Source organism: Hyalella azteca, unplaced genomic scaffold (genome assembly GCF_000764305.2).
Source record: "Hyalella azteca isolate HAZT.00-mixed unplaced genomic scaffold, Hazt_2.0.2 contig13831, whole genome shotgun sequence".
In the NCBI taxonomy this organism is placed as follows: domain Eukaryota; kingdom Metazoa; phylum Arthropoda; class Malacostraca; order Amphipoda; family Hyalellidae; genus Hyalella; species Hyalella azteca.
The window spans coordinates 1-54,246 of record NW_025943738.1 but is presented as its reverse complement, the minus strand read 5'-3'; the positions used below and the strand labels follow the sequence as shown (position 1 = coordinate 54,246).

The 54,246-nt window shown below is 39.7% G+C and overlaps 2 protein-coding genes and 1 long non-coding RNA gene across 3 annotated transcripts; 2 read left to right on the top strand and 1 right to left on the bottom strand.

Moving 5' to 3' along the window:
* Window positions 1-4,281: 4,281 nt before the first annotated feature.
* On the top strand, window positions 4,282-5,263 carry LOC108670325. The gene is made up of 3 exons (XR_001930718.2): window positions 4,282-4,375; window positions 4,530-4,681; window positions 4,888-5,263. It is a non-coding gene; the product is annotated as an uncharacterized LOC108670325 (long non-coding RNA).
* A 13,424-nt stretch (window positions 5,264-18,687) lies between these two features.
* Window positions 18,688-34,094, top strand: LOC108670324 (cap-specific mRNA (nucleoside-2'-O-)-methyltransferase 1). Its single transcript, XM_047883849.1, has 16 exons — window positions 18,688-18,823; window positions 19,072-19,566; window positions 19,813-19,974; window positions 20,281-20,451; window positions 21,775-21,942; window positions 22,508-22,715; window positions 23,176-23,403; window positions 24,296-24,428; window positions 25,476-25,661; window positions 26,528-26,724; window positions 27,532-27,669; window positions 28,533-28,785; window positions 29,853-29,975; window positions 30,603-30,724; window positions 33,282-33,390; window positions 33,914-34,094. The coding sequence occupies exons 2-16, from the start codon at window positions 19,078-19,080 to the stop codon at window positions 34,092-34,094; spliced, it is 2,868 nt and encodes a 955-aa protein (XP_047739805.1). The 5' UTR covers window positions 18,688-18,823; window positions 19,072-19,077.
* Window positions 34,095-45,418: 11,324 nt separating this feature from the next.
* Window positions 45,419-47,206, bottom strand: LOC108670326 (the record flags this gene model as incomplete). The annotated part of the gene is given in 1 exon segment (XM_018157791.2): window positions 45,419-47,206. A coding segment is annotated over 1 exon segment (1,124 nt), but the record flags the coding sequence as incomplete, so codon positions are not given.
* Window positions 47,207-54,246: the final 7,040 nt, after the last annotated feature.

Genomic DNA, 54,246 nt, shown 5'->3' with positions numbered 1-54,246 from the left:
TCTGTAAGAATTTAAAAGCAAAGAAAAGTCCACAAAATTCATATCTTTATAGAAAACGTTTCGGAGACCAGCTCCATCATCAGTTCGTAGAATCTAGAATCACAAATCAGAAGTCATAAATTAATACATTGAATGCACAGAACGAAATTAAAAACTTAAATTTATAAGTAATAGACGGAGCAAAAAAAGAACTATCTATTAACAATTTCAAGGGGATAAGAGCTAGCAGCTGAATTCAAACTGGGCCTAAGTTTAAAGATATACAGTAAACCAGGGACGATCGCATGTGAACAGGGAGCATATCTTTATATCTAAAGAAAGAACCGATTGTGAAACTGTTTACCAGCACAATATGAAGATTGACATATGGGAAGTATCTATTGAACAAGACTTATAATTCTCTTGACATAGCTTCGGACGCAGGGCCGAAGTATGGAAAAGAACAATAAATAACTTTCCTACTATCGCGCTCAGGAGCAACCTCACTGAATCGCTTCGACATGAATTTCTTGATTTGGGTTAACATCAAACTTGCCGGAAATCCATTAAACAAGAAAATATTATTGCGTAAAAATTCAAATTTAGCGTGCATAGCATGGTATGTGGAACACATGCGAAAACCTCTGTGTAATAATGTTTGAAGCCCATTTAACTTGAATCGGAACGAACAAAAACTAATTTCAATTTCATTCTCCTCCCTTGAGTAGCGGGGGTTACTGAACACTGATTCAAACTGAGATCCCAGTAACTGATCAGTTTGAATCTCAGATCCCTGAGATTCAAACTGAGATCGCTGCTACCGCTACTGAAAATGTTGTGGTTGCTAGTAGCGGCCGCTACATGTATGATGTAGCTCGCTACTGCCCACCTCTGGGTATAAACTATAAATTAATCAAAAGGCAGAAATGGACAGAAACAGAATAAATTCCAGTTATTATTTAATACTAATAACTGGAAATAATAAATAAATTATAAGAAAATGATGAACAAATGATATATAGGCTACATGGAATTTGAATGTTACATACGGTAAATGATGAATAAATGAATGATGCCGGTGAGTTCATTAATGATGATGCAATCATAATATGATAGATAAATGGTACTGTTATGCAAATGATGGGCAAATGGTTTTAATGATAGGTAAGCACTAAGCAACACTGTAGGTAAACAAATGTAGAATGAATGGTAGGCAAGTAATAGGAAAATAAAGTGATAGGCAAATGATAGGTAAGTGATGGGAACATGATAGTCTAATAGGCGAATTACAAGTACATGATACAGCAACAACGGCATCACCAAATGCCACTGCTCCTGATTTGTGGCTCCCATTCTAGCCTAGGGCTATGCTGACTAGCACTTGATGAGTTTCACTTGTAAGTAGACCAGGAGGTAGGTACCGTAGGTGCAAGCAAACAATTTCACATAACGATGTCTTAGTAACTGCAAAATTGTCCTAGTCAGTTAATTATATTCTATAAATTAAAAAAATTGAAATATAAACCTAAGGAGAAAGCACTGTCACATCACACCTGATCACTGAAACACTACCAGCTACCGCAATGACAATGTAAATAACGGTACGGCCATTCATTGCAATCAGCATGCGCTATGGGTGTTGGACTTATAAATTGTCTTTTTTTGTGACTTCTAGAAATCACTGTTGACTAGTTGCATACTTCATACTTGCATAGCTATAAAATTTAGTGAGCATGCTCATATTTTCTTGATATCATATTTCTTTCATTAACAACACAATGATGTCAAGTTTTATTTTTAGCACAAAGTGATACCCTTTGCTAATCCCAGCCAAACAAGTAGATAATAGAAATTTTATAAAAAAAAAAACAAGATGGTGTCTTCATAATACAAGTTTTTTAGTTGATTTCCAAACACATGCCAATCAAATTAAGCTACCAGTTGGGCAGGACTATTGAAATTAAATGTCTCATGTGCGCTGAAGCAAAAATGGCCTTACCCCATTTCAGTACCTTCTGATCCTTGCATGGTTTTGAGTATACCTAAACAGCAGACTTTGAATTCCCTTGAAACTCTTGCAAACAAGGATTGGGTTTTAATTATTATGAGCTGTATTGATCATGTTTATGCTTAGGTCTAGTTGGCTTTTAGAGTCAGCCTACACCCCAGAGCACAATCGTTCAAGTAGTCTATCTAAAATTAAAGGAATGAGTTTTGAACAAAGCAAAACAGCTTACAAGGGTCAGATCAATCACTTACACACAGCAAGCAGAATGAAAGAAGTAAACTTACTGAAACTAGATGTAACTGTAAGATGATATGATGAATCAACTTCCTAACAATATCACTCAGGAATTAAAAATAAAGTAAGAATGCAAGGTAACCATTAGAAAGAATTTACATAATTAGCCAGTTAACATCTTGAGCAGAGATGAGAAATTTGTGTTTTTCCTTGATATTTTTTTTTAGCATTTTTCCTTGATAACTTCTTACCATGAAACATTTCATAAATGAGTTTGTGCTCATTTTAAAGGTATTTGCAAGGGCTATTGTATGAGGTCTCTGAAAAAATTCCATATGCTATTTATAAGATGACAGATGCAAAATAAAAGCCTCCTGAACCAACTCTGGGAACAGGGTAATAAGGGACACTGGAAATAAAACTCAATTCTAAAATGTTTGAAGCATGCAGAGTGTGCTCATCCATTACTAACAATACTCTGAATTCCTCCTCTTCCTTTGTAGATGATGTAAATGTAGAAGAAATTAAATTTTCTGTGATTTTTACTTGTTTTTTTTTTCTTTATTGATATGATATTACCATATACATTAATCCAAAATCTCACTTTTCACACTTTTTTCAAAAATTTTTAGAGGTAACAGTAGTAAATGTATGATTTCTTAACTTGCTTTACGCTACATAGATAGGAAAAATGTAGAACTTTATTGCCACTATTTTTTGTTTTGCAATATTTTAATTGGTTTAGCTGCTACAACATTTCTACGCAATGTCTGAGGGCAGTCCCTTATTACCCCGCCCCTCCCTTATTACCCGGTTTGATGGTATTTCATTTTCCAATGATGTAGTAACTAACTATGCTCATTGCTCACTAATATTAGATCAACAGTCAACCCACCACAGCCCACTCAGTGGATTGGAATTTTCCTGTAATCCTATTTGCTTCTGAAGTCAGCCTAATTTTCTGCTTAAATCTGCCTTATTCAGATAGATCCAAAGTGAAAAAATGTCACTACATTCATTATCTTGCTGCCTAATTGTACACTACTATAATGAATAACACTGTTGACAATTAAGTAGAATTTAATTCATCTGGCAAGAATCTTGCAGTTTCCTACGGGGAGGATATATATTCAAAGCTCTATTTGCAGCTTGCAAGGTAGATTTATTCCATGCATGCCAGGCTGCCACTCAGTGCTCTCAGACTCAGACAATGATGCGGTGAAGGTGAGACTGAATCACTGGGTCTCTCATTCTCATGGCTCACCAGTGCTGGCACTGGCAGTGCAACCTTAGCTGAAAAATTAGGCAGAAACCACCCATGAATATGACAAAAATTCCTGAGAATCTTGATGGTATAATATTGACATGTTAATTGATATTTTCAATATTAATATTTAAGTTATTAAGTTAAATAAATAAGTTAATATTTAATATTATTATTTGCATACCACACGTACGTATCAATGCACGACATCTACGTGCTCATTTGCTCACCTTTATGTTCCACATATACATCTTTCGTGCCTAATGTTCACCGTCCATTCGCTCCAGTCTCATTTGTTAACTCACAACTGATCTCATTCTGCTCTCCTTAAAGGAAGTCATCCCATGTCCACTCTCAGGGTCTCCCATGTCCCCTCTTATGATCTGGTGATCTGTGATGGCGGTGTTAGATTCAGAATTTTCTGCTAACTCAAGACAAGTTTTTTCCCTGCAAATTGAGGTACATGGGGTCATTCAATACCTTAAACAAGACAAGAAAACACAGTGCGACATTAGACACAAATGCATTAACTATTATTATTAGCACGACAAACAACAAATAAACAAATAATAAACATATATGCAATGTGTGAAAACAATAAATGTATGAAACAGATAAATTGGCAGTTCTGAGCTAAACAACATGAGCTTCATGAGCTTGGTCTGCCCTAAGATTACACCCGGTAACATAGAAATGAGTTACGTCTACAAAATACAATTCTTAGGGTTTTAATATGAGACATTTTATTTTTTGAAATTTTTGGTTTAGAGACAACCTTACTGTTCAAGTCTGCTCTCTAGATTACAGGCCTCCCAGCGCTGGGTTTTTACACCCAGATCTGGGTTTTTTGGTCGTCATCTGGGTGTCTGGGTGTATTTTTCTTTTAAATGGTAAAATCTGTATTTTTCGTTAATTAATTAAGCTAATTTTAGCCAATGATATAATTGAAATATTCCCAATGCCTTAAATTTGATTATTCAGTCAATACACAACGAATGGAGCAGCGCACTAACCGTCAGACTGTTTATTTTCCCTTGCTAACAGACGGTACTGGTATTGTACGCGTTCATTACCAGTATTGAACGCGTTCATTACCAGACAAAGCAATGGTTCCCAACTTTTCGGCGCTCACTACACAGCACCGACTGGGAACGCTGCGTCAGTTGTTTGGTGCAGAGTTATAACGCGTAACGGAGGTACGTACCTTTTGGGCTTTTACTAGTGAAGGGTTTCAAGTGTGACTCACTGTGACTATTGTGTAAATGTTATAAAAAAAGAGGATTGAGTTAATTTGAATACTGTTTTAATAATAAGAACTCGTACATAACTTAATCTTATCATTGTTAGTTATCCGTCAATTCTTTTAGCATTCGATTGATTAGTTTCCGTATTTTTATTGCAGAAATTTGCCAGGAAAGTTTAGGGCTCGAATTAGGAAAATTAAATAAGGAATACATCATAGTACATACAGTGTGTGTATAATCATAATGTAGTGTGCAGTGTGCACATTGCACAAAAAAATCTTTTCTCTAATCGTAATGAGAATTAGGATATACCTACCTGAAAGGCTGAAAAGAGAAAAAAAAATTTTAAAATCATTTAAATATGAGTGGTCCAGACTCCAGAGTGGAATAGAAATGAATGTGAAGAAGCTATGAGTAGGTACCGCAGCATTGGACTAGGTAGTCTTCAAACTCTCAGAGGCTCCCACAAATCAGAGAGAAAAAAAAAAGAAGAAGCTATGAGCTATTTTCCTTTATGAAATTGTGTCTCATCTTAATAGCCTAATAGGTAGGTATCTAATCATTATTAATGACTTTAATGTACTACCAATTTTTGACACTTTTTTTTTTGGAAAACTATCATGTCTAGGTTTCCTATGAGCCAATTTCAAAGATTTTAGCACCATTTCAGGCATTTGAAAGCTATTGTTGTAAGCTATTTACTGTAAGTGGGCCAGGGCCCATAGTGGCAAACCAGAGATTTTTTACTATCAGTTCATTTTTAATTTTCTCATCTAGCCTACTCAATATTTTAATCAATATCTTATGTATGAAAATGCTGGTATCCAAGTTACTTTCCTAGTCTACTTATAGTTATAGGACTCAAAAATGAACTTGATGAAGAGTCTAAAAAAATTGCTGCTTTGCCACTATCTCTTAACTAAAATAAAACATGTTGGTATAATTACTTGACAGTCTTGACTGGAGTGCTGGACTCACTGGAGTCTTGAGTCTTGATTGGTGGTGGGTGGGTGTGGAGGAAATGGGTGTGAGTCGTGTGACTGATAGTGATACTGATAGATATGAATGGTATAAAGTATAAACAGAGCTGGGCAGTGCTACTTTGAAGTTTGAGATGTAGTGGCCGCAACCACTACACACACTACTGCTGCACTGCATAGTGACAAACAACGGATTTTTTAAAATCAGTTCATTTTTAATTTTCTCATTTACTCACAATTTAAACCAATTTCTTATGTATGATAATGCTAAAATTGTGCAAAATTACAAACCATCCTGTAAGCTTACAGATACAGAAGAAATGCTACATGGCTGCTGATATGAAGCTTGCAGTGGACAAGGTTCTTGTTAATGCTCAATGGCATGTCCATGGATACGGTAATATCACATTAATAATACAGTAGTTAATGAATATGGTAATAACATATCAATAAAGGAAAAACAAGTAAAAATCACAGAAAATGTTATTTATTTTACATCTACATCATCTACAATGAAAGAGGACTTCAGAGTACTGTTAGTAATGAATGAGTACACTCTGCATGCTTCAAATGTTTGATATTGAGTTTTATTTCAAGTGTCTCTTTTTACCCCATTTCAAGATTAATTCAGGAGCCTTTTATATTGTGTCTAGCGCCTTACAAATAGCATATGGATTTTTTTTAATATGCCACAGGATAGCCCTCGCAAAGAGCTATAAAATGAGCCTAAACTTGTTTCTGAAATGTTTCATGGTCAGAAGTTATTAACAAAAACGCTCAAAACCTTCCCTTTTTACCCTGTTTGACGGTAGTGCTCAAAGGTACTTGTGGAAGGAGTCGTGTCATCTCCCATCTGTGATTGGTTGGGATGTCATTTTTTCTACACTGTAATTGGTTGATAGGATCATGATATCATCCTGTCAAGACTGTGATTGGCTGATAGGATCATGATCTCATGCTATCCAGGTTGTGACTGGTTATGGGATCATGATGTCATGTTATCCAGACTGTGATTAGCTAAGCAATAGCCATTCCATTGGTCATTTGAAACCTCCCTAGACACTAGGGGGGGTTGACACTAGTAACAGGCTGAGGTTGACAACATTACACCAAAATCTTTTGTGCAGTTTTATTCTGTTATTAACACGTTATTCTTAACATAGCTTCGCATTTGTTTGTTTGTTGTTAACATTGACAACAAAAATTTGCCCACTTCTGATTGCTCTAGAGATCTGAAATTTGGCATGCAGGCTACTTTCACCTAACAATTTTAGATACAATCATAAAAACTAGCTATTAGAGACCTAAATTAGCTTAATTGAGTTAAGTATATATATATTATATAGAATGACGTGTGGGTGCTTACGTTATAGATGAGCAGGTGCTGACGCTGCGTATCATCGATACGTACGTAAAGTCATACTTAATCAAGTCTTAATCCTTTTTCTTGTGAACTAAAAAGTAGAAAATAAAATACTTTAGTACATCACTGATATGAACAACAGGTATGGCTGCTTAAATTCCTGCAGTACATCACTGATATGAACAACAGGTATGGCTGCTTAAATTCCTGCACTACATCACTGATATTAACAACAGGTATGGCTGCTTAAATCTTGGAAATTTGAAGTAAAGAAAGTTCCAAGAAAATTATGCCTTCATATAATACGTTTTGGATAAATTCCTGTAGAATTTTCTTTGGTATTGACTTTCTAATGAATTTGCGATTCAAGCAAACGAGCGACATTAAAACTCAAACCTGTTGATATAGTTAGCAATGTTAAGACTATCACAGCCATCGTTCACTACAGATCAAATCTTTGCTGTACTTCCTACTAACGTGATGTAGATGCATTTGTTATAAATCACTTGTTTTACCAGTTGAAAATTTGTTCTCATAAATTGTTCGTAATTGCCTGTGAATCCATTTTTTATGCTCAGTATCACGAATCTGTGGCTGCAAATAACCGTCATCATGTGTTAGGGTGATGCAAGTGTTGCTCCATAATATTAAGTGTAGAAAATAAAGACGTTGTGATCAGCATAATGCTAACGTACCAAACTTATTTATAAATTATTTTAGTAAATTAAGTTTTGATTTGATTAATATTAATGAAGTTGACCCGCAATTCAATTTTATCTTTCTTTGTTCTTTCATAAACTTGCTTTGATGTTCGTTTTGTATCAAATAAGTTGGATAAGGATTGAATTTCACATCAGATCACTTGTTACTAATTTAGTTGAGTAATAATTAAATTTTTTCACTAAGTTTGTATTGTTTGTATAGTTTATGATGTGAGCTTCTTTGATAAACACTTGAGTGGCTAACGATTGGATGTTTCAAGTTTGTATTCTTATCCCGCAGTATCGGCGAGAAGCAGATAAGAAGTCTGCACAAAATTCGTCTGTTCGCTGAGGACCTCACGCTGAAGGAGGCGCGGCAGGAGGCCATGAGGACCGAGAGCCTCGCAGCCTGGGGCGTGCCGGACACCCCTAGGAGAGCGCCTCTCAGGGAGCCTCCTGAGATGAAGGCGCAGAAAATTCTGCGTGAATGTGATGTTGGTGAGCAAAATTGAAGTGAATGTGATGTTGGTAAGCAAAATTGAAGTGAATGTGATGTTGGTGAGCAAAATTGAAGTGAATGTGATGTTGGTAAGCAAAATTGAAGTGAATGTGATGTTGTTANTAAGTACACGTTAGCAGAGCAAGTTAGCTCACATTAGCAGAACGTATAAGTACACGTTAGCAGAGCAAGTTAGCTCACATTAGCAGAACGTATAAGTACACGTTAGCAGAGCAAGTTAGCTCACATTAGCAGAACGTATAAGTACACGTTAGCAGAGCAAGTTAGCTCACATTAGCAGAACGTATAAGTACACGTTAGCAGAGCAAGTTAGCTCACATTAGCAGAACGTATAAGTACACGTTAGCAGAGCAAGTTAGCTCACATTAGCAGAACGTATAAGTACACGTTAGCAGAGCAAGTTAGCTCACATTAGCAGAACGTATAAGTACACGTTAGCAGAGCAAGTTAGCTCACATTAGCAGAACGTATAAGTACACGTTAGCAGAGCAAGTTAGCTCACATTAGCAGAACGTATAAGTACACGTTAGCAGAGCAAGTTAGCTCACATTAGCAGAACGTATAAGTACACGTTAGCAGAGCAAGTTAGCTCACATTAGCAGAACGTATAAGTACACGTTAGTAGAGCAAGTTAGCTCACATTAGCAGAACGTATAAGTACACGTTAGTAGAGCAAGTTAGCGTACATTAGCAAACCACAATAGCACACATATTAGCATTGTACATTATTACATGTTAGCAAAACATGTTGCACACTTTTGCTGAGCGTATTAGCGCACATTAGAGGAGTATGATAGCACACGTTAGCTGATCACGTTAGCACACATTAGTTTAGCACACTAACATACATTAGGAGAGCAAATTAGCAAATGTAGGTGTTAGAATAAACGTATCATCTATCTGTAACATGTAGTGCGAGTTGTCGGATTTTATCGTAACTTTTATGTCCCTTGCCTTTTCCCTGTAAGAGGAAGCACACGCTCCTCCTAACAATCTCTAGCTTCTTGTCTTCGGATTGAGCAGGTTCTAGCCGCTCTTAGTTACGGTGTTAAAGTAAACCTTCAGCAGAAGGCTCGGCTTTCATTCAATCCCACAACCGTGATACTATCATGCCATCGCACTGCGAAAGTCTAACAAGTTATGGGCCCAGCCCAACGAACTCGATATTCGATGGTAATGACGACAAGTAAGAGTCGTGGGGAAAATGCCCACCTACGCTAGCCCACCTTACGCTAAAAGGTTTGGATGAGGCGTTGGAACACGATGGAGATAAATAAAGCAACACTACTGAGGCAGCCACGAGCTCAATAGCTAACCGTGGGGACAAAATCAACAGTAAAATCTTTGCAGAATGAACGCAGAGACTGGATGAGAAAAGCCCATCACTTATTTGCCGTGAAGCTAAGGATGATGGGTGGAAAAGACTTATAATTTTGAGGAAACATTATATGGGGAAAACATACCCTAGAATAATTGAGAACTGCAATCGACTGGAAAAGCTGAAGAAAGATGAGAACGAGTCAGTGATTGACGATATGCATCAAGGCCGAGAAAGCTGCTTCAGCACTCCAGAATGCCGGTGAGACAGTCTCTGATGGCCTCCTTGTTTTCCTGGACCTTAGAGGATTACCGCCAGGTTATATTTGCATGTCCATTGACGCCAAGCGCCCCTGCCCTAACACAAAACAGAAGGTCCCCACCTCTACTACCATCATACATGTATTCATATTTTGGCATCACTTTCATCTAATATATAATAATATTATATAATATCATATAATATAGCGGTTTCAGCGTCTATTAGGCCGTAGACCTGTCGCCGATTCTTAACATTGCAGAACATCCACAGCTTGTTGCGGGCTTGAACTTGCAACTCACTGCTTCAATTTTGCTTTGCTTACCCGCTCGGCCTCCTCGCCGATTCTGAAACTGACGCACAGAGCTGTGATCGAACCCGCACCTCTCTGCTCAAATCTTGGTACTCTGAACTGTAGCCACTTGGCCATCCCATCTGATACATTTTTACAGTGTACTTTCCCTCCATTCCTTGCCTCCACAACTTCAGCCCATAGTCATTCACTAGCTTATATATTTCTCGTTTCCACTCATTTTCATTCCACTCTATCCCTGCCATACCCCGTACTTTCACCACCCATTCGCCGGTTGGCCCAGCGGGCCCTTGGCGCACCCATGCTTCAAGCAAACCACACGTACGTACCAATGCACATCTACGTGCTCATTTGCTCGCCTGTATGTTCCACATATACATCTTTCGTGCCAACGTTCACCGTCCATTCGCTCTAGTCTCATTTTTTAACTCACAACTGATCTCATTCTGCTCTCCTTAAAGGAAGTCATCCCATGTCCCCTCTCAGGGTCTCCCTTGTCCCCTCATATGATTGATCCGTGATAGCGGTGGGAGTTCCAGAATTTTCTGCTTACTCAAGACAAGTTTATTTGCCTGCAATAATAGAGGTACATGGGGTCATTCAATATCTAAAACAAGACAAGAAAACACTGGGCGACAATAGACACAAATACATTACCTATTACAACATTAGCTTTAGGTGAGCGAGACTTCTAATTAGGTGAGCGAGACTTCTAATTAGGTGAGCGAGACTTCTAATTAGGTGAGCGAGACTTGTAATTAGGTGAGCGAGACTTCTAATTAGGTGAGCGAGACTTCTAATTAGGTGAGCGAGACTTGTAATTAGGTGAGCGAGACTTGTCCTCGAGATTTTGATCCATTGCCACTGAACCTTCATTCTACTGACTGATGACAGAGAGAGTTATAGATGGCATTGAAGGTTAAATAAATGAGCACAGTTGCCTGGCATTAATTCATATATTGTCCTGGCTCTGAGCTGCGAGCGTCTGCCCCTGACATCGATGAACAATAGTTCCTAATAATCTTCAGTTAACTTGAAGCAGCTCTGGCCAGTGGACATCATTACCTTGAATCAGATTATTGATGATGAATTTTGGTGTCATCAGCGTTGAAGAATCACTTTTATTATATACAAGGTGATTCACGGAAACTTCCTGATTTGAAGCTAAAAAACTACCTAATGAAGATATCATTACAAAATACATTTTTTAAATACATTACCTGTATTTTTGTATCACTTAGGTCTAAAGATGACATCGGAAAAATGACGGCCCCCATTGTCAATGCATTCAGTTAGTCGATTTTTGAAGTTTCGTTCAACTGGCGAAATAATATTGACTTGTATGTTGATGATGGCTTGCCGTATGTTGTTCAGATGAGGTAGGGTCCTGGGACAGTCATTGTAAGCAATTGAGCGGAATGCTTGTTAAATAGCGGTAATAGAACGGCCATTAGAATAGTATGCCTTGACAGTTAGCAGCGTGCGTTTATAAACGCACGCTGCTAACTTGTCCAATTCATAGTAGCAACTGACTAGGCGGGACACAAAACTTCATGACCTTGCCTTTCATATGGAATACTCCCCGCCTCTCTCCTACGTCATCTGGAATACAAAACAAAGTTTCCGTGAATCATCCTGTAAATAATTAAAAATTTCCTTGCATATTTTCGACTGCAGGCCAGCGTACTGTTATGCATGTTTTTATATGAGATGAATTATCTATATCAAAATTATTTGGGGTGAGAATTTATCCTTTGCGGCTGCAGGTACCTCGGTCCTCATACACCTGGTTTACTTTTTATCTGTGATAAATTGTGTTTATGAGAATTAATTCATCTCGTAATTCATACATGTTTTTGACTGCTGGTCCTCATATTCTTAGTTTATTCTACATAAAATTAAGTATCTTGGTAATCTTGGTACTTGTTTGGGATGTAGCAGTCCCAGGCCACGATGGATCGCCGCCTCGTATACACTTGTGCCCGAAATTATTCATACCCCTCAGAAATATAATCAATTCCAATTTTAAAGAACAATAAAGATCATTTACAACTTATTCGTCTAGGAAAGGTTGTCATTATAATGTGCAACAAATTNCACTACAGTACAACTGCTCCAGTACAATACACTACAGTACAACTGCTCCAGTACAATACACTACAGTACAACTGCTCCAGTACAATACACTACAGTACAACTGCTCCAGTACAATACACTACAGTACAACTGCTCCAGTACAATACACTACAGTACAACTGCTCCAGTACAATACACTACAGTACAACTACTCCAGTACAATACACTACAGTACAACTGCTCCAGTACAATACACTACAGTACAACCTGTCTCTTATACACATCTAGATGTGTATAAGAGACAGTCTTTATAGGTAAGTAAAGCTATTACTTGGGTAATCTGGCTTCTACTTACACTACCGCACACCAATTTAGGGTCACCCAAATAATTTTGTTCATCCATGAAAAGTTGAATTCGTTCACCTCCATACGTTGTGAAATGAATAGAAAATGAAGTCAAGACATTGACAATATTAGAAATAATGATTTGAACTTAAAAAAACATTGTCTTTACATCAAACTTACCTCAGACCTGTAGTCTCAGATATGGTTAATTTCATTGTTACTCTAACCTGAAGCTCAAAATCCCGCAGCCGCCACTTCACTGTAAATGTTGCCACTGGTGTTTTGCTGGTATTAGTTAATGAGGGGGCCAGTTGGGGACCTGAGACGCGTCTCTTTCTCCAACTAGAGAGTCTAATGTACTTGTGGCTGAGTTGTGCAACGCAGCCTCCAACTTCTTTTGTTCTATTTTAGTTAGAGCCTTTGTTTGTGCTGTCCTCTGAAGGGAGTGTGTGTGCGTGTTGCCCACCCTGGCAGTGACATCTTGTGAGTGGGTGATCGTTGGCGCCATTTTGATAGATCAGTTCTTCTAAGGTAGTTCCACGACCATCACTACCTCGCTGATCTGTCAGAACAATTTTATTGCACACCCTGGACGAGCCAGGTACTCATTTATAGAATAGAGTTGGATTAATGGCTGAGTTGACCATGAGCTGAACGTCCCGCGAGAACTTGTCCCGAGTGACCCCGTGCCCGGGACCTGGGCTCCGGTCCCTGGCCCAGGCACGGGTCCCGGCCCAGGGGACACAGTCTCACACCACCGTACCGAAGGGAGCAGCACACATCGTTGTAGAAAATCTTCAATTTATAAGTAATTTCTCTTATGGAATAGCGTTCATTTCTAAGAATAAGAATTGACTGTCGAGTTTCAGATGAACGTTCTCTTTTTTGACCATTTTGAGCGTTTAATTGACCCCGCGAATGCGATGCTCCATAAACTCGATCTATTCAAAGTAAGATCAGTTTTGTAGTTTCTGCACGAGTCAGATTTTATTTCAGATGTGTGAACATGATTGTAAAAGGGTTTTCTAATCATCAATTGGCTTTCTAAGCATAAGCAAAGACATCGTACCATTAGAATAATGGAGTTATAGTTGCTATATAGGGCCTCCATACACCTGTAGATACTGTACCACAAACCAGACATTTGCAGCTGAATTATTCATTTAACACATTAGCAATGTATTGAGTATATTTCTTTGCAGTTATGACTAGTTTGAAGTTATCTCTATTGAAAAGAACTGTGCTTTTGCTTCAAAAGTAAAAATATTTCGATGTGACCCCAAACTTTTGAGCGGTAGTGTAGGCAAACAAGGCTATGGTAATTAGGCTTCTACTGTATTAGGCCAGGCTTCTACCTAGGTACACAAGACTTCTAATACTTCTAATTAGGTGAGCGAGACTTCTGATTAGGTGAGCGATACTTCTAATTAGGTGAGTCAGACTTCTGATTAGGTGAGCGAGACTTCTGATTAGGTGAGCGATACTACTGATTAGGTGAGCGATACTTCTGATTAGGTGAGNATAAGAACAGGTGTCTCCAGGCTTGTTGTTGCACGGCTGTTATAAGAACAGGTGTCTCCAGGCTTGTTGTTGCACGGCTGTTATAAGAACAGGTGTCTCCAGGCTTGTTGTTGCACGGCTGTTATAAGAACAGGTGTCTCCAGGCTTGTTGTTGCACGGCTGTTATAAGAACAGGTGTCTCCAGGCTTGTTGTTGCACGGCTGTTATAAGAACAGGTGTCTCCAGGCTTGTTGTTGCACGGCTGTTATAAGAACAGGTGTCTCCAGGCTTGTTGTTGCACGGCTGTTATAAGAACAGGTGTCTCCAGGCTTGTTGTTGCACGGCTGTTATAAGAACAGGTGTCTCCAGGCTTGTTGTTGCACGGCTGTTATAAGAACAGGTGTCTCCAGGCTTGTTGTTGCACGGCTGTTATAAGAACAGGTGTCTCCAGGCTTGTTGTTGCACGGCTGTTATAAGAACAGGTGTCTCCAGGCTTGTTGTTGCACGGCTGTTATAAGAACAGGTGTCTCCAGGCTTGTTGTTGCACGGCTGTTATAAGAACAGGTGTCTCCAGGCTTGTTGTTGCACGGCTGTTATAAGAACAGGTGTCTCCAGGCTTGTTGTTGCACGGCTGTTATAAGAACAGGTGTCTCCAGGCTTGTTGTTGCACGGCTGTTATAAGAACAGGTGTCTCCAGGCTTGTTGTTGCACGGCTGTTATAAGAACAGGTGTCTCCAGGCTTGTTGTTGCACGGCTGTTATAAGAACAGGTGTCTCCAGGCTTGTTGTTGCACGGCTGTTATAAGAACAGGTGTCTCCAGGCTTGTTGTTGCACGGCTGTTATAAGAACAGGTGTCTCCAGGCTTGTTGTTGCACGGCTGTTATAAGAACAGGTGTCTCCAGGCTTGTTGTTGCACGGCTGTTATAAGAACAGGTGTCTCCAGGCTTGTTGTTGCACGGCTGTTATAAGAACAGGTGTCTCCAGGCTTGTTGTTGCACGGCTGTTATAAGAACAGGTGTCTCCAGGCTTGTTGTTGCACGGCTGTTATAAGAACAGGTGTCTCCAGGCTTGTTGTTGCACGGCTGTTATAAGAACAGGTGTCTCCAGGCTTGTTGTTGCACGGCTGTTATAAGAACAGGTGTCTCCAGGCTTGTTGTTGCACGGCTGTTATAAGAACAGGTGTCTCCAGGCTTGTTGTTGCACGGCTGTTATAAGAACAGGTGTCTCCAGGCTTGTTGTTGCACGGCTGTTATAAGAACAGGTGTCTCCAGGCTTGTTGTTGCACGGCTGTTATAAGAACAGGTGTCTCCAGGCTTGTTGTTGCACGGCTGTTATAAGAACAGGTGTCTCCAGGCTTGTTGTTGCACGGCTGTTATAAGAACAGGTGTCTCCAGGCTTGTTGTTGCACGGCTGTTATAAGAACAGGTGTCTCCAGGCTTGTTGTTGCACGGCTGTTATAAGAACAGGTGTCTCCAGGCTTGTTGTTGCACGGCTGTTATAAGAACAGGTGTCTCCAGGCTTGTTGTTGCACGGCTGTTATAAGAACAGGTGTCTCCAGGCTTGTTGTTGCACGGCTGTTATAAGAACAGGTGTCTCCAGGCTTGTTGTTGCACGGCTGTTATAAGAACAGGTGTCTCCAGGCTTGTTGTTGCACGGCTGTTATAAGAACAGGTGTCTCCAGGCTTGTTGTTGCACGGCTGTTATAAGAACAGGTGTCTCCAGGCTTGTTGTTGCACGGCTGTTATAAGAACAGGTGTCTCCAGGCTTGTTGTTGCACGGCTGTTATAAGAACAGGTGTCTCCAGGCTTGTTGTTGCACGGCTGTTATAAGAACAGGTGTCTCCAGGCTTGTTGTTGCACGGCTGTTATAAGAACAGGTGTCTCCAGGCTTGTTGTTGCACGGCTGTTATAAGAACAGGTGTCTCCAGGCTTGTTGTTGCACGGCTGTTATAAGAACAGGTGTCTCCAGGCTTGTTGTTGCACGGCTGTTATAAGAACAGGTGTCTCCAGGCTTGTTGTTGCACGGCTGTTATAAGAACAGGTGTCTCCAGGCTTGTTGTTGCACGGCTGTTATAAGAACAGGTGTTTCAACGCTTAATTTTCTTTCTACTTACAAAAAGTAGCAAATTTTTATATGATACCTTTATCTAGAAAATAAAACATATTTGTTTTGCGCAATATTCCTAGTCTTCAATATCTGCCAAGGGAAAAGATTTGAAATTATCCGCTTTATTAATTGTATTATTTTGAAATGCGTTATATTGCAGGCGACACGCCACACGCGCTGCTGAAGGTGAAGAACGCAAGCGATCTTGAGTGGCCTAGCGTGACGAGCTCCCTCAACTACCGCTACGTCGTGTCGTCCGTGGCTGAGGGGCAGTGCAAACGAGGCTTCTACTTAGGTAAGCAGGGCTTCTACTTAGGTATGCAAGGCTTCTACTTAGGCATGCAAGGCTTCTACTTAGGTAAGCAAGGCTTCTACTTAGGTAAGCAAGGCTTCTACTTAGGTATGCAAGGCTTCTAATTAGGTATGCAAGGCTTTTAATTAGGTATGCAAAGCTTCTACTTAGGTATGCAAGGCTTCTACTTAGGTATGCAAGGCTTCTACTTAGGTATGCAAGGCTTCTACTTAGGTATGCAAGGCTTCTACTTATCAAAACTCTATTTTCAATTTCGCACATATAGAATTCTGCGAAGGTGGGACCAAGAGGACTGCCCATGGCTACGCCGTTAGTTTGTCGGTAAATTTTGTTGTCGGGAGTCCGGAAAGGTGATTCGGAAGTGCACAGTCGAAGGAGATCAAGGAGAATTTTCTTCGGTATCGGTGGAGCCGGCATTTGTATGTATATGTATGTTTGTATGTGCATGTATACACATGCATCACCCGAATTATCTTACTTGTATTAGTTTACCCAATTTAACCATCATTTATTATGCCAAGTTCTATAAGCAAATTAAAGCAATGACCCTTGTTTTTCTGATATTTTTTTTCATGTTATGTGTAACTTTTCTCTTACACGCTGTCATGCCAAACCATCACGTCCACTGACATTTTATAAGCAAGAACAAAGTGGATTGACTTCCATGCCAAGAGGTCCAAAACTGCAGAAGCTCTCAGGCCCCACGGTCATCCTTGCGGTTGTCCTGTGGCTTTAAGTCCACCCAGCGTGGACATCCGGAAAAGAAGAAGAAGAAGTGGCCGCATGCAGGATCACGTTTGTAAAGCAAATTAGTGTTTACTGGTAAGGTTTAAGGAGGAAGGATTATTGGGCAGTGCTTTAGCCTTTAGGAGAAAGAGCAAGTAAATATGATGTTATAGTTATATAGTATAGTATCTTCGGCATTAAAGAATACGCCTGTCGCGGTGTCGCCGAGTCTTGTTCTTTTCTTGACTAGACTGGCCTTTTGATCAGATCTTTTCAACGGACGATAGATGAAAAATCGCTTCTAGATATCAGTTGTTCTTGTTCCGTAGGGTACGACTCAAACGAGGCATTTTAAGGCTAAACATATGGACATAAAAGAAGTATGGACAAGTTTGGTGGTGCCTGGGAAGCTGGGATTACATGGAAATGGAGACAATATTAATGGAGATGATGGAGTTAAAGTAGATGTTATTGCATACCTAGAAACTAGAATGAAGGTTAACAGTATAAATTGAAAGTTGTAGCCTACAGAATTATGAGAATATGATAGGGATAGCCAATAGCTGGACTTGAGACCTTCAAAGGTTCACCTTCAACTTTCAAGAGTTGGCTGTGGGGCCTGTGGCCTGTGAGCCTGTGACTGTGATTGCGTTTCTCAGGCAGCCAGGCAGAGGCTAGCATCTTTGATAGGCCTATATCCTTGCAATTGGTAATTATGACCATTGACCAGTATTAGTCTACCTACCTATTCTATATGAATTTTAGTGACATGCTGATGCTGCGTAGGGCTGGTGGCTGGCGGCTGCATGGTCACCTACAGGTTTCCTGCCATTTCTGGAACTGCGAGATTTCCGTCCACCTGAATGACCTGATGAATTACCTACTAACTAAACTAATTGTTAACAAAAGTGCACAATGAGGCTGACTGGCTGAGGCTGCAAGATTCCAATTGTATTAAAAATTCAACACGCTTGAGCTGCAAGATTTCAGAAACAAGTAGAAAAATTCTAATCCTGAATTCTGATTATTTACCATTTGTAAGGTTCATTGCCACTTGTTGACTAAAAAACTTTTTTGATTGGGCTAGGATTCTAGGAAGATGCAGCGCAGTTTTGTTTATAAAATAGATTGTTTCTTGGAGAGGCAGGCAACTCACGCAACTGCAACTAAAGTGCTGCTGGTAACTGGCAAGGTTTTCAGCATTGGCATTATATAAGAGAATGAAGAGATCATGTATCAGTATCTATTTTGTCTAACTAACAGGAATCTTGAGGCTGCAAAAATAGCCAGAAAGCTAAAATCTTTGTTTGAAAAGGATAGATGCCACCTACAGCTAAGCTGTGCATTGTGCAATCTATAAATTTTACTTGAAATTTTATCAATGTAATTACTTTTGATCCATTTTCCATTTTGGTTCCCTGGACCCTGAAAATGTTGAAATAGAAGCATATATAACAAATGCCTACTTGAGTAAATGCATCTGGATTTCTGATTTTACAGTGCTTCCTTCATTACATGTAAATTGAATTCTGGCTGAATGGAAAAGATCTTGGAATAAGTTAGCTAACTAGCTTGGTAAGCAGAAGTATCACTGTAGACTAATGATGTATTAAGCTTTGCACTTCACAGAGAGCTTTAAGAGTTTTTAATCTTTATAATTTTTCTAAATAGTCAACACTATCAAAAATTTTGTTTTATTGGGTGATATTATTTTACATTTTTATAAGTAATTATTTTCCAAAAAATTAGAGACTAAATATTTATTATACTGTATATATATGGCTCTTAATTTATCATTGCTTGAACAGAGTATTTGTTTCCAGTTAAAAATGAGTTCCCAAAAGCGAGGTTATGATGAAGACAATGGGGGGAAGAAGAAAAGAGCTAAACTATCACAAAGTGATAGATCAGCAAGCAATTCAGGCTTGCTCTCTTCACCTAAACCATCACAAAGTGATAGATCAGCGAGCAATTCTAGCTTGCTCTCTTCAGCACACAGTTTTTATGGAAGAAGTTCTCTGGGAGATGCAGACAGTCTTTCAAGTCCAGAAGAGATGAACAATCATAGTCTTGCATCACAGTCAGATATATCAGAAGACTATATGCCTGCAGGCATGCAGCCTGATTACAGCCCTGACACTATGACTCAGTTCACACCCTCCACATCTGACTCCCCCAAAAACTTCTCACCGTCCATTCCTGAAAATGGAAAAAATTATGGTTTGAACTCTGGGACGTCTTCACTATCTTCCAACAACACAACATCAACCAGCAGTGGCCCTAAGCCCCATTACAGCTCTATTTCTCAAAAGTTGATGGTTTGTGTTCTTCTCTGTTCTGCCATGTCTTTTATAATTTAAAATTTTTATAATTTAAAATGTTTGAGATCACTTCTATAGTAGTTTTGAATGCGTATACCGGTACTTGCAATGAAATCAATTTGATGAAGCACATGATTAAACAAAAGTTTTGATATATAGATTTAGGTTTTAATTCCTAACTTTAATATTCATATGCCTATTATTTAATTATTAGTTTAGTCTATAATTTGCCTTGTATTGCAGAATAAGATGGGTTATGAGGAAGGCCGAGGCTTGGGAGCATCACAGTCTGGTCGCTTGGAGCCTGTAGAAGCATCTCATCAGAAAGGCAGGAGGGGTCTTGGCCACTCACTCCCTCAGCTGCAGCCAGCTATTATTAAGGATTTCCATGATGGCCAGCTTGATGTGAGGTTTCATTATTGAATTGTGTTTGATAAATTAGTGTTCAGTTTTGAGACATTCCAATCTGAGTCTAGTTTTCTGATGCTGTATGTATATATAAGTGAAATAGATTTTTATTTTCTACTATTTTCAGTCTACCCTTTAATGTTGCTGTCTCAAATTTAAGATATATTTACCCTATTTTTTCATCTGATCACAGACTATTTTCCAGTTCAAATTTTGTTTTAATATCAATATTCCCTAATAGCTATATGTTGATTCTGAATATTTATCAAAATCGTTTGGCGCAATTTATTTTGATATTCTCAGGAAGCAAGTGTGGAGGAAGAAGTCCTTTGGATGGCTGAATGCCCCAACCCAGAACCATTATCCCTTGCCTTGCTCACTCAGTGGATGACAATTGGACCAAAGAAGCTTGACATCAGTGATGAAACAGATTATTGTGATGAGAGTATTCTCAAGGGTGTGCTCGATGCAAAGGTGTGTTTTCTGAGAAATATGAACATTTTTGTAAATAATTTTTGTTGATTTATTGTACTGCAGAAACACCATTAACTAATTTTATCCTGGTCTCAGTTGGCTTGAAAATTTTGTATGCAACTAAGATCAACATCTGACAACAACCTAAAAACTGCACAAACAATCAAAATGATGGAAAAGTGTAATATGGAGTCTTCTTATAGGTACTGTTCTTTTTATTTATATTATAAATTCTTGTTTTTCCTCTCAATTTGACAAGCATTTGAAAAGGCAGATAAGTTAACTTCACGAACATTACCGTAAAATGGGGTAACTTAGACCGGCGGGGTAACTTAGACCACTTTTCGCTTTTTTAACAAAAACCCCTACAACTCAAAAACTATTTGACATAGAAAAATTTTGTCAATGGGCATTAAAGGCCTAATACTGAGGCCACATAACACAATAGAAAGATTTGAAAAGTTTGCATATCTAATAGGTTAAAAAATTAAAAATGTGACCCATGGAAAAAGCTATTATTTAAAGCCTGTCAGAGTACCCCCTCCAATTTTTTTATTTTTTGGTTAAATAACTCCAGGTTTTGATGCATTGTAGTAGAACTCTTCTAGTTACATATGCAAATGACAAATTTTAGGAAAGTGTCATAGTTTGCAAATGGGGAGCGACGCCCCCAAATGGGGTAACTTAGACCACCTAATGTCAGCCCTGACGGGGTAACATAGACCGGCTTGGAAGTTAATGTAAAATTACCATATATAACATATTTTATGTTTGACAGCCTATTTATGTTTTTTCTTTAGGTTTCAGACTCTACAGAGTCTTATATTTGGTAATTTAACTTAATTTCCAGGCCGGTCTATGTTAACCCTGTCAGGGCTGCCATTAGGTTGTCAGAGTTCTCCCGTTTGGGGGAACTTAGACCACCTGGGGGGCAGGACCCCCCATTTGCAAACTATGACACTTTCCTCAAGTTTGTCATTTGCATATGTAACTAGAAGAGTTCTACTACAATGCACCAAAACCTGGAGTTATTTTACCAAAAAATATAATTGATTTTACCACCCGGTGACTATGAGAGGCAGGAGCCAGCAATTTATGGTGAGTGAAGCTAGAGTATAGACCTGTATTTTGCATGTTTAAATCCAAGTTTAATTTAGCTAGTAAAAAAATGGCATCATTTATAAAAAAAAGTGGTCTAAGTTACCCCATTTTACGGTATTTAAATATATTCTTTAAAATATACACATATTGAACCATTTTTTATAATGTACAAGTATATACGGTACGTTGATAGCAGTTTATAATATTAAAAACTTTTTGCAGACAGTGTTTGATGCACTAAGCGAGCGGGAGATCCAGCGAGCGCGAGTTCGCAGTAACCCCTTCGAGACCATCGGCAAAGTGTTCTTCCAGAACAGAGCTGCCCTCAAGATGGCAAACTTGGACGCCATATGCGGCATGATGTTCACTAGGCCCACCGACCCACATGGAGTCAGTTCCTCCTCTTGTACATATTTCAGGAATATTCAGCTTATGTAGACGTTTGTATGTGTCGTGTTACATTTGTAGAGTAATTTTCTTGTTGGTTTTCCAATGAAATTAACAGGGTTTTTATACTGTTGTTACTTGTTAGTTGGGCCTGAAAAGCAGATTACAAAAATATATTTTAATGTATTAACAACAGTTTGAATGTAACAACGTTAATTATATAGTTAACCAAAGTACATTAGTTTTTTCTTGTGATGCATCTAAAACACAAATTTCTTTGTATACACCATCTTTTCTTCATTACTGTTCAAATTTTCCCTGCGTACTTGAACTAAAAATCTTGAAAACAATGACCGGCGGTATTCCAAGCTGTCTTGTTTATGGCCTGTCCACTCGAACTGCGGTATAAAATGCTTATAAAAAGTGCATTCGTACTCGAAATTATGTGTTTTTGATGAGCAGAAGCCAATGTTGCAAGTCAGTTATATAGCCTGTCCACTTGAACTGCGAAACAAAATACTTATAAAAACTGCATTGGTACTCTAAATGATGTGTTTTTGATGAGCAGAAGCCCATGGTGCAAGAGGACAACATCCTATACTTTGCTGACGTGTGTGCTGCGCCAGGAGGGTTCGCCGAGTATGCCATATGGCGCCGCAAAACAATCAGTGATGGCTTCCCTGATGTGCATGGCTTTGGCTTCACATTGCGCTCTAATGACTTCAAACTGCATGACTTCTACGCAGCTCCTAGAGAGTTCTTTGAACCGCACTACGGTAAATATTGTTAAAAAATTGCGTGATTAAAGCTTCTAACTATGAAAGAGATATGAAAATTACATCATTAATATTAAATAAATGACGAGAGATCAAAGTTTGTGTAAGTATTACTGATCGTGTGGGATCAATGGCTGGTATCTCTTATTTGTATCCTTAACATTAACTTCAGCTTCATAGGGTTTCTGCGGTGAATAAGGTTTCTCTGCAGCTTAATAACGTATCTCTTTTGTTTTGTGGGGGATGATGAAACTGACAAGTCTGGTCACAGTGACCGAGGATACTTGAGAGACTTCTACGGTTATCGTATTGAGAAAAATTTATAGGAGTATGGTTAGATATGAGAATAATGATTTTTCTTGACAGGCGACAGTGACACAAGACTCATGGGTGACTACTATGGTGACTAATTTTGTGGTGAATAACGGTAAGATATGAGAATAATAATCTCCCTTGACAGGCGACAGTGATCGAGGCAAGAAGGGTGATGGAGATGGTGATATCTACAAGGGGCATAACATCAGCAGCTTCTGCGACTTCGTGAAGACGGCGACGCGGGGGCGCGGCGTGCACTTCATGATGGCGGACGGCGGCTTTAATGTAGAGGGGCAAGAGAACATCCAGGAGATATTGAGCAAGCAGCTCTACCTGGGGCAGTTCACGGTCGCCCTAGGCATTGTCAGGGAGGGTGGGTACTGTGTGCTGAATACTGCGTGCTGTGTGCTAAATACTGCGTGTTTCTGTGTGTTGGATACTGCGTGCTGTATGTCGAGTGCTGCGTGCTGAGCATACCGCTTTCCTGGGGCAGTTCACGGTCGCCCTGGGCATCGTCAGGGAGGGTGGGGGTACTGCAGTCAGGGAGGGTGGGGGTACTGCAGTTAGGGAGGTTGGGGGTACTGCAGTTAGGGAGGTTGGGTACTCTAAAAGAGAAAAATTTTCAATTTTTTCCCCATATATTTTGCAGAAATGGACTTTGCTGTTAATAATTTAGATCAAACTTTGAGGTTTCTACTGTTGTCAAAGCTCAACAATTGTCAGGCTTGTATTGCTAGTTGTTCTTAACTACGAAGCTCAATTATGCAAATTGTAGCAAAAACCCACAGGTTAAATTAACATGTTCAATTGATACCAAAGTTGAAATTAATATTAAACTCAATGTTTAGGTTGGGCCAACATAAAATAAATATAGAACATATTAGTAAGATTTATTCCTCTAGCAATGATGACAGAAACTGTTGAAACAGCGCCCACGAATTTAGACCAGATGGCAAAACTCGTAAATGGATTTATTTTGGCATGACCGAGATATTTGGTGGTGGTACCCTGTTTTTATTTCAATGCATTATTGTAGGTTCCGAATGGCAATAACAAGTCGAGGAGCCTAGTAATGTACAGATAATTATTTATTTGCTGTTTTTTTTACCACAAATCAGCATGTGCTGTTGTCAGAGTCTTGCACTACATTACTGTAACTCCTGCCTATAAAGTTATGGTTCATATTACAAATATTGCGCCTCATTACTTTTAATTATAATATGCGAATTAATTGTTGTATTATAGTAATTATCTTATATGTACAGGCGGGCATTTTGTGTGCAAGTTATTCGACACGTTCACGCCCTTCAGCGTAGAGCTCATCTACCTCATGTATCGCTGCTTCAGACGCGTCTCCATCCACAAGCCCAACACCAGCAGACCAGCTAACTCTGAGAGGTTAAACATCATAATAACTTATATCATTTGTTCATCTTATATTGTATCATTTGTTCACCTTGTATTATATTATTTCATTCATTCACTTTATATTACCTATATTATACTTATATCATTTGTTCATCTTATATTGTATAATTAGTTCACCTTGTATTATATTATTTCATTAGTTCACTTTAGATTACCTGTATTATATATCATTAGTTCACCGTGAATTTAAAAGCAAAGAACATGATGATGAAGCTGGTCTCTGAAATGTTTTCACCGAAGATATGACTAATTTAATTGATCTTATTAATTGTGATATATTTTCTATTTGGTGTGGTGGATACTGTGAGATCCAGGGTACCTGATCCACTTCGCTGGCGAGATAAAAAAATCAATAAGATCATTAAGATATAAAAAAAAGCTTTAATCTGGAATATAGAAACAAGACTACAAGGATGTCCTTCTGCTTCCGTGCATTAATGAAACTTAATTAGACGTTGTACCAAATTGTCGCTTTTCTTACTGTTTGGCAAGAGATGGGCATATATCCTGAAAATATCCTGAATAATTAAAATTGGTATTTGAACAAAATATGTTCAATATTTGAAGATCAGTATGAATAGCAAGAAAAAAAAAAACTTGACAACCAGTATTGAGTAAGCATTCCGATTTTAAATTTTTAATTCTGAAGGTTAACTGTAAAATGTTTGTACACTGCGCAAGTGTGCACATATCAGACGTCTTTGACGATTACAATTTTTAAATTTTATTATTAGAGCATTGAAGCCCAGAAAGCTTTAACAAAAACCTCACAAAATATCTGAAGCATCTAACACCAGTAGCGTGTAACAGTTATTCAATGTTATTCTAACACAGTTATTCGATGTTATTCTAACACAGTTATTCAATGCATGAATGTTCTGTGCCAGGTACATTATCTGCAAGGGACTGCGCAGTGGCTGCAGCAGTGTTTACAGTTAATGTTCTGTGTCAGGTACATTATCTGCAAGGGACTGCGCAGTGGCTGCAGCAGTGTGTACAGTTAATGTTCTGTGCCAGGTACATTATCTGCAAAGGACTGCGCAGTGGCTGCAGCAGTGTTTACAGTTACTTGTTCTCCGTCAACGATAAGCTCAACGAACTGAAGCTCAGCTCCGGCGACCGCGACGTGACGCATCTCGTGCCGCCAGAGCTTATACAGAACGATGAGAAATTCCTGCACTACATCAAGGATATGAACAACAGGTATGGCTGCTTATATCGTGCAAATTTAAATTAAAAAAAAAAAGAAAATTCTACAAAAATTTATGCCTTCATAGAAAAAATTTCGTAGAATTTTCTTTGGTTTTAAATCTCTATTGAAATTGCGATTCAAACAAACAAGCGACATTGAAGCTCAAACCTGTTGGTAATATCAGCAGTGTTTAGACCATCATAGCCATTGTTCAGTAAAGACCATATCTTTGCTCTACTTCCTACAAACGTGACGAAGATGTATTTGTTATAAATCACTCATTTGACCAGTTTAAGATTTTTTGTCTCATAAATTGTTCGTAATTGCCAGTGAAGCGAATTCTTGAGTTCAATATCAGGATTCTGTGGCTGAATTCGTCAATGTGTGTGGGTGATGCAAGTTTGGCTCCATAAGATTAAATGTAGGAAATAAAAACGCTGTGATTAGCATAATGCTAACGTACCAAACTTTTATGGGAATCTGCTCATATGATATTTTAGGTACAGCTTTCTTATAGGTAAATTATCTTGGGTAAATTAAATATGAATTTGATTAATTTTAATCAAATTTTCTCACGATTTTATTTTATTCACCTTTGTTCTTTTATAAACTTGGTTTGATGTTAGTTTCTTATCCAAATAAGTTGGATAAAGATTGAATTTTGCCAATGGAGGTTCTCTTCGTGAGACAAGAAGACATCCTCACGACATACGTCTTCTTCACGCCCAACTTAAGATCACTTGTTACTAATTAAGGTGACTAATAATTAAATTTTTCAACAAGTTTTTATTGTTAGTAGGTTTTTTGTCTGAGCTTCATTGGTAAGAGCATGAGTGGCTCATGATTGTACATTTCAAGTTGTATTCTTATCTCGCAGTATCGGCGAAAAACAGATAAGAAGTCTGCACAAAATTCGTCTGTTCGCTGAGGACAACACGCTGACGGAGGCCCGGCAGAGCGCCATGAGGACCGAGAGCCTCTCAGCCTGGGGTGTGCCGGACATCTCTCGGAGGGCGCCTCTCAGGGAGCCTCCTGAGAGGAAGGCGATGAAAATTCTGCGTGAATGTGATGTTGGTGAGCAACATTGAAGTGAATGTGATGTTGGTGAGCAACATTGAAGTGAATGTGATGTTGGTGAGCAACGTTGAAGTGAATGTGATGTTGGTGAGCAACATTGAAGTGAATGTGATGTTGATGAGCAACATTGAAGTGAATGTGATGTTGGTGAGCAACATTGGAACCTGGAAAACTTCTCGGTCTGCATATAAAAAATGAACTTTGTATTGCTGCTGCTGCTGTTAGAAACTTGTTATCTCTTTGTGTGTAAAATCTGCTTGTTGTTTTGCTACTTTCCCATCAGTAGGTATGGGGCTAGAAATTGGTTTGTTGCCTCTTAAACTTGATGCTGTGACGACGGCAGTCTGTTTATTATATGCAGCCATGCCTTCTTAATTTAATGCAGCCATGCCTTCTTAATTTAATGCAGCCATACCTTCCAAATTATATTTTTATGTATGCGAGGATCACTCTTAATTTCTTGTGTTTATATACTTGAATATGTCATACTAGCTGTCGCTTGAATAAGTGTTAGGAGTATTGCTGTTCGACAGGTGTCTCCAGACTCGTTGTTACACGTCTGTTATAAGAACAGGTGTCTCCAGGCTTAATTTTCTTTATGCTTTCAAAAAGTAGCAAATTTTTATATGATACGTTGATATACATGTAAAACATGACATATTCGGGGCAATATTCCTAGTCTCCAACTTTTGCCAAGGTAAAAAGATACGAGCTTATGCGCTATATTTATTGTATTATTTTGTATTATTGTATTATTTATGTATTGTATTGTGTTTTGTATTATTTAAATATGTTTTTCCGCAGGAGAAACGCCCCATGCGCTGCTGGAGGTGAAGAACGTAAGCGACCTCAAGCCGCCCAGCGTGACAAGCCCCCTCAACTACCGCTTCATGGTGTCCTCCGTGGCTAAGGAGGAGCAGCGTAAACGGGGCTTCTACTTAGGTAAGCAAGGCTTCTACTTAGGCAGGCTTCTACTTAGTTAGGTAAGCAAAGCTTCTACTTAGGTAAGCAAGGCTTCTACTCAGGTAAGCAAGGCTTCTACTTAGGCAAGCAAGGCATCTACTTAGGCAAGCAAGGCATCTACTTAGGTAAGCAAGGCTTCTACTTAGGCAAGCAAGGCATCTACTTAGGCAAGCAAGGCATCTACTTAGGTAAGCAAGGCTTCTACTTGGGTAAGCAAGGCATCTACTTAGGTAAGCAAGACTTCTACTTAGCATTCAGTTAGTCAATTTTTAAAGTTCCATTCAACTCGCTGAAGCATATTGACGGGTGTGTTTGCTATGGCTTGGCGTATGTTCTTCAAATGAGGTAGGGTTTTAGCAATAATGGAACGGCCATTAGAATAGGGCGCCTCGACAGCAAATGCACGCTGCTCACTTGTCCAACGCATAGTGGCAACTGACTAGGCGGGGCACAAAACTTCATGACCTTGCCTTTCATATGAAATACTCCCCGCCCCTTTCCTACAACATTGGCAGCTTGGCGCGAAATACAAAACAGGAAATTTTGGTGAATCACCCTGTACATAATTAAAATTTTCCTCGCATGTTTTCGACTGCAGGTCACCGGCCTCTTATACATAATTATGTTTTTATTTTATTAATTGGGGTGATGATTCATACGTGTTTGTGACTGCAGGTCTCATACACATGGTTTACTTTTTATCTGAGATAAATTGAATTGCATTAATTCATCTCATAATTCGTACATGTTTTTGACTGCTGGTCCTCGTATACTTATTTCATGTTTCTAAATAAAATTAATTATGTACATGAACATTAATTAATGAATGTTTTCGCGTGCAGGTCTTGGCGGCCTGAACGTGTACCGAAGTGAGTCATTATGCCCGGCCTCCTGGGGTCATTTGAACCTCAACGTAGAGCTGCCGCCCGACACTCTAATTTATGCTGAACTTGTGGACGAAATTCGCGACATGAGCGTCGACGAGCCGCTGCCTGGCGACAAGCAGAGGAGGACCAGGCGGGTACCTGCGCTGCACGTCATCGACGGCATCTGCCTTAATGGCTTCAATATCTCCAAGATGCATCTGGTGCGAAGGTGGGTCATAAGCAGGGCAATAAATGGGTCATAAGCAGGACAATCAATGGGTCATAAGCAGGACAATCATTCTGCCTTAATGGCTTCAATATCTCCAAGATGCATCTAGTGCGAAGGTGGGTCATAAGCAGGGCAATATGTGGGTCACAATCAGGACAATCAATGGGTCATAAGCAGGACAATCATTCTGCCTGAACGGCTTCAATATCTCCAAGATGCATCTGGTGCGAAGGTGGGTCATAAGCAGGGCAATATGTGGGTCACAATCAGGACAATCAATGAGTCATAATCAGAACAATCAATGCGTCACAATCACGACAATTAATGGGTCATAAGCACGACAATAAATGGTTCATTTCGTCCTTATAGTGAAACACCGTCATACTCATAGTACAAGCAGGGAGTAGAAGCAATGATACCGGTACGCCCTTTACCCGGACCAAACTGGGTCAAGATGACCCACACAGGGGCACAAAGTATCGAGTGCACAGACAATTCCACTCATTTCTCCTAGTGTATGGTAGTACCGACATGGCCTATGTTACTTATAACTGGTTATAAGTCACCAGAGTATTTACCATCAGTAGAGTTTTAATAGTTACATCAAAGCTCATTACCGAATTTTATTTAACAATATATCAAAGCTCATTACCGAGTTTTATACAACAATGCAACGAACTCCTTATTGCATTTTAATAATAAAACTAACGCAGGATTATCTCGCATGATGATGATCTTCATTGCTATTGCCTTGTAATTTGTTCCTAAGCGTAAAGCCTTTATAAGATGCATGCTTCAAGACATCAAAATCTGAACAAAGATCTTGTTACTACTCGCTAACTGGACAGTCTTAATTAGCTTAATTATGATTGTTAATTACTTTCATTATTTATCATTATATATTATTTATGTCCTATCATATTATAATTATATATTAATTAGGTCCTATTTTGTTGTGATAGCGTCGAGGTTGTAATGAATTCAAATGATGGTATGATTATTATTATTTATTATTATAATGATTTTTATTATATATATATTAATATTATGAATGTTTGTGTTGACAGACACGGCTTCCTGAAGCGCTTCTGTGAGGCCGTGACCAAGACCAGCAAACCTGAGCTGCTGCCTCTCCGCTGCAAGACTCTGCACCGTGCAGAAGATGTGCACAAGATACTCTCCCATCCTAGGCAAGTCTGCACACTCTTGCTCTGCACACTCTTGCATACTCCTGCCCACTCTTTCTTGCTCTGCACACTTTCACTCTTTCTTGCTCTGCACACTCTTTCTGGCTCTGCACACTTTCACTCTTTCTTGCTCTGCACACTCTTTCTGGCTCTGCACACTCGTTCTTGCTCTGCACACTCTTGCATACTCCTGCCCACTCTTTCTTGCTCTGCACGCTCTTTCTGGCTCTGCACACTCGTTCTTGCTCTGCTCACTCTTGCTCTGCACACTCTTGCTCTGCACACTCTTGCTCTGCACACTCTTGCTCTGCACACTCTTGCTCTGCACACTCTTGCTCTGCACACTCTTGCTCTGCACTCTCTTGCTCTGCTCACTCCTCTGTTTTTTTTCGCTCATTTTTCATAGAAGTGTAAAAAATGTTATTAATATTAATAATAAATTTTGCCCTGCGATTCTGCCAGCAATACAAGGGATTAATAAGGAACTCTTGCCTGTCCCATCTAATACAGTTGTTTGCTACCGGCGCATCTATAAATGAATGATATGTACATGAATATGATGATACATGGCTGAATAAGTAAATGGATGATATGTACAAGAATGAATTAACAAGTTCTGCTCGCACGCAGGTTGTCAGTCCGACAAGTTAGGAACTCAGGATATCAACGCGTCATGTATTGTGAGTCCGACAACGAACTGGAGCCTTACCACGTACCGGTCACTGGTCTCATCATGCTGATCACGGTTAAAGGTACATCCTTATAACGTCCCGGTCACTGGCCTCATCATGCTGATCACGGTTAATGGTACGTCCTTATAACGTCCCAGTCACTGGCCTCATCATGCTGATCACGGTTAATGGTACGTCCTTATAACGTCCCAGTCACTGGCCTCATCATGCTGATCACGGTTAATGGTACGTCCCTGCCACGTCCCGGTCACTGGTCTCATCATGCTGATCACGGTTAAAGGTAAGTCCTTATAACGTCCCAGTGACTGGCCTCATCGTGCTGATTACGGTTAAAGGTACGTCACTGCTGTAGCGTAGTATGTTGCGTATCTTAAACGTATCTTGTACAGGGTGCGTACCGGTCATGGAAAACCTGGAAAGTCATGGAATTCGATTTTTCATTTTCCAGGCCTGGAAAGTCATTGGATTTCATTTCAGGTCATGGAAAGTCATGTAACAAAAGGCGTTTTGACTTCCCTCAATAAGGTTGATCTTGGTTACATGGCCAAGACCGCTATAAAAAAACAGCTTGCAGACAAGAAGGCAAGTGCACTGCAAGTTCTCACTTTCAAGACACAAGTGTGGGACTTAATGTAGGCTGTAGTCCAAATGCTACTGGTCAAGAGCCCTATCAGGTATGGCCTTGATAGGAACCTGAGATGGCTGGCGTCAAAAGTCTTCATCAAGAAGGACTGTAAGCAGGGTTCGTACCGGTCATGGAAAACCTGGAAAGTCATGGAATTTTATTTTTCATTTTCCAGGCCTGGCATGTCATTGAATTTCATTTCAGGTTATGGAAAGTCATGGAATTTGCAAGTAAAGAAGAAAAAAAGGAAGAGTTTTTCTGTGCTGCGTGTGTTTACTGTTTGTGCGGTCTCTTGTTGCCTGCGTTCTGTATAGTTCTCCAATCACGTGACCGTCGATCACGTGATTGGCGAACCAATAACGTGAGCTCGGGGACCGAGCTCAGTTGCATTGGACAACTTTTTGATGTGCAGTGGCAACGTTCCATCTTCAGCGTGAAATTTATACATCACCATGCCTGGAATGTGTAGATTTTATGACTTGTGGTTAAGAATAGAAGCTTATCGCGACTGGCTTGCTCGCCATCCAAAGCATGAAGGTTTGGCGATATGTACATTGTGCTCGAAAAACTTCGATATGTCAAATATGGGGGAAGCAGCTTTGAAGAGCCATGCCAAAGGCAGCAAACACACCAAGTTAGCTAAGCAACACAGTGAGGAGAAAAGCAAAGCGCAGTCACGCATTTCCGATTTGTTGCCCGCTGACAGCAATGCTACTGCAGTTTCTTGCTCCAAAATCAGCACGGTAGTGTCTACTGCCACTGTGAATGTAGAGACGGAGAGCAGGCGTGTATCCACTGCCAAAGCCAACCTCAATGCCGAACTGACCAGATTTGTAACAAAAGATGTTCTGACGTCTGAAATTTGGTGCACATGCTAAATGATGACATCTCACTTTTTTTCATAGTAACATTGGCATAAGTGATTTATTCCGCTGCATGTTTCCTGACATATTCTCCTCACCACTTTCGGCCAGGGACCATGCTTTTTGGATATGCTGAAGCAAAATGCTCGCGCTACTGATAATTTTGTACCAATTTTAAGATTTGTGTCATTTCGCCTCCTCTATGTCTGCCTGCTCTATGCATTTACACGTTTGCTATTTATCAACTGTAGGAGATGATAGAATATGCACGGTTAGTCTTTCAGTCATGATAAACCTGTCGTATACAAGTCTTGGAAAATTATATTGATGGTCATGGAGAGTCATGGAAGAGTTGTGGAATTTTTTTCTAAATACCGGTACGAACCCTGTGTAAGGAAGAACTGTCTCACTTAGCTTGTTGATGCCAAGAGATTCCCAAACACAGATGTGGATGGTGTTGTGCGATGAGATGTGCAACTTTAGAGATGAATCACAACATTGCAGTGAACTGAACGCACAGTTTCAAGCAATTTCAACTTCTGATCGACTGGACACTTTATGGCATGCCATTCTGTCAAAAGAGCACATACAAGAAACTCTGGAATGTAGTGCAGATGCTCATGCTCCTGTTCATGGTCAAGCCACGGTTGAAAGAGGGTTTTCATTCAACAAGGAAATCAACACACAACATGAAAGAGCGAACGGTGGTTGCCCTGCGTGCTGTGGTTGATCATGTTGCACATGTTGGTGGCCTGGACAAGATGGCCATCACCAAGAAGATGCTGCTTGCAGCTGGCAGTGCTAAAATAGCCTACAATACTTATTTGGCAGAAGAGAAAGAGCAGAGAGTGAAGGCCCAGAAAACCCAGAAGAGGACGGCTCTGTTGGATGAGCTGATGAACTGAAGAAAAATATTGATGGTCATGGAGAGTCATGGAAAAGTCATGGAATTTTTTTTCTAAATACCAGTACGCACCCTGCTTGTATCTTTATTAAAGTACCTTGCGTGGTTTATGCACGATGCTTGATAGATGAACGCGTGTACCTTGTACTTGTGTAGCGCGAATTATGCGAGAACATTCGTTCAATATTACATTTGTATATCCTTTAAATATCCTTATTTTTACAGCACCTTGGATGATGGCCGTCTCTCGCTCATCCAGCAAGAAATATTTCTATAATATCCGAACCAAAGTGTCAGAATATGAAGTGTCTGATGAAAAAGTGGCGGATTTCGCGTAAGTCAAATTTTTGGGTTTATGACCACAAATGTTTTTTTGTGCTGTCGTATATTTAGAATAACTTGAACATTGCCTCATCCATTAAATTATCATGTAATATACTTTGAGATATTTTTTAAAGAATCTGTTCAGTTTACGTTGCGTAATAACACGAAAATGTTCTGAAATATCTTAAATATTCCATTTCTTACGTATGATAGAAATGACCTGCACCTCGTATTATTAAGTATATTGAAATTTATCCTTATTTTAAAATTCGTTAATTCTTCTTTCCTCAGAAATTATTAAAGGGTTTTCTAGATATTTTGATGATATTTTTATTATCTATTTGGTTGACATTGATAGGTTTACTTACTTATTACTGAGCAGTTCCACGCATTGACTATTTGATGATCGCTTTCTTTTACAGTTATAAGCCATTGGTAGCTTTTGTGGCGATTATATATAAGCAATTGGAAATTGTATGTAAATGGATTTTCTACTAAAATTCTTCAGATTTAATTATTTGTTGTGTTTACAGATGCACAATGAGCGGGTCGATGTTGTGGCGCTGGCGCCCGGGCACCATCATCCTGGGCAACGACCACAACATTGGCTGCGATTTCCTCGACAGCGACGACGAAGAAGAAGAGCAAACCCCAGAACTGATGTCGCTGGCAACCTTCTCTGAATTCCTCGAGAATTGTCCACCCAAATATTGATTACATAGGTTCTATTGAATGGATGATAGTTGTCCATTGAATGGATGATAGTTGTCCATTCACCCTTAAGATAGAGGACAAGTTTTTTCTGCCGAATGAGCAAGTCTTGACTGTGCGACCGCGGGCTCAACGCACCAAATTTAACAATTTTAAATTAATTTAGGTTCTTTCTTCCATTGTGCCTCACTTGAATCCTTCTTGTCCGTTGCCCACCATACCTTCATCTATTTGTTTATGTTCATATCAGTAGAAGACTCGATGATTTTGTGTAACTTTAAACGTGTTCGTTGTTAATTGAGTTTTGCCTGCATAGCCCCGCTATTCAGGCAGTCAGCTGTCCCGCTATTCAGGTATTAAGCAGGTCTCGAGTGTCCATCTGGATGATTCTAAAATATAATAAATAAAATCTCCTCTTTTAATAAATATTACCGCGCACTTCACTCGCTCAAGAACAAGGCTCGGTTGTTCTCGTGCCAGGAATTACTGCGTGACTTTTCGCTGTATAAGATAACTTAAGTCAGAGGATCTGAGTTAAAATTTTGCATTTGATAATAAAAAAACTAACTTTGATGTTGAACTTATGTAGAAGTTTGGCTTGTATAATCCAATAAGTCGTATGTTGCGCTGTTGAACAACTCAAGTTGCCACACAGAGCATACAACGAACATAAATGTATGGAATGTCCACATGGTTGTACATAGATTAAGCATCTATTGTATGTTCTTGGTTATCTTTCAGCACCGGATTTTCACTGTCGACTGAAAAAAATTGTGCATGTGTACGTATAATGGTGGCACGGACTCGTTCCTTCCTTTCATACGCCACGTAGGAGTATTGAACTTCCTACTTATCTTTATTGTAGACATTCAAGTTTGTGTTTCTGACCTTGACTTCTATTTTTTCTGATCAATGCCACGGCGTGGCTATAGGAACGCCTTTATTGTTAATTTTTTTATTTTTTCCATAGGAAAAGAGCTTCCGTATTATTACAAGCGCATTGATGTTGGTTGAAAAGTATTGAATAAAAACATTCCTTGTCAGGTAAACGATTCGTGTGCAAAATAAAACTGATTATTGAGTGAATGAAACATTAAACTATATTTCAGTACGAAATTTTGTTTTTTTTTTCAAACGCACTCTTTACTGAAGCGCTCTTACGCTCAGTGAGACAACGCGTAAACCTCTTGGATATTCGCAGTTGTGTACAATAAAAACGTTGAACGTTCAGCCCCTGCAGCTTACTTTATTTTCATATTATTATCGTGGGTACATCGTACTGCTGCTGTTGCTGTTGTTGCTGCTGCTGCTGTTGCTGCTGCTACAGCTGCTGTTACTGCTGTTTATTGTAACGCGACAGGAGAGACTTTATTATAGATCGAGTTGATGATGGTTGCAACCTTCTATTGTTGCAATTTCGCGCGCTTCATTATTGCAATAACATGTGCTTCATCAATGTGGTTCATCAATTATTTTGATTCGAACGATTTAAGTTTTAAGTGAGTTGAAGTAGCAGCTTGCGTCTTTTTATCTCACAGGGAAAGTTCTGCGTGGTGTGCACCTAAGAAATGAAGCTTTATTTTAGAATTTGATCAGAAGAACAAAGTCCAATAGCTTATTAAAGCTGACGATTCACAGAAAATTCTGAAAAGAACCAAGTTCCAATAAAATAAAGCTTACTAGCGTGTTAAATACAGGCTGGTCGACGTTGTACAGACGAATAAACCCGGCTCAACATAACAGTGAAATAAGTAATTAACGTTTCAATTTACAATTTGGCAAAACAATATTACTATTCTAATGTCGCAATAAGATTCAATAAATTCACGCATAGCAGTGAGAAATTTACACACCCTGAACATCCAGGAGGATCTTTGAATTATAAACCATATATAGCTGAGGGTACCAAAAGATCTAAAGATGTGTCCCGCCAGATCCGCTGTTATTCAGTCGTACAAAAAAGGAAATGACTAAAATAAATGGTAAAAAATATAAGCTCTGCGAGCTTAAATATCTTTCGCACTTTATCAGACTAGCAACGGCCTTATACCCACCTTAATAAAATCTTGTGCCAGCAAGTGGATAAGCTGTAATTTTAAGAGGCCATGTAAAGGGAAATAATGACGGTGAAAGAAAGGGAGGGCAGATTCCAAAATTATCAAATAACTTTATCATAGGAAAGCTCCAAACTTTCCCAAAATGTTCGGAACAAATATTAAAGTTATTCTAGTAATAAGCAGAAGCTAAAAGTAAAAGTGGTCGAGCCATAAGAAGAGGCTAAGCCAAATTATAGCTCTGGAGTCGGCCCCCCATCTAATCGAAGAAAGCGCGAACACGCAATTTTTAAATTTTCAACAAAAATAAATAAAACGAAACACAATGAGTGATCACTCGAACTTAAGTAAAGAAAACAGGAAGAAATAGCTTCACACTCCTGCCGGAACAAAATTAAATCGATCTTTTCACCATCGATCTTTTCACTATTTACAAACCCATACCGTACCTCACAATAATTATGGAGAAAAAGAACTCAAAATGTACAACTTAAGAACATCGGAAATTTCTAACAACCGGCTTCTGCGCATGCAATTGTTGCACGCCGTGGCGACATGCCATTGTTGCACGCCGTGGCGTCACGCCATTATTGCACGCCGTGGCATCATGCCATTGTTGCACGCCGTGGCGTCATGCCATTGTTGCACGCCGTGCAGGCGTCATGCCATTGTTGCACGCTGTGGCGACATGCCATTGTTGCACGCCGTGGCGTCGCGCCATTGTTGCACGCCGTGGCGTCGCGCCATTATTGCACGCCGTGGCGTCATGCCATTGTTGCACGCCGTGGCGTCATGCCATTGTTGCACGCCGTGGCGTCATGCCATTGTTGCACGCTGTGGCGACATGCCATTGTTGCACGCCGTGGCGTCGCGTCATTATTGCACGCCGTGGCGTCATGCCATTATTGCACGCCGTGCAGGCGTCATGCCATTGTTGCACGCCGTGGCGTCACGCCATTGTTACACGCCGTGGCGTCACGCCATTGTTGCACGCCATGGCGTCGCGCCATTATTGCACGTCGTGGCGTCACGCCATTGTTGCACGTCGTGGCGTCGCGCCAGTGTTACACGCCGTGGCGTCGTGCCATTGTGGCATGCGCAAGACATTGGACCGCAGCCGTAAGCCTTGCCAGTCGCGCGGCCCTCAGAACTATGACCATCATGCAGGACTATGACCATCATGCAGGACTATGACCATCATGCAGGACTATGACCATCATGCAGGACTATGACCATCACGCAGAACTATGACCATCACGCAGAACTATGACCATCATGCAGGACTTCAGGAATCGCAGCTGTATCGATGAGTTTTGAATGACCGTTTATGTTCGAAAACGGGCGAGGCGACCAGGGGCCGGATTATCAAAACATCGCTAAGTACACGTAGCGACTTACGTGTGGCGTAAGTGCTGATATGAAGAAGTAACTCTAGCGGTAGTATTATCAAAACATTTGCGCGGGAAGCTACGTACAAGAAGCCGTACGTAGCTCTATGATCGGGTTCCAAAGGCCGGATCCCTTGCGAATCAAGTCACGAAAAGTTCAAGAATCGGCAACAGGCCATGGGCCTATTTCTTCAACGCCGACACTTCTATTCTATTCTATTCTATATGGCGATACGTGCCGAAATTCGCAGTGAACAAGACATTTCTTCAAAACTACTGTACATATTTGAACAGCACTTTGAATATAAAAACCTAACCTCCCAACGGTGATGTTTAGCTCATGACAATTTTTTAGATTTTGCCTGCGTTCGCGAGTTTTCTTCCATTTTCCCTCATTCGTGATTTAAACAGCCATACGTAAATGGTCAAAGCAAGTTTAAATATTGGCCCGAGATATGCCGGTCGTTGTTCCGCATCTCCGTTTAACTCGCGAACGAAGGCAAAATCGAAAAAGTTGTCACGAGCTAAATATCACCGTTGGGAGGTTAGGTTCGTATATTCAAAGTTTCGTTGAAATCTGTAAAGTAGTTTGAAAGAAATGTCTTCTTCACTGCGAATTTCGCAACTTATCGCCATATAACTCACGAATAAAGGTGAAATTTCAAAAATTTTCACGAGCTAAACATCACCGTTAGGTCCTAATGAATAAGTGTACCAAGTTTCATCTCGCGGCCGGGGAGACCGGCCGTAAATTTGTCCGAGACGTCATTATAAAGCGCTTATTCAATAGTACTCAAGCCCTACTGTGTGGCTTGTGTACTGTTACGTAGGATAATTCCAGGTCTGGTCTATGCCACATTCTCAGATTTGAAAAGAAGAGTTCGTTTATCTTTCTGTAGCACTTAATTAAAAGGAATGATTTCATTAAAACTGTCCTTCGCGTCAGTACTTCTGAATTAGTAGATAATGTGGACTATCACTGGGAGGGCATAATATCATCGGGACTATCGAAAGGGCATAATATAATAAATAAAAATAAAGAAAATAATTTCCAACTTCTGAGGCTAGAACTACATGTGAAAAATGATAGACACGAAAACGGTATTATTTATTTTAATCAAAATCCTCAGAATGTACTTTCCAGTAATTAATTCCAATCTCTCTGCAACACTGGCTTTGTTTAATTTATTATTATTATTATTATTATTACTTTTTCTTAATATTCGTAACACTTTTCGCATTTCTAGTGCGTTGAACATACGTTAATATTGGTACCGGTAGCGTATCTGGCCCGAGACCGTCAACAAGGCGTTAACGGCTTTCTAAGAATTGATCTAGGCAAATAAGAGTCAAAATGAAACATTTTTACAGGTAAAATTAAACTGGCGAAAGTCAAGGCACATCCCAAGTTGACAAATAACTATTGCAAAAATGTAACGTGTAAATAGATTTAGAACTCGATATTTATTGCTATGGAAACATCGCTGTTACTTCTTTATCAAAGAATTAAATCAACAGGTCCTAAATTATAAATATCTAACCGCTGTTTGACTTACCGTGCTCACCCAGGAAAGGTTGACCCGTAGTGCGATCTCGTGGAGTGGTACGATTGCTATGCCGTGGCCTTAACAATCACGAAGGCTTTCTGCAGTAATGACGGTCGTATTGTACCGAGTTACCGCACCGCTGTTGTAGTTCTGACCGTAATTGTCAACGGCCGTACTTTAAAATGGTTGTGATGGTTTCCACTTGCGTGACGTTGCTGCCAACTCGTGGCGGTACTGCGGCTGATGAGTCTGACCGAACTTTTGACGTAACTTGAATGGGCTGCCGGCTGTATGTATAATCGCTGCGCTTCTATTTGCTTCTCGGGTTGTCTAGCAATAGAATAACTGCCGGCCCGGCCGTCGCATTGATGTTGGCCCTGCAGAAATGTAGCGAAGTTGTTGTCATTACTTGTTGATTGTATTTCTTTCAGAAATCGCAGCTGTATCGATGAGTTTTGAATGACCGTTTATGTTCGAAAACGGGCGAGGCGACCAGCCCTTGACGTGAAGTTACGATGTCCGCAGAGTGCAAACCGTGCTCGCGTGACCGTAACAAGAGAACCTCTCTGGCTCGAATTTTAGATCCTTCTATCCTTGCAACCATGCATAGTTTTCCTACGCCGTACAGGGCGCCGAATTCCTCCCCCACGATAGGCTCACCTTAGTTCATGGCAAACAGCGCTCGGTGCCACTGTCTAGAAACAATGCCGTCTTATAAGCTCTACCTCGCTTGATCCATATTCCTCGCCTTCTCAACACCTCCAAGCATACATAACTTATTAATTCGCCCTCAAACTACGTTCTATGCATGCTACCAAGTGACAGTAACGCGAACGTCTACCTCGCAACTGCAACGCTATCTGCTACCTAGCAACTGCAACGCAAACTGCTATCTATATTGACTGCAACGCGAACTGCTATCTAGCAACTGAACTGCTCAGCTTGGGCCCATTACCTAGCAAATTTCTCTCGTTGCGTTTCATTCGTTAGAGCTGTAATAACATTATTATTATTATTATGCAATATTAACTCCCATGGGGAGTCTTTTAAATCTAAATCTACCAAATGGAGTCAAAAATGCAGTAAAATCTCTAGCGCCCGTGTCCAAAGGTATTTGATAAAATCCTGAGGCTGCATCAAGTTTTGAAAAATATTTCGCACAGAATAACTTGTAAGACAACTCCTCAAAGGTAGGGATCTGGAACTGTTCTCTCGTCAAACTGCTATTCAACTTCCTACAATCAACGCAGATGCGAACTTTTCCGATGTTTTCGCTACCCGAGCGCACTACTGGAACCATTGGACTTGTCCATTCTGTTGGAGTATCTACTTACTCAATTATACCTTCTTTTAGCATATTGCTGAGGGCGTCTTTAACGGGTGCCAGCAATGGAATGGAGATGTTCCTAGCAGATTTCACGGCATATGGCATTGAATTTTCCTTGAAGTAGAATTTTACCGGAGTTGTATACCAGGTGCCAAACCCAAACATTGAACTATCCTCATGAACTTCTGCTAACAACTTCACTAATCCCAACGCCACAGAGGCTGCCCTGTTCAAAATATTGTTAGTCCTATTTTCAGGTGGAGCAAATAAAATGATTCCTGGAAATTTTCACCCTTATGCAAAATATAAAACTGACAAACCCCAGAAACCTTCAATTCGCGGCTAGGAGTAGTAAGTAATCTCTTTTGTGTCACTGCTAAAACAGGTCTAGGTCAGAGCTCTAGAAAATCGTCATAGGCTAAATGACTAACGTCGGCTCCTGTGTCTATTTTAAAATTTACTCTTATCTTATAAGAAGAGTCGGTAAACAGGCCGAGATCCACAAACCATTTTTCTATGCTCTTAACTGTGCATTCACCTAAAAAGAAGGTGTCGTCGTTGCGGTCTTCACGAGCCTGCGCCACGACGGCGATATGCTGGACTCTGCCTCTGGGCTTCCAAATTTTGCCGCGCTCACCTATCCCGCAAGTTGTCGTGGTACGCGTGTTCTGACACATTCTGGCGAAATGATTCAATTTACCGCAGTTGTGGCACTTCTTCCCATACGCATTGCATTTACCCTTTCCATGAACGAAGCCGCAGTAGGAACATTTCAGGTTGTCCCTGTCTGGTTGAAGCGCTTCCGCAAAATACCTTCTGCTAGTTTATCTTCTTTCACGAGGCGTCGACCGGTTCTCACGGCGCAATACGAGCGCGTATATTCAATGACGAGATCTAGTGCATATTTGTCCCGATTAGAGAGATAAAGGTGCTCTAGCTTTTCTGCCAGCTTCTCGTCGGCTATACCTGAGACGAACTGGTCCCGTATTCGCTCTTCTTTGCCGCTCCGAATTCACAATCCTCCGCCAACACAATAAGGGCTCTTAAATAGTTATCCTCGGACTTGCCAGCTAACTGATTTCTACACTGGAACTGTCGCCTCAATCTAATGATATTCACTTTAGGCTTAAAATACTCGTCGAACCTGCCAAGTACAGTATCAAAATTCTTCTGTTCTTCCACTGTCAGACTGCCCCAATTGCAGTGTCCTAACGACAGAGCTGATAGCCCTGTATCATTCACTTGTCATCATTCAGCTCATAGTTCTGTTCCAAAATTTATCGTCCTTCGACAACTGGCCGTTCGACCGAGGGCTGGTTCGACCCACGGCCTAGATACGGACGGCTCGAAGTGTTGAAGGCTACGTTCCGGAAGGCAGGAATCATGATGGTCCATTACATCCAGGGCAGTTGTGGTCTTCAGCAGGCGATCGAACTGCATGCATCCTGCCGTGCACCACCAGACCGTCACTTTTAGTTCAACATCCGGGGTTAGGTTTCAGAAGGCATAGTTCTGTTCCAAAATCTATCGTCCGTCGGCTAGTGACTTCCGAAGCTTCGCTTAATTACGTAACTTTTAGCTCACAGCATCTGGGGTTGGGTTTCAGATAGCATATTTCTGTTCCAAAATTTATCGTCGTACGACGCGTGGCCGTTCGACCGTAGGCTGATTCGACACACGGGACAGATACGGACGGCTCCGGCGCGCTCCGTCCGGGTGGCGTAATAATTTTTCGTGTATTGGCAGCCGACGCTGGACCTTACGACGTCAGGCTTATTTTCCTGTGGGCTGATTGGTCTAATTCAATGGATGTGATCTGTCTGGTGGCGTGCGGCTGATAATGTTTCAGTCATGAAGTGTTGTAGGTTACGTTCTTCAGGGAAGGGATCATGATAGTCCATTCGAAGCACGGCAGTGGTGGTCTCCGACAGGCGTCTCGGCTGTACCTGAGACGAACTGATCCCGTATTCGCTCTTCTTTGCCGCTCCGAATTCACAATCCTCCGCCAACACAAAAAGGGCTCTAAAATAGTTCTCCTCGAACTCGCCAGCTAACTGATTTCTACGCTGGAAATGTCGCCTCAATCTTTAGGCTTAAAATATTCGTCGAACCTGCCAAGTACAGTATAAAAATTCTTCTGTTCTTCCACTGTCAGACTGAAGGTTTTCATGACATCTTCCGAGTCTTTACCCATGCAGTATTTCAGGCTAGCGACCTGAATCTCGTCATAATCGCTATCCAGCTTCATGACTTTCCGGAAGGTCATAAAGCAACTCTCCCACGTATCCCATTTTGGTTCATCAAAATTCAACTGGTCGGGAGCGCGATACTGAGCCATTCCAGAAGCAGTTCAAGACCGGGGCACCATGTATAAGCGTTACCACTGAACACCACAGATAGTAAACACAGGCTATAAGGTCTACGCCCGACGAGGACAAAATACATATTGACAAGTCGTGCTACTATCTTACACGTTAGTTTCCGCAGATACATAATGGTTCGAGAGAAGCTCGTTACCAACAGCTCCACACAATCTAGGGAAAGTGCAGGATTTTAATTTCAGTCATTGAATGCCAGCCTTAAGCTCTCGTGCTAACTTGCATACTTGTGCAACTCAAATCGTGTGTTCAATATTAACCGAATTCCACTGCACAGCACATCACAAGTCACATGGTTGCTGCCCCCGTAACATCACTACTACAACACGTGAAAGTCCACGTGCATCTCTCAACGCCACGTGCATCTCTGAACGCCACGTGCATCTCAACGTCACGTGCATCTCTGAACGCCACGTGCATCTCAACGTCACGTGTGTCTCTGAACGCCACGTGCATCTCAACGTCACGTGTGTCTATGAACGCCACGTGCATCTCAACGTCACGTGTGTCTTTGAACGCCACGTGCATCTCAACGCCACGTGCATCTCAACGTCACGTGTGTCTCTGAACGCCACGTGCATCTCAACGTCACGTGTGTCTCTGAACGCCACGTGCATCTCAACGTCACGTGTGTCTATGAACGCCACGTGCATCTCAACGTCACGTGTGTCTTTGAACGCCACGTGCATCTCAACGCCACGTGCATCTCAACGCCACGTGCATCTCTCAACGCCACGTGCATCTCTGAACGCCACGTGCATCTCTACGTCACGTGCATCTCTCAACGCCACGTGCATCTCAACGTCTCGTGTGTCTCGCCACTTCGTATACTCCAAGCTACTGAACGCACCACGTGCGCCTGACACCTCGTCATCACCACGTGCTCCTGACACCTCGTCATCACCACGTGCCCCTGACACCTCGTCATCACCACGTGCCCCGGTCTCATTGTTCGTCCCGGGGCCGCCATCATCAAGCAGGTCACGTCTTAATATCGCCAGAGCCGGGCAGCGTTAGCTACTTTGAAATGTAGCGGCCGCTACCGCTACATGCTCTAAATGTAGCGGGCGCTACCGCTACAATTGCTTAAATGTAGCGCCGCTACCGCTGCCGCTACTGAAAATGTAAGCGGCCGCTACATGTAGCGCGCTCCTGCCCACCTCTGAATATCGCTTGACTCAAGGTAAGTTGGCTGCTCATTTTAGCCAACCAATTTTTTATCGCGCCTGTTCTTCTAATTTTAATCTGTCGTATTCAAAACATAAATGCGGATACCGACGTTGTGAGCTCCTTATATCATAATAAACATTAATGGACCACATTATCATTTCAATCCCGCCATGAACGTTCTCTGAGATGGAGCTGTAACAAATTAAACGTGGAAGGTTAAAACTGAACCCCCACAATCTCCTACTCCTCGTGGCGACGCACAAGATAGTCAAATAAATAATGCTTCAATATTCATCTATACATGCTTGCACTAGATAAGCGGAGCCATTCTGTCTGTTCTAACTGAACACATCAGTCCGAGTGATGGCTTTAGTGATGTCGGCGCTGAAGAGTACGCCTGACTGATGTTTGTTGCTGTCGTGCGCCCGAATCTAGAGTTTGGAAACGTCGTGTGGTCACCGAGATTTGAAAAGGACAAAAATTTAATAGAAAATATTCGAAGAGGTGCAACAAGGATAATTCCAGGCTTGAAAGGCAAGTCCCATGAAGTGGTAATATGAATGAGTATTCAGGATCACTGTAACACGAGCGCTTCCAAGTCCAAAATAAATATAGAATCGCTAAGTATCAAACTCATTATTATTTTAAACATTTCAAAGATTGAACAAAATTTAGATGTTGTTTGTACGCAACTGGTATTAAAATAAAATGACTCAAATTGCAAAATAACTGATAATTCAATATCAAAGTAAATTTCAGAAAGTAAATAGCAATTCTAATAGAAACGTTTTGGAAACCAGGTGCCAAATGTTTACTAGCGCTTCAGCTATTAAGCTATCTCGCACCGAAAGTCAAGATGAACATCACCATAGAGGTGGAAGGTCTCAATTATTCATCACCCACAAAGGACGGAAGGTCTCAATGTCCAGCCCGCTGAAGCTGGCTCGAAAGAAGCAGCGTTAGCATCTCAAAAGAGATGAAGTGACAAGAAGGGACAGGTGAAAAGCAACAGAAACTAAGACACTCGAACAAGAGGTCGCTTACACGGGACGTCGGCCGCCCGCACGAGAGAGACAGAGAAGATAAATTTAAGGAATCCTACCTACATAATAACTTAACCCCAAAACTGAGACCTGCAGTCAGACACCGCGAGCTCAGCGGTGGGGCGCTCAGGAACAATCCCCCTAGGAACGCGAAATCCCACAGCCCTTGCAAGAAGTCGAATTTCCAGTATATTAAATCAATCTTGGAGCTTTTTATTATACAACGTTGAATTTCACAGATTTTGGTCGTTTATTACGAGTAAAAAAAATGTTAATCAGTTCTGTAGGTAGAAAATGTCTGATCAAAAACTGTGAATTAATGTAGTAATTAATTTTAAGAATTCAAATATACTAATCGGAGGCCATATATAAACCATAAAAAAGGTCTAGCAGGCTTTTGGAGGATTAAAAATGCATACGTCCAGTAATGTTTTGAACATCTATTACTTCATCTGGCTTACACTCTGATATTGACAAATTAAACATCTGAGCGATGCGGCACTTGATGTTCTGATGACTGATGTTGCGCGTCGCCAGTTTGAGAACAGGCTGGGTAGTAATAGGTCTTCCTGGATAATCTTACTAATTTGATATATTTATTGTGATCCGAATGACAAAAATCGTACATTGCGCTAAGAATATTCTACATATTCATTTAGCTCGAGCACCAAGGAATGAGTTAAATACAATGCGTGCAACGAAATCGGAATTCATTTCTCAAATAATTTACCTAATAATACTTTACTGCGCAAAACTTTCTGATTATGAATATGATTATATTACTTAGGGATCACGAATCATCTTATCAGCGAGATTTATTTGGTGGCATTCCAGGAAGCTGTTGACATAGGAGGGTATGTTAGACAAAACACGACGAGCGACGTGGCTCTGATCCCCACGTTAGATTAAACATGATCCTGACGCAATAGCAGTAAGCGTCCCATAGTTACGCGAGTAGTAGCTTGAACATTCAAATTATTGGCTAATGGAACGCTAACTTCGTACATATTCGACTAAGGCTGACTACTAGAAACGGGAACAGTGAAAATTTTTCTTCTAGTATCTGTTATAGCAATCAGGAGATTCACAATTTGTAAGTGCTTAACCACTCTCCCACAGTTCCTCGTCGGACATTGGTGATTTTCCGTAATTCTGCCTTGGCCCACTTTTTTGCAACTGCAGCACCTCCTTGATCATTGTACCACGCCCACCATGAACAACGGTCTTTCTCTCGTGGTTGACGAAACTCGGGAGGAGCGCTGTCATCAACTTGGGAAAGTTTAGCCAGGTTTTCACGCATCTTCTTGTTCAAATCTTTCACGCTGTACTCTGATTCGGCGCTAACAAAGCAGATCTGAAAATCTGCATGCATGCTATTTATGAGCGCATAAACGGTAAACAAGGCACATTCAAAGATGGTAGCATGATCCGAACCCGCCAAGTCACGAGCATTAATGCTCCTATCTCTATGTAACAGGACTCCCATTGTGTGGGCCCACAAGTGGATGTCTGGGTTTGCAGTGGATGACAGCACAGACATGGGTGACAATTGCATCCCCCTAGTATAGGGTACATATCCCTCAGGATCAGTGTCTTCTTCAGATTCAGCGAGACGGCGGAATTCATTACACGCTCCTGTGTGTTTACACCAAGCGACCAGGTTTTCATTGTTATTTAGTCCTAACTGACGGCTAATGTACTGTATAGTGAAGAGAATATCACAATTCTTCCACCGCCACATCTGGGTTCCAACCCGAATACGAGACATGGGATGTCTTGGAAACCTGCACATAATCATGTCGATGGCAGAAAGAAGGTAAGGGGTCTGAACGTCACTTGAGAAGGGGGTCAAATTTTGAGGTTGAGTGATTGTTGGTCGATCACTTCCAGGAAAGTTGGCTGCAATCGAGGCCATACAAGTTTTCCAGACTTTTTGGCGATAGTCGCCCTTAACATTGGAGTGAGCCACCCGGTAAACAGCAGCACAACTTATTGCAATCCAAAAATCGTCCTCTTCAGTTCTGGTGCACTCTGGGCCATCCTTCACAGTGATCTCTGTTGAGATATCAAGTACTTCTGAGATTGAGATGGAATCTCCCTGGTCTCCAATTTTAATGCCATGAGGCTTCCAATCTTCTGTGAGAACAAATTTCTTCTCTAGAAAGAAATAGTAGAGGAATGTTCTTGCAATAATTGGTGTCAAAGTTCCTGTAGACATCATGATCATGGATGCTCCTGACTCCAATATCAGCAATCTTGAATGAAGAGCAAGACAAAGTTAAAGTAGTTGAGACTTGAGTTGTGTCAGAGGCTGCACCCTCCGCTGCCACTCACTGGACTAGGACTGGGGTTGGGTCTCTGCTCGTCTCTCCTGAATATGTTTGTAAGGTTTAATATGTTAATATTACTATTAATAAAATTATTCATTATTAATAATAATATTAAATATTAACTTATTTATTTAACTTAATAACTTAAATATTAATATTGAAAATATCAATTAACATGTCAATATTATACCATCAAGATTCTCAGGAATTTTTGTCATATTCATGGGTGGTTTCTGCCTAATTTTTCAGCTAAGGTTGCACTGCCAGTGCCAGCACTGGTGAGCCATGAGAATGAGAGACCCAGTGATTCAGTCTCACCTTCACCGCATCATTGTCTGAGTCTGAGAGCACTGAGTGGCAGCCTGGCATGCATGGAATAAATCTACCTTGCAAGCTGCAAATAGAGCTTTGAATATATATCCTCCCCGTAGGAAACTGCAAGATTCTTGCCAGATGAATTAAATTCTACTTAATTGTCAACAGTGTTATTCATTATAGTAGTGTACAATTAGGCAGCAAGATAATGAATGTAATGACATTTTTAAACTTTGGATCCATCTGAATAAGACAGATTTTAGCAGAAAATTAGGCTGACTTCAATAGCAAATAGGATTACAGGAAAATTCCAATCCACTGAGTGGGCTGTGGTGGGATTGACTGTTGATCTAATATTAGTGAGCAATGAGCATAGTTAGTTACTACATCATTGGTAAATTAAATAATTATTTGTTGTCATTACTGTAATTTCTCATCTCTGTTCAAGATGTTAACTGGCTAATTATGTAAATTCTTTCTAATGGTTACTTTGCATTCTTACTTTATTTTTAACTCTTGAGTGATATTGTTATGAAGTTGATTCATCGTATCATCTTACAGTTACATTAGTTTCAGTAAGTTTACTTCTTTCATTCTGCTTGCTGTGTGGAAGTGATTGATCTGTCCCTTGTAAATTGTTTTGCTTCGATCAAAATTCATTCCTTTATATTTAGATTGACTTCTTGAATGATTGTGCTGTGGGCTCACTCTAAATTCTAAAAGCCAACTAAGCCCAAGCATAAACATAATCAATGCAGCTCATGATCATAATTCAAACCCAATCCTTGTTTGTGAGTGTTTCAAGGGAATTCAAAGTCCACTGTTTAGGTATGCGCAAAACCACACAAGGATCTGGAGATACTGAAATGGGGGAGGGCAGTTTTTGCTTCAGCGCACAGGAGGCATTTAATTTCAATAGTCCTGCCCAACTGGTAGCTTAATTTGATTGGCGTGTGTTTGGGAATCAACAAAAAAAACTTTAATTATGATAACACCATCTTGTTTTTATGAAATTTCTATTGTCTACATGCTTGGCTGGGATTAGCAAAGGGTGCCACTTTGTGCTAAAAATAAACCTTGATATCATTGTGTTGTTAATGAAAGAAATATGATGTCAAGATTATAGTTCTTAGAGCATGCTCACTAAATTTTATAGCTAGGCTGCAAGTAGGTATGCAACATTGCAACTAGTCAAAAGTGATTTCTAAAAGTCACAAAAAAGACAATTTATGAGTCCAACACCCATAGCGCATGCTGATTGCAATGAATGGCCATACCGTTGTATACATTCAGATTCAGTCATTGTGGTAGATGGTACTGGTAGTGTTTCAGTGATCATGTGTGATGTAATAGTGCCTTCCCCTTTGGTTCATACTTCAAATTTTTGGAATTTAGCTATTTCATATTATTGACTGACCAGGACAATTTTGCAGTTACAAATACATTGTTACGTGAATATGAAATTATTTACTTGCACCTACCTACCTCCTGGTCTACTTACTAGTGAAACTCAACAAGTGCTAGTCAGCCTACAGAGCCTAGCCTTAGGCTAGAATGGAAGCCACAAATCAGGAGCAGTGGCATTCGGTGATGCCGCATCATTTACTTAACATTTGCCTACTATTCATTCTACACATGTTTACCTATTGCTTACCTATCATTAAAATCATTTGTTCTGCCCATCATTTGCCTACCATTTAGATATCTATCATATCGGTATAGATACCCTACAACAAAAGTTTTCTAATGGTGCTAAAATATTTGAAATTGGCTCATAGACTCGTAGGAAACCTAGACATGATAGTTTTTCCCAAAAAGTGCTAAAAATTGGTTCATTATCGAGAGGAGATGTAATTTCATAAAGGAAAAATTCATAGCTTTTTCAATTCAATTTTTTTCTAGCTAGGCCTAGCCTACTCTACTTATATTTACATGATTTTTTTTTTCTCTTTTCAGTTTTCATGTATATAATTCTCATTAGAATTTTTGTGCACATGCATACATGTACACTGTATGATGTAGTCCTTATTTAATTTTCCAAATTCGAGCCCTAAACTTTCATGGCAAATTCCTACAATAAAAATACAGAAACTAATCAATCGGATGCTAAAATAATTGACAGATAACTAACAAGTAACAATGATAAGATATTTACAATGAATTCGTATTAAAACAATATTTAAATCATCTTTATTATCTATCTATTATTATTATTAATCTCATCTATTTATCTATTTATTATCACAAAAAAAAGCTATTATTTAAAGCCTGTCAGAGTACCCCCTCCAATTTTTTTATTTTTTTGGGTAAATAACTCCAGGTTTTGATGCATTGTAGTAGAACTCTTCTAGTTACATATGCAAATGACAAATTTTAGGAAGGTGTCCTAGTTTGCAAATGGGAGGCACCGCCCCCAAATGGGGTAACTTAGACCACCTAATGTCAGCCCTGACAGGGTAACATAGACCGGCTTGGAAGTTAATATAAAATACCATATATAACATATTTTATGTTTGACAGCCTATTTATGTTTTTCTTTATGTTTCAGACTCTACAGAGTCTTATATATGGTAATTTTAACTTAATTTCCAAGCCAGTCAATATTATCCCATCAGGGCTGCCATTAGGTAGTCACATTTCCCACATTATGGGGCAGTGCCCCCCATTTGCAAACTATGACACTTTCCTCAAGTTTGTCATTTGCATATGTAACTAGAAGAGTTCTACTACAATGCACCAAAACCTGGAGTTATTTTACCAAAAAAAATAATTGATTTTACCACCCGGTCTAAGTTACCCCAAGTGCTGGGGTTACAAAGACCATCACTTTTTTTGAAATTACATAAAGACTATGAGAGGCAGGAGCCATTCATTTATGGTGAGTGAAGCTAGAGTATAGACCTGTATTTTGCATGTTTCAATTCAAGTTTAACTTATCTAGTAAAAAAATGGCATTTATAAAAAAAAATGGTCTAAGTTACCCCATTATACGGTATAGCGAACTAAGCTAACCCTCATAGGCACGTACCTTCGTTATGAGTTACGACTCTGCAACAAACAATAACTGATGCAGCGTTCCTAGAGACAGAGCTGACTTGAACTCTTGTCTCTAAACCAAAAATATAAAAAATGTCTTTAATTGAAACCCTAACAATTGTATTTGTAGATGTCACTCATTTCATTGTTACTGGGTGCAATCTTAGGGCAGACCAAGCTCATGTGTTTAGCTTATAATTGTCTATTTATCTATTTCATACATTTATTGTTTTCATGCATTGCAAACATGTTTATTATTTGTTGCATGTTGTGTTAATACTAATAATAGTAAATGCATTTATGTCTAATGTCACCCTGTCTTTTCTTGTCTTGTTTCAGGTATTGAATGACCTCATATACCTCAATTATTGCAGACAAAAAAACTTGTCTCGAGTTAGCAGAAAATTCTGAAACTCACACCGTATTTACAGATCAACAGATCATAATAGGGGACATGGGAGTCCTTGAGAGGGGACATGGGCAGAGCTGGGCAGCGCTACTTTGAAATGTAGCAGCACTACCGGTACTGCTACCGCTACATGCTCTAAATGTAGTGGGCGCTACCCCTACTGCAACAGTAAAATGTAGCGCCGCTACAATGGCCAAAATTAGTGGAAATCTCTAAATATTTATTGTTTTGCTATTGGGATTTACTCATAAACATTTCATGATAATAAAACATTTTCAAAACATATCAATGCAACTTAATTGCAATTAACCTAACCAAACTAGTACGGGTTAGATACAGTAAATAAAAGTTAGTTATTTTTATGTTTTACCTTCCCTACATGGATGTCTACTTTAATCTACCAATCTCAAAAATTATCCATATATACACATAAAAACTCTTTTATTTGTATATATGTGGATTATTTTTGAGATTGGTAGATTGAAGTAGACATCCATGTAGGGAAGGTGAAACATAAAAATAACTGTAAGCGAACTGAAACATGAAAAAATACCTGTAAGTGGTAACTGATAACAACTTAACGAGTAATAACCAGGGTTGGCAATGATTAAATCAAAATGATTAAATCATGTGATTAAATCACTTGATTTTTTTATGAAAAAAATCATGATTTTTTTTTTATTTTTTCATATATTTAAATATATTGAGTGGCAGTCTTTAATTCATATAGAGGTATTGTTATTCATGGTTTAGTATAAATGTACTATGAATGACAAATTGATTTATAAACTTGTTGCCTTTAGTGTGTATTAGGTTCTAATAAATTGAATGTTTTTGGTACAGAGGCATCAAGTGTGCAATAAATTGTACGTAGCTGGCAGCTTAGCTAATTCTTATAAGGCTATAAGTAGTCTTTAACTATTTGTTATATACCGTAAAGTGGTCAAAGTAAATAGGGTTACTTTGACCGGCGGGGTAACTTTGACTACTTTTCGTTTTTTTAACAAAAACCTCCAAAACTCATAAACGATTTGACATAGAAAAATTTTGTCAATGGTCATCAAAGGCCTAATACTGAGGCTACGTAACACAATAGAAAGATTTAAAAAGTTTGCATATCTAATAGGTTAAAAAATTAATAATGTGACCCACGAAAAAGTGCTATTATTTAAAGCTTGTCAGAGTACCCCCTCCAATTTTTTTATTTTTTGGTAAAATAACTCCAGGTTTTGATGCATTGTAGTAGAACTCTTCTAGTTACATATGCAAAAGACAAATTTTAGGAAAGTGTCATAGTTTGCAAATGGGGGGCGCCGCCCCCAAATGGGGTAACTTAGACCACCTAATGTCAGCCCTGACGGGGTAACATAGACCGGCTTGGAAGTTAATATAAAATTACCATATATAACATATTTTATGTTTGACAGCCTATTTATGTTTTTTCTTTATGTTTCAGACTCTACAGAGTCTTATATATGGTAATTTTAACTTAATTTCCAAACCGGTCAATGTTACCCCGTCACGGCTGCCATTAGATGGTCACATTTCGCCCATTTGGGGGCGGCGCCCCCCATTTGCAAACTATGACACTTTCCTAAAATTTGTCTTTTGCATATGTAACTAGAAGAGTTCTACTACAATGCACCACAACCTGGAGTTATTTGGAGTTATTTTACCAAAAAATAAAATTGATTTTACCACCCGGTCAAAGAAACCCCAAGAGCTGGGGTAACAAAGACCATCACTTTTTTTAAAGTTACATCAAAACTATGAGAGGCAGGAGCCAGCAATTTATGGTGAGTAAAGCTAGAGTATAGACCTGTATTTTGCATGTTTCAATTTAAGTTTAACTTATCTAGTAAAAAAATGGCATCATTTTGAAAAGAAAAAGTGGTCAAAGTTACCCCATTTTACGGTATTGATTACAATATACAATTTAAATGTGTTAGCTAGCTTACACAGAGTGGGGCAGAACTGATTGAATAGTTTTGAGGCGAAATAAAAGAGTAATGGAGGTACATAAAGAAGAAAGGTTATTTTCCTCAAGATTTGCATAACATATTTAAAATACTAATGTTTTTAAAAAAATATCAGGGGTTTGTTAGCTGCATAACACTGTTGGAGGCATCCTCGAAAGTTTACTACAGCACGTTCACACATATGGCGAGGTATGGCCATAACCTCTGCTGTAATAATCCGTTCCCTTAGCTGTGGTAGAGTGTGAGGGCGACTTCTGAACCCTTTTCTTTGGCAGTCTCCCCAATGAAAGAAATCGCAAATGTTCAAATCAGGTGACCTCACAGGCCACTGTAAATCACCCCTAAGAGTCTGGGAAAATGTGTTTCAAAACATTGAGTGACATTCAGGCTGTAGCCCTGTTGGTGATTTTTTTTTACAAAAATCAAAAATATAAAAAATCAATGATTTTTTCATTATTTTTTTATTTGATTTTTTCAGCTTTTTTGTCTTTTTGAAGTGTTATTTTTTATGTTGCAATTAGCCTACTAACAATAACAGTATATGGATCATAATGGATGGCTAAAAAGGGCACTTATTGAATTCAATAATGGCCAACAGGCCAAGGTGGTGTTTACCTCTTTGGGATTTTTGGGTAAACAATTATTGATAAGTCTATTCATTAGCTTTGCAAAGTTTGTATGGAGCAAGGTAATGAGCTAAATATTGACCATTTAACTGTCTTCAATATACAAAAACACTTCAGGAATGCAGATCGTCTAAACATTGATGAGTCATACAACAGATAGGTAGCTGATAGCACAGTGCACAGCACTATAAATAGATCTACTAGTTTTATGTCCTATAAATCTACCAGACTCTACCCTCTAAACACACCAACTAGTAGTGACTGAGTGACTGACTGGTGAATGCAATGTTCCCATTTAATTCAGACCAATAAACCAATACTAAACATAAACTGAATGATAACCAAACAAACCTCATAGTCATATGACTTGAATCGAGACTTAAGTTATGAGGAAAGCTAACCCTGTTTGAAATAAACATGTGCACAATTCAAATATTTTATATCCATTCACTGCATTTAATTATTTTATATATAGTCTTATAATTGTAATTGTTTTGTTTCTAGTTTTAAATTCACATATTTAAAGATTGGAATTAAATATTTTAATTAGAAT

Coding starts and splice junctions, on each gene's coding strand:
- LOC108670324 (XM_047883849.1), top strand. CDS start 19,078: ATGAGTTCCCAAAAGCGAGGTTATGATGAAGACAATGGGGGGAAGAAG. Junction 23,404..24,295: donor CCTAGGCATTGTCAGGGAGG/GTGGGTACTGTG, acceptor TTATATGTACAG/GCGGGCATTTTGTGTGCAAG. Junction 33,391..33,913: donor GAAAAAGTGGCGGATTTCGC/GTAAGTCAAATT, acceptor TTGTGTTTACAG/ATGCACAATGAGCGGGTCGA.